Source organism: Lolium perenne, chromosome 1 (assembly GCF_019359855.2).
Source record: "Lolium perenne isolate Kyuss_39 chromosome 1, Kyuss_2.0, whole genome shotgun sequence".
In the NCBI taxonomy this organism is placed as follows: domain Eukaryota; kingdom Viridiplantae; phylum Streptophyta; class Magnoliopsida; order Poales; family Poaceae; genus Lolium; species Lolium perenne.
Window position 1 is genome coordinate 130,453,933 of NC_067244.2, and position 72,089 is coordinate 130,526,021.

At 43.4% G+C, this 72,089-nt stretch overlaps 2 protein-coding genes and 1 pseudogene across 3 annotated transcripts; 1 reads left to right on the plus strand and 2 right to left on the minus strand.

Moving 5' to 3' along the window:
- The first annotated feature begins 8,054 nt into the window (after nt 1-8,054).
- Nucleotides 8,055-32,193, plus strand: LOC139833028 (uncharacterized; annotated as a pseudogene).
- A 1,913-nt stretch (nt 32,194-34,106) lies between these two features.
- Nucleotides 34,107-35,249, minus strand: LOC127333363 (vacuolar-sorting protein BRO1-like). Its single transcript, XM_051359757.1, has one exon. The coding sequence runs from the start codon at nt 35,247-35,249 to the stop codon at nt 34,107-34,109; it is 1,143 nt and encodes a 380-aa protein (XP_051215717.1).
- A 2,075-nt stretch (nt 35,250-37,324) lies between these two features.
- LOC127302151 (nucleolar complex protein 2 homolog) lies at nt 37,325-42,311 on the minus strand. Of its 2 annotated transcripts, XR_007852690.1 has the most exons (13): nt 42,157-42,311; nt 41,931-42,064; nt 40,666-40,737; nt 40,068-40,577; nt 39,654-39,968; nt 39,501-39,557; nt 39,051-39,380; nt 38,765-38,971; nt 38,590-38,676; nt 38,416-38,510; nt 38,102-38,227; nt 37,617-38,015; nt 37,325-37,494 (listed from the first exon to the last, which is right to left on the minus strand). XR_007852690.1 is itself a non-coding variant. In XM_051332549.1 (12 exons), the coding sequence occupies exons 1-12, from the start codon at nt 42,176-42,178 to the stop codon at nt 37,706-37,708; spliced, it is 2,265 nt and encodes a 754-aa protein (XP_051188509.1). In that variant the 5' UTR covers nt 42,179-42,311; the 3' UTR covers nt 37,496-37,705. The 2 variants fall into 2 exon arrangements, 1 of the variants encoding a protein (XP_051188509.1); XM_051332549.1 differs by lacking the exon at nt 37,325-37,494 and having other exon boundaries at nt 37,496-38,015.
- Nucleotides 42,312-72,089: the final 29,778 nt, after the last annotated feature.

Below are 72,089 nucleotides of genomic sequence, written 5' to 3' on the forward strand. Positions count from 1 at the left end.
GTTGCTGTTTTCTGCTGTTTTTGGTTTCAGAAATCCTAGTAAGGAAATATTTTCAAAATCGGACGAAATCAACACCGGAGATCTTATAATTCCCGGAAGCTTCCAGAGCACCGGAGAAAGGCCAGAGGGAGCCAGGGGGGCCCCACCCCACAGGGCGGCGCGGCCCAGGGGGGGCGCGCCCCCCTAGTGTGTGGGCACCCCGTGGCCCCTCCGACTCCGCCTCTTCGCCTATTTAATCGTCCTTGACCTAAAACCTCGACCCAGTTCGACGAAACCAGAGAAAACCATCCAGAGCCGCCGCCATCGCGAAACTCCAATTCGAGGGACAGAAGTCTCTGTTCCGGCACGCCGCCGGGACGGGGAATTGCCCCCGGAGTCATCTCCACCGCCGTCTCCACCGCCATCTTCACCGCCATCGCTGTCTCCATGATGAGGAGGGAGTAATTCACCCCCGGGGCTGAGGGCTCCGCTGTAGCTATGTGGTTCATCTCTCTCTTTATGTGATCTAGTTGAATATCATCTATGTGCTACTCTAGTGATGTTATTAAAGTACTCTATTCCTCCTGCACGGTGTAATTGTGACAGTGTGTGCATCGTGTAGTACTTGGCGTAGGTTATGATTGTAATCTCTTGTAGATTATGAAGTTAACTATTGCTATGATAGTATTGATGTGATCTATGCCTCCTTCATAGTGTGATGGTGACAGTATGCATGCTATGTTAGTTCTCGGTGTAATTGTGTTGATCTATCTTGCACTCTAAGGTTATTTAAATATGAATATCGAATATTGTGGAGCTTGTTAACTCAGGCATTGAGGTGCTCTTGTAGCCATACACAATTAGTGGTGTTCATCATCCAACAAAAGAGTGCAGAGTAGTCCTATTATGTGATCATTGTTGAGAGTGTCCACTAGTGAAAGCGGGATCCCTAGACCTTGCTTCCAAGCATCGAATCTCCGTTTGTACTGTTTTGTTGCATGTTTACTCGCTGCCATATTTTATTAAGATTGCTATTACCACTCATACTCATCCATATTACTTGCATCTCACTATCTCTTCGCCGAACTAGTGCACCTATACATCTGACAAGTGTATTAGGTGTATTGGGGACACACGAGACTTCTTGCATTGTGATCGCAGGGTTGCTTGAGAGGGATATCTTTGACCTCTTCCTCCCTGAGTTCGATAAACCTTGGGTGATCCACTTAAGGGAAACTTGCTGCTGTTCTACAACCCTCTGCTCTTGGAGGCCCAACACTGTCTACAAGAATAGAAGCTCCCATAGACATCACTACTCCATAACTAAACCAAGTGAATCATGAATCAAAAATAAACCTTGATAAACCAAAGTCAAAACTTGTAAGGTAAAAACTTGGGATAGGATCATTAAGCATAAAGTAATATGTAATGGTGCCTTGCCCTTGGAGAGCTTTGCACTAGGGCAACTTGCAAGAATATTAGCTTGCCTTGGTTGGGGTAGTGATCAAAGTTCTATTCCTCTTCTTCAAAGTAGACTTCCTCCTCCTGATAGTCTCCGGCACTAACGTCTATAAACGAATACGAGGATACAATCACCAATAATACTTAAGTAGACTAATTAGCCTTAGTGGCTCACTCAAGATGATCTAGCATCATCACTTTGCATTGCTACCCAAAAATTATGCTAGGGTTTTCTTACTTAGTGTTAGGAAAATAATTTCCTCTCATTGAAATGTGGATTAGGGTTTCTCTTTAGTTTGGAGAAATAATTTCCTCTCATTGAATCTTGTTAAGATTTAATCTCCTCAAATAACAATGTATGGTCACATGTTGACCAAGGTCAACACTTCACACTTATTATTTGAGAAACATGATTTAAATGAGGTTCTATACCTCATGCAATTTAATCCTATTTGATTTAATATCCTCAAGTGAGCAAATATGAGACCATGCAACAAGGTTCATCACATTACTTCATAACACTGGGGAAGATGATTTAAATGAGGTGCTACACCTCATAGATTTGAAATCCTAATTTTTAAATAGTTTAAATGGGCTAGAATTTGACTACATAGCCAATATTTTGCTCTAGCCCATGATCATACAAACAACTAGGCTATGTTTTTATATAAACAATTATGGTACTTGAAAAGTGAATTATGAGAGGTGGAATCACCTCAAAATCATTTATGGTTGATTTTATAAATTTATTTGAATTTGGAAAACCTTCTGACTTGTTATTTTTATCATTCACATTCTACAACAGATCTTGGTTTGAAACCAGTGGGGTTGGATAGATCTTTTTATAAGATTTTCAAAAATATAAATTTCACCAAATTTGGTTTGGTGGATTTAAAGTTATTCAATGAATTGGGCATCAGTAAAGAATTTTAGTGAACCAATTTAATTTGAATTCAAATTGTGGGCCTAGGCGGGAAAGCTAAGTGGGCTGGCCCAGTAACGCTTCAGCGCGCCGTAGGCTGCCTGACATGTGGGGCCTACGCATCAGCGGCAGTTAAACGCCGAACCGGTACGCGGTGATACGGGCCGTTGGATTAAAAGGATGATCGACGGCTACGGGCCTCGTCGGAGACGAGCTCCGGCGGGCGCAAACCCTACCGGCGGCCATGGGGGTCCAGGGAGGGGTCTTACCGTAGTCCAGCGGGGTCAGCGAGGCGGGCAACCGACCGAGGCGACGACGGCGAGTCGAGGGAGGGTCGTGGGAGAGGTTGAGGAGGACGGGAGCGTCGCCTCCGTCCAGCTACTGCCGCGGCGAACTCCGGCCAAATTCCGGCGATAGAGCTCTAATTGGGAGGAGGTGCTTAGCTAGCTTGATCAGGGAAGAGAGGGGACGAGAATGGTGTGAGAAATTTGCAAAGGGGAGGTCCCTTTTTATAGGGTCGCGAGGTGCTGCGGGGCTTCCTCGCCGGCGAGGGTGAGGGCTCTCTTCGGGCGGCCAAAGGGCAAGGCAAGGACGCGTGACGGTTCACCACGTCACGATGGGTCTGAAGGACGAGATAGCACGTGATTTTGATGACGGAGGCGTCCTGGCTACGTGCGTGTTCGTGGCGGTGGTTAGAGGACGGGGCCGGTCCAATGAGCATGTCTGGGCGGTTCTCCTGACGAGGGCGGAGCGAATGGAGGTGAAGGGAGTGCAGGGGAAGGACAGAGTGACGAGGGGCGACGCTGTGCCATGCGTGGCCAGGGCGACGCCCATGCCGGTCCTGGCGCGCTCTGGCTTCGTGGGCACGTCGTGGACTGGCAGTTTCACGGCCTCTCCTTGTCCTTGGCGAGTACTAGAGGGGTCAGTGGGTCAAAGCATGCTGGTTTGACATGGTTTTAAGGGCTAAGGAGGGGAGAGAGCAGGTGAGGTGTGACATGGTCATGAGGATGGCATGGCTTGGCTAGGGCTGTGCAATGATTTTTCTGAGGTCAACTCTTGCCTAGTGGTGTTCAGTGAGGTGAGGCTGGTGTGGTTGACAGGGTTAGCATAGCTGGAGAGGGGTAGAGAGTGCACATTTGATTTATGTCAAAGTGCATGTGACATATGCCATGTACTTTGCATAGTTGGGTGTGATGGTGATCATGGCAAGGTGAAGTGATGTCATGGTGAGTGGTTAGAGGTACTAGGCACTATAGATGAGCACAAGAGAGAGAGTGAGGAGGTGGTACATAGTTGGTGGAGTGGTTGTACCCTAATTCTATTCTATGTGCTCCACATATATGACAAGTAAAGGTCTCAAGTGTGTTGAATTTTGACCAAATTTCTTCATGGTTGGGTTTTAAACAAAGTTTCGCATCCATTGGTGGTCTTGGTTTAAAATTTGGAGTTGGTTTGTGAAATTTCAAAAAGTGGAGGGAATCTAGAATCTGATTTGAGGTTGCTACTTTGCATGCTTATATTTAGAGTTTGACTTTGACCCAGCAAGGTTGACTTCGACCAAGTTGTTCACTTTCATGAGGTCTTGGATGAGGTGCAAAGAGTTGAGGTGGTTTAGTTTAAGAATCTCTTAATAAAAGGGCTCAAAGTGGGTAAGATATTAAAAATGGCACAAGTGACCATTATCACATGCAATTTGGAATTTGCATTTCTTTGATTTTTGATTTGATTTTTTCTTGACCCAATTGATGTTGTTGAGTGTTAAAATGGTATAGGGTAGTGATCCAACCATTCACACCAAGTCCTAGGGCTAATTCTCAAATTCACAAATTTGACCATTCCCTCTCATATGCCTCTAGGTAAAGTTTTATTTTCTTTTATTTCACCTTGGATTTGTTATGTTAAGTACTAGATAGGGTTTATTAATGTTTTCAAATCATTGGCACAGTGTAGAATGGCTTAGGTTAGAGTTTTGCAACAATAGCCATAGCCCCATATATGAATCTATTTGCATTTTCTCTTTTTCTTATTTATTTCTCTTTGATCTAAAGGATCATGGTTTAGGGTTTCGTGGGGTTTAGCAAGGGTCCACAACCATTTTGGTGAAGTCAAAGGGCATTGGTCAAGATTTGCATACTAGGGCTATATGCCCACATATGTCTTTTTATTTTATTTTAGTTTCTTCATATTTGATTTATTTGGTTTTGAGAAGGTTAGGGTTTAAGGTTTTGGAAATATGTTCAAAGCAATAAACAAACTATCATGGCAATAACACAAGGATTAGTTAGGAGCACTATGCATAGCATCATAAGTAATAAAAAAATTTGTTGGTTCCAAATTTTGGAAAAAGGAAATTCATTTTCTTCTTTGTTTGAAAATTTGGGATGTTACACATGACTATCATCTCAAAATCATACGGGAGGAACCCTTACTTAAGATCGTGTTTGGAAACTCTAGGAAAAGGAATATGGATTGTGAGTAGATAGTTGTATACATAATTAAACGTGTGATGTGTCATTTTAGTCACAACTTTTGTTTAGTATATTAGTAGGGAACCACAACATAGCCGGGACGGTGGGTATGGGTTGAGGCATACCTGCCGGTCTAAGTTCTAGTCTCCGCACTCGCAACCCAGGTTCTACTCACTAATTCTTCTATACAAAACTGCCAAGGGCTTCGTAGGCATCATTTTTATATGTGGTGGTAATTATGTGTGGGAATTTGAGAAAGAAGTCCATTCCCTTGTTTGGATAGAAGGAATACACAAGCCATAAACAAATGGATGAGAACCTAAGTTATTCTGAATGGTAAATATATTATCTCCAAAAGAATTTACATCCAATTCTCACTCGTCCATGTTATTGAAATGGTGAGAGTTAAATTCCGAACACTCATGCCCAATCTCTCCTAAAATCCCATTCCTCCAACCAGAAAGACGATTTTATATCTCATAAATATAAATTCAGCTCCCTTTCATTATTTTGCTCCAACCAAACAAATTCTAAAACATAGACATAATGAGGTAAAAAGTAAGCCAGCTCGAAGTTCTTCAAAACGAAAAAAAAGTAGGCAGCTCGATATGGGCCATCTACCTGCCTTTCATAGCGAATCGATTTGAGGCCTCTACTCATGATTAACCTGGGACATGGCCCACGTGGTAGTAAAGGACTGAAATTTTGGTTCAGCCAAACCTAGCACAAGGGTTCAGCCAAACCTAGCACAAGGAGTCACAGTTGAGGCTTTTATGTAGATTTCTGAGGTGGAATTATCTTAGGATTCTTACAAATTGTCAACCCCCCCCCCCTCAAACTTCTAAAAAGAATCATAGAGTACTAAATATGTCTAGATTTTGGAGAAAAAATGCAATTGTCTAAAATTAATTTTTGCATAAAAATATGTATTTAGATATATTTTATTGTGTAGATACATCTATTTTTAGACAATTAATTTGAACCATTAGAGTAGGAAAAATCTAGGAAATGAAGAGAAACTCGAGAAATACTCCAAAAAATATGTAAAGCAATGAAGAAAATCCAAAAATAAGGGGATGCCCAAAATAATAAAATAAAATTAGTAGATGCTAATGAAAGTATGGAGATCCTCATAGACCCATTTTTTCTCATTCAAGGAATTTTCTTTATTCCTCTTTCTTGGGAATCACATAAAAACTTCGAGAGGTTTCGGTAAAATAAGGATACATGCTCAAGAAATCATATAGCCTTTAAAATGCAAATATTGACTTCTTTTGCATTCCATGGCTATGTGGTGGATGCAAATATGTTAACTACTTCTATACCACATCAACTGATACAGTTTTCGTTGTACCTATCTACTCACTCTATCCACAAAATTAGGATGTCAAAGATTTTTGTCTAAATTCGGTTATATGTATACACTAAAAAGTGTCTAGGTCGAATTTAGGCAAACATTGCGACATATTTATGGACCGAAGTAATTGTTCTTGTCCATTAGAAAATGACGCAAATGCAAACACACAAGTCTGTTCTAAAAAGGGGCACATCTAGGCCCCTCGAAGGTTGCCGTTAAATAAAATGATGCGAAATTGTTTACTAAACTAAAAGCCACTGGACCAAACATCAAATCAAAACACAGGGAACAATCAACAAGCAACTCCTGAGGATTGCATTGCCTCGAGCCGGGCTATGTGATCCACTTCGTAGGGGCAGTACCTGAATGCTGATATATGCCTGCTCCTCTCCCCAACCGTGCACACCTCCTCCGTCTGGAGGTTCATGGCGAAGAGCCCCAAGCCTGCCAGCTGCGCCAGCACCGCGCCGCTCCGCTCGCCGAACCAGTCGAAGTAAAGCTGGCGGTGCCACCGGAACGGCAGCCCCGGCTCCATCATCGCGGGCAGGATCCTCCCCATGTCGACGCGCTTACGCCGCGTCCAGCCTACTTCCGGCATCAGCACCCAGATCGATATCACCAGCCTGTCCCCGAAGATCATGCTCAGCTCCCCGTCCGCCGACGACGCCAGGAGTTGCTGTTCCTGGCCAGTCCGGAATGTGTGCCTGCGCTGCTGCTGCCACCCAGGGATCTCGATCCTGCCCAGCTGCATTGTGTCGAGGTGGAAGGTGAGGATGCTGCGGTTGTCGCCGCAGAGCCAGTGGGCGGTGCCGCTGAGGATGACAGGGGACAGCCTCACCACCGGACCCAAGCTAGGGCTGGGGGCTTCGATGACTGGGCCCCATGCGCCATCCGCCGGAGAGAAGTTCTGCGCTTGGATGGGACTCCTGCGGAGATCCACGGCGGTCAGCCGGAACCAGCTGGAACCATCATCATCGTCGCCGGTGCGCCGCAGCGCGTAAGATAGGTCGTATACCTCCGGCGGAGGGAGGAAGGCGCGGCGGCCGGTGACGGGATCGTACACGCAGAGGCCGGCGTGCTTGACCGCGTAGTAGTAGTCGATGCTGCGGAGGACGAGGAGCCCGTCGCGCGACTCGACGGGCGTGTAGTCACGGAACACGTCGGGCACGAGAGGGAACGGCGACTCGGCGACAGCGGCCGCGGGGCCCGCGGTGATCGTGGTGAAGAGCGGTGGGCGGGGCCTGGCCTCGCGCTCACAGTGCCTGTAGAAGACGCCGACGAGGCTGGAGTGGGTGAAGCTGCCGCGCGCGGCGGCGCGGTGGCGTTGGAGGAAAGCCGGGGTGAGAATATGGCGGCGGAAAAGCCGGCAGGCGGCGGCGCAGGGGATGAGGGTAGCGGGGTCGCAGAGCTCGAGGATCTCGAGGAGGAGCTCCGGCAGCAGATGCATCTTGACCGTGCTGCTTTGATGTGCCCCTTTACGTCAAGCACAAACGAACACACGTATTCTAACCTGCAGTTTGTGTGCGATCCTATGATAGTCGTAATCCAAACATGTTTGTGTAAAAATCGGATATAAACAGTTCTTTACTTCTAGTTCATGATTTCTATGTTAGATACATCAAGTCTACGACAAGAATTATGAAACGGAAGATGTTTGTGTCCAATTTAAGTTAGGGTTTAACTTTAACAATATTGAGAACTTTTTTTTTTGTTTCAACTTCTCCTCGCTCTCCTCTTCGGCTCCAATGCCACGAGCTTCTCTTCCTCTTCTATACATGAGCTCCCCCATATCTTCTCTTTTGCATCAACCTCGTCGCATCCTTCAACGAGAGCACATCACCCAAGCCTCCATCTCCACCCCAGCGCAATGGCATCCTTCCACCTCCCTCTCCATGTGAACGAGCTATTGTTAGGGCCCCTAGGAGTAGGCTGGAGGGTCGTTCTGCTAGGGTAAGTACAAGATTCGGAGATAACTGTGAAACAAGGGTAACGATAGAGTAAGAAGAATGTGTTGACTAGGCAGTTGGGCACACATTGAGCGTTTTCACCGTGAAAATGGTGAAATTTCCCAATGCCCACTACAAAAAGCTCCCCATACCCAGCGGAATTTTTGAATAGCAAAAGCCATCGTCGACTGCCAAAAGTTTTTTGGCTGGCATATAGTGCTTTCCCGACGACTAGATAAGAAGACAATATTTATGTGCCGTGACTGAGTTCACATCGGCACAAATTGGTGTCGTGGTTGGTAGAAAAGTCAATCACATCACGCTCCCTTTCAGACATTCCTCGCTAATAGGTATGTCCCACCACTGAAACCCTCTTTGACTCCCAACTGTTTATATAGGGGCCACCACTACGCACATATGCCTTATACAAACACACCCACCACTCATTCTCTCCACCAACCTCAATCTCGCCCGGCCGTCCTCCAATCGTTGGTCGCCCCAAGTCAGTGAGCCATGCCTGAAAGGGAGCGAGGTGGTGGCATCGTATAAAATTTCCAAAGTTTTGATCGTCACGAGAGGTCAAGGTTACGAAGAAGCGTCAGATATGTGTGGGGACATATTCATGGATTGCAAAGATGCATATTAGATTAAAACCCATATACCTTTTATATCCATTTTTGTGCCCATCAATTGCAGCTAGTGGTTGTCTCTATTGCCAAGTGTTGTTCCACTATCTTGGACTTTTTAATTATGCAACCATGACTGATATGGGGTTGCCTGATATTCTCAGTAAGCGAGGTGGATGGTGATGAACACAGCGGAGATACACGGTGATAAGTGGATGATAACTTGTATGACGCTGACGACTCTCTCGATCGATCCCTGTCGCCAATGCAACACCTCTCAACCCTACAAGATATTCGCAACTCCACACACTTGCACACGTAGCCGTCGACCACGAAGCGTTAAATTGCAATCTTTTAATCCCCAATGAAACAGCACATCACACAAACTTTCAGTAATAAAACACCAGATCGATGCGAATTGGTGTATAGAATTCAGTAGTATTGCGTAGCAATCAACTATGAAGTAAGGTTTATCTTTAAACGTGGTCTAAACCTAAAAGACACGACTTACAAGCATATATAAAGGTTATTGGATGTCCAATATAGGGTTGGGGTCGAACTCTATCATATCTCTAACTTTCCTAACTTGAAAATCCTATATCTGAAAACTGGCAGAAACAACCATCGACTTGTTTCGGTCAACACGGCTTGTAAGTGACGAACCGGTATATGAGGGCCTACTCATTGGAGAATATATGAAATTATCTTTCCAACAAGTGCTTATTTGCCTGATTTGGAGTTCGTATGAAGAAACCACGTCCGTTTTAAATTCAGAACTTTTGTCTATCCAAACCCTAATCCGAATGATTTTAACTTGGTCGGTAGTGCCACTAGGTGACCTCCTTCCATGGTGCGCCTGCCTCCCGCTCCTCCCTAGCGCATATATGAGATTACCTTCACTGACAGCTTCTCTTCTCTCTCGTGCAATGCTTGTCTCTCCATCGAACCTAATCATACACCAGTGCATAGGCTTAGGTAGTATAACGTTCTCATAAATCAAAGCATTACTATCAACCAGGAAAGAATTCACCTTATAGTAATTGTCAACTAGATTTAATATTTTTTTCCAGCTCAAGCATGTACAATCATCATAATCCATGAGTGTATCCTCATCCTCCTCCCTTTCCTTAGGAAAAGCCTTCCTCGGCTTTGGGTGAGCTAAAAGTGGAAGGAACAAAAAGAACAACGTGTACGCATAATCATATAACATGTTGTATGATTAGAGTGTACACAAGTTATATTTCCATAATTCAGATTGCAACTTAACTTGCATGTATAAGTAAAGCATATAGAGATACCATCAGAATCAGGAACAAATGTATATACAGTCTTATTGTTCAATATTAACTCAAGTGTCCTCACGGAAGATCAATGATAAAATTTGATATAAACAAGGTCAAACCAATCTAGAATATGCAAATATCTATATGTTGGATATCATGCTTTTACTGCGCTACTTTGATATATATTAGAAATAGATATGGAATCATGATCATAACTCACAGTGTATAATATGCAACTTAGTTTGCAAATATAAGTGAAGCATACATCGATAGCATTGAAATTCAGCATGTGTTGGGAGAAACACAAAAGATATGACAAATTTGATTCTACTCTAGAAGAATTAGAACAATCCAACATCAGTAAAGTTACTTTTGTTGGCTGTAATATATCAACTAAAACGGAATCAATATTCATACAATCATAGAAATTATGTATCATCCCATAGCAAAAATACTTCATCACATATCATATAGAACTACAAACAACAAGTTTCAATTCAACAATCTTATCATAAGTAATGCATATGTGATCCACCAGAAATTTCTCATCCATGCTATAGTCACAAATGAGATTAAACATGAAATGACATGCATAAGTGCTAGAATTCACATATGAAATATCAGAAATCTTATCCATAGCACAACGCATACTCATAGGTTCATTTAACATGATGTAAGACACAATATTATCAGGCTGTTGTAAGAGCAAAATTCACACCCCAAGTTTTGTGTGTTTGATGACAACACTTGAGTAATCTCACCGTGTGCCTTGAGTATCATTGTTAGATTTGCAAGAACACGGTGACCTCGCCGGACGCGTCAAGATCGGAAGACTGAAGCGTAGTTGATAGGTTTTCTGGTTTTGTGTGTGTTTAGCGAGGTAACAAAGTTGGAGAGAAAAAGGGAAGAAAACCAGATTTAGCCAGGCCGGTACTACCGGTACCTATAGCGGTAGTACCGCTACCCCTATAGGTACCGCCGTCGGTACCGCTCTGAGTCTAAGCTGATTCGTCCTCCAGAAACACGTTGCGGTACCTCTGCAGTACCTGGAGCAGTAGTACCGCTCACGAGCGGTAGTACCGCTCAAGGTACCGCTTAGGTACCGTAACCGAGTTACGGTCGTACCGCCCTGGTACCGCCCTGGTACCGCTTCGAGTCCAGTAAGGTTTGGACCCTGTTGCGGTACCTCGAGCGGTACCTCGTGCGGTAGTACCGCTCTGCGTCCTTTGACCAGATCTGGAAGGAATTCGAACTCAGAGCGGTAGTACCGCTTACCCCAAAGCGGTAGTACCGCTTAGGCCAAATCTGGACATAACGGTTGGATTTGGAGGAGCCTATTTAAGGGTCCCTTCTTCCCCAACACGATTTTATCTCTTCCCCCTCTCTCTCCTCCATTGTTGCTGAGCTTAATCCTTGAGGATCTCCTTCCCCATCCAACCAATCTTGCCCAAACTTTGAGGATAGGTGGAGGAGACCCTGATCTATAGTTCTACCAAGAGAGATTTCACCAATACTAGCTATTCCTTAGTGGATCTTGGTGGTAGGGTTCCTTTAGTGGATCTTGTAGAAGAGTTCCTTTGGTGGAGCATTGGAGAGTTCCTTTGGTGGAGCATTGGAAGAGTTCCTATGGTGGAGCATTGGTGATGGGTTCCTATGGTGGAGCATTGGAGATGTGCAGCTATGGAGTCTAGCTTGGTGATGTACTAGATCCATAGGGTGTTGGGAGCATCCTTGTGTGTGGAGCTCGCCCCAATCTTGTGAAGGAATCACCGCCTCGACCGGTGCCTTAGTGGAAGAGGGAGAGCACCTCCGTGGAGCTCTCTCGAGGAAGAGGGTGAGGCCTTCCTTCGTGGTGTGGCCGCCTAGTCTCTTGTGTGAGACTAGCACCTCCTCAACGCAGACGTACTTCCTTTAGTGGAAGGAACTGCGGGAAACAAACCTCGACTCGCCTCGCGCCCCCCGGTTGTCTCGCTCCTTACTCTCATTATCTTGTTGATTCCTTTACTTGTTGCACTCGTCTGATATTCATTGTAGGATCACCCCTATTGCTAAAAGCCACACCTTTACCTTCTGTTGCATAAAACTTGAAAAAGACTAAAACTTGCCGTAGCGCCATTCACCCCCCTCTTGTTCGCTACGATCCATTCAAGTGGTATCAGAGCGAGGTTTTCTTGCTCGGGCTTTACCGCCTAAGAAACGGCCGAACAAGAGGCGGATAAGAATGGGTCACCTTCCCTTGTGCCACCCGCTCCATCATCGCCCATCGATTCCATGACGGCTAAGTTGGATGACCTCAAGAAATTGGAGTCATCCATCGTTGCCCAAATGAAGGCGATGATGATGGAGTTGGTTGTACAAAAACCAAACTCTCCACCAAAAGCAAGTGCCGAGGATCCGCCACCAAAAGCTAACACCCTTCCTCTTGTTGATTTTGTCGCGAAAGCGACAAAAGATCCACAAAAGGAAGGGCTTGGGGATACCGGCACTTCAACAAAAGGGAAGGATGATGACACACCGGTTGAGGAACGTCAAGGGAGTTATCATGCGATGCCACCACCAAATGATTACACCATCAACGTTCCGATACCGATGCCGCATATCTTGTCGCATGGTTCACCACCGTCTCTTGAGTCAAACAACTTTGAGAATTGGCAATTCTTAATGCGTTCACATGTGCGCAGCGCTTCTACCAAGCTTTGGCGTATCATTGAGGAGGGCTATTCACCACGAGATCCCAAGAAATTGACAAGGAGAGATGTGGTGGATGACCAACTCAATGCCACCGCCATCAACATGATTCATATGGCCATCATCCCCAAGGACCGCGCTCATATCCGCTCGCTCAAGACCGCCAAGGAAGCATGGGACAAACTTGAGAAGCTCTTCCTCGGCAATGCAAGCATCCAAAGCTCCCGCTTTGATGAAGTGAACAACATGGCCGACAATTTCGTCATGATTGAAGGAGAGACCCCCGAAGAAATGTATCGGCGCCTCATCGCTCTTGCCGTACAAATGCAAGATCTTGGAGCAACGTTCGTGGATGACCATTGGATCAAGCGCAAGTTCTACAACGCTCTCCTCCCTTATGAGGAAGTGAAGTTGATGGCCATCCGCCAAAACGCCTCCTTCCGTGCTATGACATCCGATGAAGTCCTTAGCGAAGTCATCGCTTTGGACATCTCCAAGAAGAATGCGGAGGATCTTGTTGCTCGCGCCCACAACTCCCGCAAGCCCAACCTTGCATTGAAGATGAAGGTGCATGAAGCTAGTGAAAGTGATGAGGATCCCGTTGAGTGGGGTTCGGATGATCTCAAGCTCAACTACCATGAGCACATGGCTCTCGCCGCCAAGAAGTTTTGGGATGGAAACATGTCCCGAAACACAAGACCAAGAAGATCACGTGATTCTCCAAAAAGACTCTCCAAGAGCCCAAGAGAAGGGACAAAGGGAACAACATGCTACAATTGCAGTGACAAGAATCATTTTGTCGCGGATTGTATGTTTGAGAGAAGAGAAGATCATGGTGGAAGGCTTATCCCAAAGGATAGGTACAATCCACTCTCCAAAGGATTCTCCAAGTTCTCCCCAAGGTCCAATGACGACAAGGTCTCCTCCAACAAGAAGCCTAAAGCCTTCATCATTCGAGAAGAGTACTCCTCCGATGAAGATGGAGAGCATGAGGACAAGCGCTCCAACAAGGAAGGAGATGGAGTGGCCGCCATCGCCATTTCCACTCCCTCTATCTCCCTCTTCGACTCTCCTAATGAGAACCTCGTCACCAACAATGCATGTTGCCTTATGGCAAAGGAGGTCCAAGTGTTTGATATTTGCCATCCACACCCGGAGCATGAAGATGAAGTCAATCGCTTGAAGGCCAAGGTTGATAGACTCCAAGTTCAAGACAATTACTTGGAAGGAATCATTGAAGCTAAAGATGGAGCCAAAGAGAGCTCGCGCAATGAAGGAGGAGTGGCTACCAAGCCAAAGAGAAAGAGGAAGAGGGGGACCAAGAAGAAGAAGAACAAGGAGAACATGGAGATCAACCGTGAAGGGAGCAACGCTAACTCAAGAAGAGATGGAGTACCCAACTCCGCCTCGACGGGTTTCGCCGGCTCTAACAACCCTTCTCACGTTCTTTTTGTTGATTACTATGGACATATTCGTGCTCGCTTTATTGGTCCTCAAAAGGACAATGTTGATTGGACTATTTGGGTTCCCAAACCCCTTGTTACTAACATGCTAGGACCCATTGAAAAATGGGTACCTAAATCCAAGACTTGATTCCTTGTAGGACTATGCTTCCGGTGGCGCTAAATGGGTGGTTGATAGTGGAGCCACAAGTCATATGACCGGAAGCAAGGATATTGTTGTCGACCTCGTGCCTTCTCTCTCTACCGTTTCATATGGCGACAACACGTGCTCTAAGGTATTGGGTCTTGGCAAGGTGGTGGTAACACCCGACATCTCACTTGTGAATGTCCTCCTTGTCGAGACCCTTGGTTACAACTTACTCTCCGTTCATCAAATTGCTCGTATGGGTTTATGCACATTCTTTGATGAACATATGGTGGTCCTCTTGTGGAGCAAGACACTCAATGTAGCTTTTGTTGGATATGTAGAGAACGGTTTGTATGTTGTTGATTTCTCCGGAAAGACAACATCTTCCGCTCTTTGCCTATTCGCCAAAGGTGACAAGGGTTGGTTATGGCATCGCCGACTAGCCCATGTCAACATGAGGACTTTGCAAAGTCTCCACAAGGGTGGCCACATTCTCGGACTAAAAGAAGATGTCTCTTTTTGCAAGGATCGTGTTTGTAGGGCTTGCGTACAAGGAAAAATGCATGGAGCTCCTCACAAGGCCAAGACTATCATCTCTACCACAAGATGCTTGGAGCTCCTACATGTTGATCTCTTTGGTCCACCATCTCATGAAAGTCTTGGAGGAAAGAGTATTGCCTCGTCATCGTTGATGACTATTCACGCTATTGTTGGGTATTCTTCTTCAAGTACAAGAGTGAGACTCAACGGACCATGATGGAGTTTTCCAACCAAGTTCAATGCAAGTACGACAACAAGATTCTCGCAATAAGGAGCGACAATGGAACGGAGTTCAAGAACTACACATTGGATGACTTCCTCGGCGAGGAAGGAATCGAACACCAATACTCCACGCCATATACTCCCCAACAAAATGGGGTCGCCGAAAGGAAGAATCGAACCTTGATCGAAGCCGCTCGAACCATGATGATGGAATACAAGTCCAACTACAATTTTTGGGCGGAAGCTATCTCTACCGCTTGCCATGCTACTAATCGCCTCTACTTTCGCAAAGGTCTTGAGAAGACACCATATGAGATCCTCACCGGCAACAAGCCTAATGTGTCATGCTTCAAGTTCTTCGGATGCAAATGCTACATACTTGTCAAGGACACGCGCCTATCCAAGTTTGATTCAAGAGCTCAAGAAGGAATTTTCGTTGGCTATGCTACGGATTCTCACGCCTATAGAGTCTTCAACAAGTCAAGTGGACGTGTTGTAGATTCTTGTGATGTGACGTTTGATGAAGATGATAGATCTTTGGAGGAGCGAAGTGCTTCTTGTGAGAAAGGAGATGCAATTCCCCCGGATACCTGATACGTCTCCGACGTATCGATAATTTCTTATGTTCCATGCCACATTATTGATGATATCTACATGTTTTATGCATACTTTACATCATATTTATGCATTTTCTGGAACTAACCTATTAACGAGATGCCGAAGAGCCGATTCTTTGTTCTGCTGTTTTTGGTTTCAGAAATCCTAGTAAGGAAATATTCTCGGAATTGGACGAAATCAACGCCTAGGGGCCTATTTTCACACGAAGCTTCCAGAAGACCGGAGAGTCAACGAAGTGGGGCCACGAGGCGGCCAGACCACAGGGCGGCGCGGCCCAGGTCTTGGCCGCGCCGACCTGTCTCCTGGGCCCCTCGTGTGGCCCCTTGACCTGCCCTTCCGCCTACAAATAGCCTTCGTCGCGAAACCCCCAGTACCGAGAGCCACGATACGGAAAACCTTCCAGAGACGCCGCCGCCGCCAATCCCATCTCGGGGGATTCAGGAGATCGCCTCCGGCACCCTGCCGGAGAGGGGATTCATCTCCTGGAGGACTCTACACCGCCATGGTCGCCTCCGGAGTGATGAGTGAGTAGTCTACCCCTGGACTATGGGTCCATAGCAGTAGCTAGATGGTTGTCTTCTCCTCATTATGCTTCATTGTCGGATCTTGTGAGCTGCCGAACATGATCAAGATCATCTATCTGTAATGCTATATGTTGTGTTTGTTGGGATCCGATGAATAGAGAATACTATGTTATGTTGATTATCAATTTATATCTATGTGTTGTTTATGATCTTGCATGCTCTCCGTTATTAGTAGAGGCTCTGGCCAAGTTGATGCTAGTAACTCCAAGAGGGAGTATTTATGCTCGATAGTGGGTTCATGTCTCCGTGAATCTGGGGGAGTGACAGAAACCCCTAAGGTTATGGATGTGCTGTTGCCACTAGGGATAAAACATTGATGCTATGTCCGAGGATGTAGTTATTGATTACATTACGAGCAATACTTAATGCAATTGTCTGTTGTTTTCAACTTAATACTGGAAGGGGTTCGGATGATAACCTGAAGGTGGACTTTTTAGGCATAGATGCATGCTGGATAGCGGTCTATGTACTTTGTCGTAATGCCCAATTAAATCTCACAATACTCATCATATCATGTATGTGCATGGTCATGCCCTCTCTATTTGTCAATTGCCCAACTGTAATTTGTTCACCCAACATGCTATTTATCTTATGGGAGAGACACCACTAGTGAACTGTGGACCCCGGTCCATTCTTTACATCTGAAATACAATCTACTGCAATTGTTCTACTGTTCTCTGCAAACAATCATCATCCACACTATACATCTAATCCTTTGTTACAGCAAGCCGGTGAGATTGACAACCTCACTGTTTCGTTGGGGCAAAGTACTTGGTTTGTGTTGTGCAGGTTCCACGTTGGCGCCAGAATCCCTGGTGTTGCGCCGCACTACATCTCGCCGCCATCAACCTTCAACGTGCTTCTTGACTCCTACTGGTTCGATTAAACCTTGGTTTCATACTGAGGGAAAACTTGCCGCTGTACGCATCACACCTTCCTCTTGGGGTTCCCAACGGTCGCGTGCTGTACGCGTATCAATACCATAGGAAGGATGGGTGTTGGCATTCGCCTACCTCAAGAGCTACCTTCCATGAGTACCGGGGAAGGACCAAGTTCCACCCAAGTGGAGCCATCTACACCACAAGGCCAAGCTTCTTCCGTTGATCTAACAAATGCAAGTCAACCTCTACAACAACCTCAAGTTCAACCTCAACCTCAAGATCAACCTCGACATCTACAACAACAATCAAGTCCAAGTTCACCTCAACAAGCTCAAGAACAACATACCCCGCAAGCTCGTCTACCTCAACACCCATCATCAAGTGACCGAGGTCAAGCTTCAAGTTCTTCTCCGAGTGGTTCGGGGATAGTCTTCATGGACAATAATATTCCCTATACCCCCGAGCCTTCCGGATCTCATGACAAAGTTGCCTCTTTCAACGACAATGGAGGTCAAGACGAGGACCTAAACCGTGATGAAGGCCAAGAGGACTCACAAGAACCATCTCCTCGAGCCGACACTCGCCGTGAAGATCCTACTACAAGACACTTGCGTCTCAAGTCTCATTCCTTGCATAACATCATTGGTGATCTAAAGAGGAATGTTACCACTCGGAGGCAACTTGCAAACTTTTGTGCACACCACGCCTTTGTCTCTAAAGTGGAACCACTCAAAGTTGATGATGCTCTCAAAGATCCCGATTGGTTGAATGCAATGCAAGAGGAACTCAACAACTTCAAGAGGAATGATGTATGGACTCTCATGAAGCGACCCGATCATTGCCGCAATGTTATCGGCACCAAGTGGATCTTCAAGAACAAGCAAGATGAAAGTGGCACGGTCATCCGTAACAAAGCAAGATTGGTGGCACAAGGCTATTCTCAAGTCGAAGGCGTGGACTTTGGTGAAACCTTTGCACCCGTTGCAAGGCTTGAGTCCATCTGTATCCTTTTGGCATTTGCCTCACATCATGGCTTTAAGTTGCAACAAATGGATGTTAAGAGTGCTTTTCTTAATGGTCCTCTACATGAGGAAGTATATGTGAAGCAACCCCCGGGGTTCGAGGACCCCCATTTCCCGGACCATGTCTTCAAGCTCAAAAAGGCCCTATATGGTCTCAAACAAGCTCCTAGAGCTTGGTATGAGCATCTCAAGGAGTTGCTTGAAGACCGTGGTTTCGAAGTGGGGAAAATCGATCCCACTCTTTTTACTAAGAAGGTTAATGGGGAGCTTTTCGTATGCCAACTCTATGTAGATGACATCATATTTGGCTCTACTAACACAAAATTCAATGATGAGTTTGCTATGTTGATGACAAATAGGTTTGAAATGTCAATGATGGGTGAACTCAAGTACTTTCTTGGGTTCGAGATCAAGCAAATGCAACACGGCACCTTCATCAATCAAGCGAAGTATCTCCAAGACATGCTCAAGCGCTTTGATATGAAGGGTGCCAAGGGGATTGGAACTCCGATGCAACTCAAGTGTCAACTCACTCTTGACGAGGCCGGCAAGGCGGTGGATACCAAGCTCTACTGTTCGATGATAGGTTCGCTTCTCTACCTTTGTGCCTCTCGCCCGGATATAATGTTAAGCGTTGGTATGTGTGCACGGTTTCAAGCAAGTCCGAAGGAAATCCACCTTGTGGCGGTCAAGAGGATCTTTCGATATTTAGTTGATACCCCACACTTCGGACTATGGTACCCAAGGGACACGGACTTTGCTTTGGTTGGTTTCACCGACTCCGATTGGGCGGGCGACAAGATTGATAGGAAGTCTACCTCCGGAGCATGTCACTTTCTTGGGAGATCTTTGGTGTGTTAGTCCTCGAAGAAGCAAAATTGTGTCTCCGTCTCCACCGCGGAAGCCGAATATATTGCCGCGGCAAGTAGTTGTGCTCAAATCTTATGGATGAGGCAAACCTTGCAAGATTATGGACTCGAATATAGCAAGGTGCCTCTTTTGTGTGACAATGAGAGCGCAATCAAGATCGCCTACAATCCGGTTCTTCATGGCAAGACGAAGCACATTGAGATACGGAACCACTTCATCCGGGACCATATTGCTCGCGGAGATATTGTACTATCCTATATTGGCACCAAGGAGCAATTGTCGGACATCTTCACGAAGCCCTTGGATGAGAAGCGCTTTATTGAGTTGAGGCATGAGCTAAATATCATTGATCCGTCGAACTTTGCTTGACCGTCGTGCGCACATACCACCCCTACCGTTGTATCTTGATGAAAGGCACGCATGGACATAGGGGAGTGCGGTTTAAATCCATTGAGCTATCACTCCCCCCATAATGCATAAAGAAATCCAAAACATTTGCTATTTGTCAACTAAGTGACTTATGAGCTTCATGTTGAGTTGCAGTCCGTGAGTCCTAGATACATCTACGCGACCTCACAACTACTATACTCTTACACGGTGGCTTCGGCCACCAACACCCCCTCTTTGAGGGTTTTTCGGTTCTTCGTGACCTTGTTTTGTCTTTCTTCTTTGCTTTCTTCTTCTTGTTTTGAGAACCTCCTTCAAGCTTTTTTTCTCATGATTTTTTGCAAGCTTGGTTGTATGTTCTTTTTCTCCATCTCTCTAGTTTCGTTACCCTCCTTTTTGGTGTTCCGATGCCAAAGGGGGAGAAGTTCCTAGGTGGATGGGGACCTTTGTTGTTTGTAGCCGTTTGGTTCTAGTTGCTTATCTTGTCTTATGGCTACATCAACAACCCTATGGAGGCATCTTATTGTGAGTTTGGGTATTCTCAAGGCTATGGTATGATAACTTCACCCAAATCTCCATGCATGATCTTATGTTGCCTCCATATTGTGCATGTGCTACTTGAACATGTCATCTATCTATGTTGCATATGTGCTTGGTTTGTAAAAACTAGGGGGAGTGATGTCTCTATAACATGTGTATTTGTATTCAAATACATATGCATGATATGCACATGTGTAGCGGGAGCTCCGTCGAGTTTTTGCAAATCTAATGATCTCATCATAATATCATATGTTATTGTCAACTCTTGTGTTGTCATCAAACACCAAAAAGGGGGAGATTGTAAGAGCAAAATTCACACCCCAAGTTTTGTGTGTTTGATGACAACACTTGAGTAATCTCACCGTGTGCCTTGAGTATCATTGTTAGATTTGCAAGAGCACGGTGACCTCGCCGGACGCGTCAAGATCGGAAGACTGAAGCGTAGTTGATAGGTTTTCTGGTTTTGTGTGTGTTTAGCGAGGTAACAAAGTTGGAGAGAAAAAGGGAAAAAAACCAGATTTAGCCAGGCCGGTACTACCGGTACCTATAGCGGTAGTACCGCTACCCCTATAGGTACCGCCGTCGGTACCGCTCTGAGTCTGCGCTGATTCGTCCTCCAGAAACACGCTGCGGTATCTCTGCAGTACCTGGAGCGGTAGTACCGCTCACGAGAGGTAGTACCGCTCAAGGTACCGCTTAGGTACCGTAACCGAGTTACGGTCGTACCGCCCTGGTACCGCTTCGAGTCCAGTAAGGTTTGGACCCTGTTGCGGTACCTCGAGCGGTACCTCGTGCGGTAGTACCGCTCTGCGTCCTTTGACCAGATCTGGAAGGAATTTGAACTCAGAGCGGTAGTACCGCTTACCCCAAAGCGGTAGTACCGCTTAGGCCAAATCTGGACATAACGGTTGGATTTGGAGGAGCCTATTTAAGGGCCCCTTCTTCCCCAACACGATTTTATCTCTCCCCCCTCTCTCTCCTCCATTGTTGCTGAGCTTAATCCTTGAGGATCTCCTTCCCCATCCAACCAATCTTGCCCAAACTTTGAGGATAGGTGGAGGAGTCCCCGATCTATATCTACCAAGAGAGATTTCACCAATACTAGCTATTCCTTAGTGGATCTTGGTGGTAGGGTTCCTTTAGTGGATCTTGGAGAAGAGTTCCTTTGGTGGAGCATTGGAGAGTTCCTTTGGTGGAGCATTGGAAGAGTTCCTATGGTGGAGCATTGGTGATGGGTTCCTATGGTGGAGCATTGGAGATGTGCAGCTATGGAGTCTAGCTTGGTGATGTACTAGATACATAGGGTGTTGGGAGCATCCTTGTGTGTGGAGCTCGCCCCAATCTTGTGAAGGAATCACCGCCTCGACCGGTGCCTTAGTGGAAGAGGGAGAGCACCTCCGTGGAGCTCTCTCGAGGAAGAGGGTGAGGCCTTCCTTCGTGGTGTGGCCGCCTAGTCTCTTGTGTGAGACTAGCACCTCCTCAACGCAGACGTACTTCCTTTAGTGGAAGGAACTGCGGGAAACAAACCTCGACTCGCCTCGCGCCCCCCGGTTGTCTCGCTCCTTACTCTCATTATCTTGTTGATTCCTTTACTTGTTGCACTCGTCCGATATTCATTGTAGGATCACCCCTATTGCTAAAAGCCACACCTTTACCTTCCGTTGCATAAAACTTGAAAAAGACTAAAACTTGCCGTAGCGCCATTCAACCCCCCTCTTGTTCGCTACGATCCATTCAGCTGTATTTTAGCAAGTACTTCCTTATGAGTAATCAATACCACATGATCAAAATTTGAAATTTGTAAGTCGTCACATGGTTGTGAAGTATATGTGCAAGTAAAATCCAATAAATGAACCAACAAAGGAGTAGACTCACAACATTCAGTCATATGTACCGGCTGTAGCTCCAAATTAGTAATGAATACCTCATTGGCTAGATGCAGCCCCAAATCAGTACCATCAAAAATATCATCCTCCTCAGATGTAATAGGTACTGAAACATCTTTCTCACATGATGATGCACGTTCTGGTGATGTAGGTTGTAACACAAGTGACTCCCTTTCTTCAAAAGCAACATGCATATCACAAGAAACAACACTAGAAGTAGAGATAGTTATATTAGTAGAAACCTCACATGTTTCCTCAACTCCTACTCTGGGTTTTTGAACTATATGACCAGCTTGTGGTTTTGTGTGGGTGTGTACATGAGGACATATGTCTCGACCCCTAATCTCCTGAAATTTCTTAATATGTGTATGGTATAACCACATGTTTTCCCATTCCAAAAGATAGTACGATCCAGATGAACACCATCAAAAACAACTTTAAATATATCACACTAAATTTTCCCAATATTAGATGACAGAAATGTAGTGTTCTAGGAAGCACATTACATATAACTACTATATTAAACCTTAACAGATCCGATTTTTCTCAGAATTTTGATTTACTTTGCTGATTACGCCATTTGCTGACACGTGTGATTTGCTGCATCCAGTTTATTTCGTGTGCACGTATGGGGACGTCTTGCATTTCTTTTTTGCTTTGGTCTATGTCTGTTTCGCTATTTGGTGCATTCCGTCCGTGTGTGCCTAGCGTTTTTCGTTCTGTTACCGCGGGTCCCGACTGTCTCCTACCACTGTTAAGCTCTGGGGCCTCTCGATTAGCGGTGGAGCGGCGGTATCACAAGTTCACAACCTATCCACCGCTTTGACTGGTCATCTCTCCTCTACAACCTCCTCTAGAAAATTCTTGCCCTCCCCTACGATCTAATCCTCCAATATTCTCTTCGTTTCCGTGACCAAGCCTTGCCCAGCAACAAGAAAAGACGAGATGAAGTAGGTCGTCAGGCATGGTGGCTTCAAATTGACCAAGATCTAGAAGCAATCTCTGATATGCTAGATCTTCTTTTCGTATGGGGGATTTTTTTTTGGAAGATTCACGTGCCCTCCTTTCTCCACAACTCCCAAATTCCTCCTGTTTCATCCAATCCCCTTGCATCTTATCCCGTCTCCTCTCTCCGGCCTACCAGCAGCAAAACAGGGGCAGCCCTCCATGGCAGCCCGGGGGTGGACAAGATGGACGAGCTCCAGACCTCACATCCCGTTCCTGTCTCTCTTTCTCTCTGGTTGAAGGCGGGCATGCTACAGCGGGGTGGACTCCAGTGCCGTCAGTCCGCAAGTCCGGCGGCGGCAGTAAGAAATGGCCATGGCCTGCTCCGCTCTGGCCGACGCTCACGCGAAGCCGCCGTCCCACGCGGTGATCCATGCCGCCAACCAATTCATCTTCTCGACCTCATGGACTTCAGCGCCGCCAGTGCAAAAGTCCGGCGACGGCAGCAAGAAAAGGCCGCGGCGACCACACGACGTGCGCCCCGCAGGAACCTGCGGCTGTGGGACCTGCCGTAGTATGCCTTGGTCACCGGCGGGGCCTCCCACTCCTCCCATCCTGTCCAGGTCGTCGGCCAGGTTGTGCTGCAGCCTGCAAGTTCTTCACCTGGCCAACGAAGGCGAACACACAGGTACGCGGTTTCACTCCGTCCTGTTTATCTGCATCTTGCAATTTCTTATTCCTCTGTCTGCTGCCTGATGTGTAATTTAATCGCGGTGTCAACCTGCTATTGAAGAATCCCCTTTTTCTTATGTCAGAACAACTCCGGTTGCACAAAATCTGGGGATAACATAAGTGATGGATCTATTCAAGTGGCAGAAGAAATTGTAGAGAACAAAAGTTTCTATGAGCTGCGTTCACCCACCAGATTGTGTATTCATGATCCTTGCCTCCAAGCCTTCTTGCGCCGCTACATCCAGCATATGGAGGCGGTGGTGGGACGGCTCAGGAGGCCCATCCTCTTCACCCATCTGCGTTGTTGCATCGGCGCATGTCTCCCGCTGGAGGTGCTACACGCTCACTTGCCCCACCATGGTGCGCCGCTTTCCCATCTTCTCAACCTGTGCAAGCCGGCAGTGATGCACGAGTCCACGCAACTACACAAGGGAAGGACTACATTATCTAAGAGATCTTGGGCAGCCCGTGGGAGGCCAGGCCAGGCCGCACAATCAGAGGGGTACAATGCTGGTCGCAATTTACTTCACATTCTTTGATCACTCAGTGGCCTGTTAGTGATTCTAAGTTGATTTACTGTTATGGTGCTGATGTTCCTGCAGGAATATGAATACTGTAGATGGGCGTCTTGGCAGATTTCAGTATCGGCAAAGGTAAGAGAAAAGACGGGATGGGTTGCACCATGGCCACAAAAAAGCATGTACTACTTCCTTCATGATGTGACTATCTCTGAAAAATTGTAGTTGCACACACTACCAATAAAGGTACAGGTGCTGAGGAAAAAAATGGTTAGTCTTTTCTTCTATTTTTGTGTAACTAAATTACTAATCTCTTGATTCGATTTTCACACACGACTGTAGCCTCTAGCTGGCCAGATGAGCGTTGTGCTTGCTGCAAGAACAGTGGTGTTAATATTACTAAGAAATAGATGTTCTGTCAATTTTTCTTGAGGTCTATTCTTAAATGGAGATCCTTGGTTCTCTGTCCATAAAGAGAAAGTGAGTTACCAGAATACATGGACACTATAAAACTATAGTATTCGAGTACTAAGAAATAGACGTTCTGTCAATTCTTCTTGAGGTCTATTCTTAAATGGAGATCCTTGGTTCTATGTCCATGTAGAGAAGGTGAGTTACCTGAATCCATATACACCATAAATTTACAGTATTTGAGTTACACGTGAGATACCTAAATTTCACTTTTAGGCATGATATTTGCAGACTAACAGTTTGTCAAAATGCATGATTTTGTTGTACCTTTTCTTTTTCTGTTCAGATTTATTTAATGTCCCAAAGCTACATACTATTTGCAGATGCTCCTCTTTTGATAAGTACACCGTGTTGCCTCAGCTTATTTCCTTTCCCTTCTATGCAGACTATTTTAGCTTTCAATATTGTCAGCGAGTAACTGTCACTGATGTTCATTCAGACATATTTCTAGCTTCCTAAATTACACATTGCTCAGAGCATTGGTTCTCCTTTCTTACAAATTACTTTGAGTACCAATATTGTTAGAAAATTATTATCACGAACAAGATGTCGTTTACATCTTTGCTTCTCCTTCAGTGTAGATTATTCTAATTCCAAGTACTATATGAAAATTATCATCACAATTGGTGACTTAACAATACTTCTACCTTTCTAAGCCTCATGTTGTTTAGATACATTTTCATGCATGACCAGTACTAATTAAAATGATTCAGTTTTCATTGTATCCATTTCTTCTTGCAAAACTTTGTTGCCCTTTTCTTGGGTACAAGAAACACAGTAACTTCCCTTCTATCCTAGGGACACACGGGTGAAGGATGCTTGCCGGCTGTCTTGAGGTCCATTTTTAAATGGGGATCCCTCTTAATAATTTGTATTGCCTTGCTTGCAAAAGAAAAATGTTGTATAGGAACTGAAATATCTTGAACAGATTCTTTCCTATATATTTTTGGGTAATACATCCTCATAGTCATTACAGTATAGAGTTAAGCACTTCACCTTTTCGACGAGGTTGTTTGCTTCTGTTAGTCCTCTGCAGTTGGGCATTAGTGGTGCCGTGGTGGTGATGCTTCTGGGTTTAAAGAGTGGGTGCAACAAAGATGATCTGCAATCTTTGATACAAGTAATGTATTTGTTGCTTCAGTTTCGAATATAACTGCAGCTGCTGAAGTTTCACATCGTTTTTTCAGTCCCAAGCTCATATACATGTGTACTCACATAAGTACCTTTTTAGAGACAAATTAAAACTAGCAGTCATGTATTTCCCACTTTTAATGCTATGGAAAATAATAATTGTAGAAAATTATTATTGAAAAGAAATGAAACACGTAATGCAGCTAAGTGTTTCTTTCTCGGCACCCACACAATATCTGGGCTCAGCGTTTCATTTTAGGCAAGGTGGTCACACACTGTAAAGTGACTTTTTAAAAGGTTAGCACATTACATTGTTACTCATGCATGCTTTAAAATATCCATATGATCAAAAAATTATGCTAGATCAACAATAGATCTCGAATTTATTAATATATGTACTGATGTTCGCTTGCTAAAGAACTTGCTGCTGACAGGTTTACCTGCTTTCCCTCTGTAATAAGAATTCCACCTTAGTCAATATTGCAGGGAAGCAAGAGAGGGTGTGCCAATGCTACAACACAACATCGACAGTTAACTTATTTTTCCCCTCTAATTAACTTTGCAATGCACGAGACAACGACAGAAGCTACTTATTGTTTGTTCTCTAGCTCTGTACCTTAAGGTTTCCATCTGCACTACAAATGGCATCATGGTTTTCCCCTTATGCTCAGTGGACTGCTGTATATTTGGTCCCAGTGAAGTGGGTCGGGCTAGGACGGGCGCCATGACATTAATGCTTCCTTCAGGATGAAGGTCGCTTGACAGCGGATAGAGGAGCAGGTGCATGCAAAGATAATAGCGGCTTGCCAAGATGAGTACAATCTTTGTGGTTCTATTACCCGCCGCTGCATGATTATTAGCATTGGTATACCCAATACACATGAGGTGAGCATGTGCCATCATTTTTAGTATTTTCAATTGGCTTTGAATGAGTATGCAGATTGCAGGATTTTTTCCTAATATCTACATGTAATTTCACATAATTCCAGCGGTTATGGTGCATGCTAACTTCTTATGCACTATCTTAGTCCCTAATTCAAAATCTGGAAAATAGTTACATTTTTTAATTCCACGAACCACTGAAATTGTACTTTCACAACATTAGCAGGTGACAGACTTCCATTTCTTTTATACATACATGTAACTTAATTATTTCTACATGACCACTAACTGACAAATAAAAGCTCAGACTGTGGAGATTGTTACTTCCATATATATAAGAGAGTTTTGTTCTTCCTTAAAGTTTCCCTGCTACTGTTGCAACTTAGCCTAGGAAAACATGAGGGAGATTATATAGGCCTTGGAGGCATGCAAAACCAGCAAGTATTCTTTCAGTATTTTGTCTGTTATGAAGTGTTCTCATTTCCTCTGGAATTATATCACTATTCTGATATCGGATATTTAATTTTACTTCTCTTTAGTTTACCAGTCACCCCTTCATTGACGGACAATATATACCGCTCGGATAAGAGAATGTCGCCAACGGCCTGCCTACAACTCTTGCTTTACATGAAATCTGGGTATGCTGCAGGTTTGGTAGATGTAAAATTGACCAGTGATGTGTGTTAGTTTCTTCCCTGTAATTTAGAATAATTTTTACCCATGGCCGGTTAGTTGAGCAGGTGATGCGGTGAGGGAATGTTCTTATCCTGGGATATGGTTGCCTACTTTTAGATTAACAACAATGATGTCATGGGTAACACAGCATGCGCACACATCGAAATGTTGTGATGTACAAATTGTTGCTTCCCACTATACCAGCTTAGTGAATGGTTTGTATTTGCTATAGTCATTTTTTCTTCTGAAACAAAATATCCATGCAAAACAGGACACATAAATTCTTTGTTGTGATATGGATTGTCTAGATCTAGAAGGCCAGCCTTTTCTCTGGTCCATTTTATTGGTATTCCTTACATTTATTCATTACGATTTTTTACTCTCACACTATTCAATATCGCTATTATGCCACTCTTTCCCTTACATTTGTGGGATGTAAGATCAGTTGGTTTCTATCACAGGAAAATTAAAAACAAACAATTTCCCCACCGCTGTGATAATCCATGATACTGGTTTAGCAAAGCATTTGGTTTTCCTAGCACATACCATTTAGATCTTGCAGTAACCATATAAGCAAGGTATTTACGCATCAAGATATTTACATGTGCAAATGACCAGCACGGAGTTAATAGTTTAAAATCCTACTTACTCTTAGGCTAGCTCGGTTGTTTGCTATATAGTCAATCTCGGATTTTGTTCACATTTCAGGAAACACAAAAGGCTGCATGCCCAACCAGTCGCATGGACCAATTCTGAGACATGAGGGTCCAATCTACACATTGGGATGTTCATTGTCGCCGCCGCATGGATTCATATTTTCTATCTCATGTGCTTGGACTTGCTCCTTCGGTGGCTTGGTCTTCTGCGGATGTGGATTTCCCACCTGGTATGCATGAAGATGGCCAATTGGCCATGATATTTGGGTCCCTATCTCGCTGGCCAGTATGATCCTATTGTTATTCCTGGTTGGGTTGCCTCTCATATTTTGTTTTTATTTGGGTTGTGTCTAGCCGCAAGGTACACTGATGGTTTACTGTCAAACAAAACACAACCAAGTTAGATCTTATATGTTCCCATTTTGTAAGGAAACTTGCTTTCTTCCATGTGCTGCATATCTAAAACAATATCTTGGGCCATTTGAATTGATCTGAATATGTATCAGTGATACTAAAAATCCTGCTTACACGCACATTATTACCTAACAGTGTTGTTATTCCATATTCTTTTAGCAGTACTTAACAACATTGTCTCACAATCTTTGCAAAGATAAATATCACTCCACGGGTGCGGCGTGCCACCGCGCTAAAGCCGCTCTGACCATGTGTAGCAGCGCTACAGCCATGCGACGAACGAAAGGATAAGAACCACATAGATGTTCCCAGCCTCTGTAAAAATCCTAGAGAGCACGAAAAGTGCACATAGGAAAACTACCATGGAAATAAAACTATCTAAGTGCATATGTGTCAACACTATAATAATTCCTAACAAACCTTAAAATTCTGAGAAAAATGAAGTTGGTTACCCCATAGTATAGAGTGAATACACATCTTTTTTTGAGAGTTTTGAAGTTCATTTTGGGTTAACGTGGAGCTAACACGTGTGTTACTTGGTGGTTTGATTTTATCATTTCGTTTATGTTCAACGGTGTACAACGGTGTAATGAAATTTGAGATAGATCACCCATACATGTAGCAAAATCATGTTTGAGCAATACTGAAAACGACGAATTGACATTTAAGAAAACTATGAAACACACTCCAGAAAAATAACATCTTTCATTCTTCAACTTGCAACCACATTATGGGCGCGGCGTGCCGCCGCGCCATATTTTGCTAGTAACTTCTATAGTATGACCATAAATGGTTATAGGAACAAGTCCAGCCTTAGTAATTGGCACTTGATGATCATTAGTAGTTAACATATATGGCCAATGATTTGTAGTTGTATGCAAATGCAACTTTTGCACAACGTCAATACTAATCAGGTGTGTTAAAGAACTATTGTCAACAGGTGTATCACCAATGTCTGCATCGAAGTGAAACAAACCCGCTTTAGGCTCCCTATTGAAATCTTGCTTCCAGAAGGTGTTGCTACAATAAGACCTCACACGTATTGGAACCTCCTTTTTTTGCATCACATCAAAATCACTAGAAAGTATGATTAATAGATTAGTGCAAAAATATTTGGTGGTACTCTCACAACTCACTCCAAACTGATAACAAATAAAAATCTTACCACTCCAAAGTGAGTTAGAATTGCTTACCAAGTTAGATTTACGAACTAGTGCACGGATATGATGAAGCGAATATCAAGGATATAAGACTATCACATGACAACCATGGTATATGGTGGGGCTTGGTTTGGGTACCTAACAACACCAAAATACGACTCCTAGTACTGATCGTGTGACTCAACACCCACGGAAACACACACAGTGGAGATAAATGGGGCAATTGCAACTCTGAGTATGAGCTTAGATATAATGTATGTCGGAGTATATGCTTGTGTTGCAATGCACAACAGCAATGCATAAGACCAAACTTGCAGCCACGTTTTCTCTTTCTTTTTTTATTCTCTTTTCTTTTTGCTCTATATTTTCATGGCACTGCAGCAACAGTAAAAAAATTCACAATACGGGCACAACGATGCACTGAAAAAACTCTATATGAGCAGCATGTAGAGCAGGGATATGCTATTCTCGTAGGTTAAGGTGCCTACACCAATTTGTATAGAATAGCTGTGTATGTGGTTAACAAAACGAAAAACGTGAATGATCTCTATGTGGACTCAGTTTTTTACCACGTCAGAAAAACTGACAGAACATGTGCCACGGCAGGACTCTGATCACAAACAACTCTCAACCCTGCAAGATATTTGCAACTCCACACACTTGCGCACGTAGCCGCCGACCACGAAGAGGTAAATTGCAATCTTCTAATCCCCAATAAAACAACAGATCACACAAACTTTCAGTAGCAAAACACCAGATCGATGTGAATTGGTGTATAGAATTCAGTAGTTTTGCATAGCAATCAACTATGAATTAGAGTTTATCTTTAAACATGGTCTAAACCTACAAACCACGACTTACAAGCATATATAAAGGATACTGGACGTCCAACATAGGATTGGGGTTGAAATCTACCATATCTCTAACTTTTCTAACTTGAAAATCCTATATCTAAAAACTGGCAGAAACGACCATCTACTTGTTTCGGTCGGCACGGCTTGTCCGTGACGAACCAGTATATGAGGGCCTACTCATTGGGAAGTATATGAAATTATCTTTCCAACAAGTGCTTATTTGCCTGATTTGGAGTTCGTATGTAGAAACCACGTCCGTTTCAAATCCATAACTTATGTCTGTCCGAACCGAATCCGAACTGATTTTAACTTGGTCGGTAGTGCCGCTGGATGACCTCCTTCCATTTTGCGCCTGCCTCCCGCTCCTCCCTCGCGTATATATGAGATTGCCTTCACGTCCAACTTCTCTTCTGTCTCGTGCAATGCTTTTCTCTCCATCGAACCTAGTCATACACAAGTGCACAGACTTAGATATTATAACGTTCTCATAAATCAAAGCATTACCATCAACCAGGAAAGAATTCACCTTATAGTAATCGTCAACTAGACTTAATATTTCTTTCGAGCTCAAGCATGTACAATCATCATATTTCATGAGTGTATCCTCATCAATGACTGTCAACACGGTTAATGCTTCTTGTCATATGAAAGATAAATTGTTTCAGAGCTAAAATGATGAGATTATGGAGCAAACTGAGTCTGGTGATATCTTCACTTTAATAGGAAAGAACCAACAGACTAATCTTGCAAGGCCAGGGGATACTCGTTGGGGATCTCATCATAAAACCTTATGTCGCCTTGTTCACATGTGGAAATCTTTCTTGTTTGTATTAGAAAATCTGAGTGATAATGCCACCAGTGCAACACAAAAAACCAAGGCTTCAGGTTTGTTGGAGAAAATAACAAGCTTTGAGTTTGTATTTATAATGCATCTTATGATCAGGATTCTTGGAAAGACTAATGGTATATCAACATGCTTGCAAAAAAAAGATCAAAACATTATGCGTGCCATAGGGTTGATTGGTACTACATTGGAGAAAGTTGAGAAAATAAGAAACATTGGTTGGGATGGGTTTTTTGAACATGCGGATTTTATCTTGTGCATAATATTGTTGTGCCACTTATGGAAGATAAAATACCAGCTAGAGGTCGTTCCAGTGGTCGTGGCAATCAGTTAGTAACATATTATGACCATTTCCATCATGAAATGTTCAATGTGGTGCTTGATCAAATATTTTTGAGTTGAATAATCGCTTTGCTGAAAGGTCTACTCAGCTATTGCGACGCATAGCTTGTCTTGATCCAAAGAATTCTTTTGTTGCTTTTGATAGTGATAAGTTAACTGAACTTGCAAGAATGCTGATGACTTCTCTCAATATGAGTGCATAGTCCTTAGGGACGAACTTGGCATAGTTGTTGTTGATGCAAAAGAACGATCCAAACTTTGCAAACTGTAACAATCTTGGGAACCTTGCTCTCAAAATGGTTCAAAATGAGAGATAAAAGACCTTTCCATTGGTATATCATCTTGTCGAGTTATCCTTGATATTGCCTGTTGCAACCACGACAGTGGAAAGAGCATTCTCGGCAATGAAGATTATCAAGATGGATTTGAGGAACAAAATAAATGATGATTGAATGAATCATAGTATTTTATGCTATATTGAGCGAGATGTATTTGCAAGCATCGAAGATGAGAATATGTTGGACGGTTTCCAAAGTATGAGGTCACGCAAGAAACAAATACCACATTTAGCTAGTGGTAAGTTACTTACCGCTACAACATATGTACCATGTATTCATCCATATTGTTTCTAATTATTTTCTCTTTGTCTTTGTAGGTTCTAGTTCCAATCCTATGGTGGATGAGAAAGTGGAAGGCTAAGATAATGCCAAACCTTCCCTATATAGGTAACAAGAATATGTCTGGATTAAGCAGACATTCTACAACGTCTTGGGCGTCCCGGGCTTATCGTGGTCGTCAACTCCCTGGAGATTCGTGCTAGTTGCACACTTGCAGAAACAACCTGCTCTTGTACATCTTCTTCTCCCTAAAGGATCGAAAATGGACACGGCGCAACTTGTCTGACTGCCTCCGAGGACACTCCTCTTATCCTCTCGGCGTCTCACGCCCCATCTCTCCACTCTCCAGTCTCCACCACACCTCCTTCCCTTCCCGGCCGCTGGATCCAAACTCCAAGCTCCCCTCCTTGCTGCTCGTCTCCACCGCGCCGCCGCTCACCGGTGTCGCTCGCCGTGGGCGAGCTCATCTTCCTTCTAGGCACTTGTGAGGGAGCCTGCTGGAACGCTGCTGAACTCCATTAAGATCCAGATGATTCTTGATTATTTCTTTGTGCCTCTCTCTTGATTGCTTTTTCTTTGAATCAGGATTGATTAAGATCCAGATCCGTGTTAATCCATGGTACAGGTTCGTACATGGAAAAATTGTTGTTAAGGAAAATGGATCTTTGTTAAAATCCATGGCTTATTTTGGTTCCAGAGCTTTGTCAAGAACTTGTGTATGGATATGATCCAGATCTTTTTACCAACGTACTTGGAATGCTTTATTGCCGATTTGGTTAGTGCTAGTTGTACAAGGACTGAAAGTTACAACGTTACAGATTCAGATTGGTTCATGGAAAAGCTAGCAGAGTTAGTTTTCTGCCCTATTTCCTCCATGTACTACAAGAAAATGAACTTGCTTTCTTTAGTTCTCTTGTTGGTAAATAACAAAAAAAACTATAAAATGAATGGTGGTTCTGTTACAGTTTTCTTTCTATTTTTATTCCATATGAAACAAGCGAATTCATCCGAAAATTCTGTAATATAAAAGGGACAAGGGGGTATGGTACGTAAAATGACAGGGGCTTGCTGACACCAAAAGAAAGTAGCCCAGGGTGTTTCTTGCAATGTGCTAAAAGAGTTTGCACGAATCTCAAAGCATATTGGACCACCAAGATAAGCCCGTGACGCCCACATGTATGTAGAGTTTGATTTCCGGATTATGCCACTATTTTTTGTGCTTTTCTTACTGTCATCTAGTTAGACATTGAACTTATTTCATATTAGAAAATATCATTTTGTGCGAAAAGGTAATATAATATGTTACTGGGAGAGGATTATGAGGAAATTTTCTCATAGCTTTTATCCATTAGAAAATTAGTCCCGGTCTTTCTCGCAATCTTGGGTCCGCCACTGGTTGGTGGCTTGTCCACAATTTACACAAAAGTTGTGCTGGCCATCCAACCACTGGATGTCTAAACTCTTTCAAATTATATGAGGTTTTGGAAGGCTAAACTAGCCTTCCAAAATGACCTTGTTTGCTATACAAAATGACATTGTTTTCGTTTCATCGTTCCCTTGTTTGATGGCGCACACGGAACACAACAATAACTCACACGAGCTCAACCTTCAAACTCAATATGTTGACGGATGTCGAAAACAAATCTACGAATGTTACTAATATTATGTTAAACGCATCGCCGTGCATAAACATGAGCATAATGATTTCGGTCCCGGCAAGTGAAGTCGTGCCCTCACGACTTTCGATCAGTGATATCACCCATGGAGAAGCGGCTTCTTCGTCTCACCCATCTCAACAATCTATCTTTTGTTACACAACTCCAGGTAGCCAAAATCATGCATGGGACGGAGGCAGGCATACACATTTATACTGTTTCACGTCTCATGCAGGATGGACAGCTTTTCGAATTCAGAAACACGAACAAACACACGACAACAGCAATGATCGTACTCATCTGTACCTCCTGCGATCGATCACAGAACCACGCCGACGATCTAGCTTGCCTTTTGTTCACCCGCCGCCGCTGCGATGGTCTCCGCTCCCTGCGGGAGGATCTTCTCCACTGCGGTGGGCCGCACGAGCGGCTGCGGGAGCCCGGGCAGCTCGGCGAGCGCCGCCGCAGACGGCACGCGCGCGTAGTAGATCCTGCAGTTGTCGCGCTCGGCCGCCGCAAGATCGGTCTCAATCTCCTTCCTGAGCCGCTTGGTCGCGTCCCGCACCGGCCCCGCCACCTTCCAGAGCGCGCCCTTGGCGACGTCCAGGGACTCCAGCCCCTGCCTGAGCCGCGCGATCGCCTCGCCCACACCGTCGCCGTCGCCCTTCTCGCGCAGCACCTTTGCCGACCGGAGGCACGCGTCGCCTCGGAAGTATGCCGCCTTCGCCTGCGCGTGCACCATCCACGCCTTGTCCATGTCGGGCGCCGTCGCCATGTACCCCTGCACGCGGTCGTAGTCCAGGCCCACCTGCTGCGCGACCTTGGCGCACAGCGCCAGCGGCTTGCCCCCGGCGACGGCGAGCTCGAAGTAGCACTCCAGCGCCTGCGCGAGCACCAGCACCTCGAACGCCGCCGTGCACGCGCCGGACACGTGCTTCAGCCGGTCGCCGCCGCCGGAGGCCCTGTCTCCTCCCGACGACGACCCCTCCGAGGCCGAGGCCCTCAGGAAGCCCGCCGCGTCGCAGAGCGCGGCGCACGCGCGCCGGATCCCGTCCGGCTCGCGCCTGTCCTCCTCCGCCGCCGCGCGGGTCTCCTCCACCGCCAGCGCGAACAGCGCCACCGCGCGCTCGCTCGACAGGGACGTGTACGTCCTGCGGAGCGAGAAAGGCCCGGCGTCGCGCCACGCGAGGCAGAGGTGCTTCCGGCCCGTCCGCGCGATCGCCGCGTCGAAGCGCGGCGCCACGGCGTCGAGCTCGCGGAGGTAGGCGCGGAGGCGTTCGGCGCGCACGCTGGGGGCCGTCTTCTTGTCCGAGTAGGACAGGACGAGGAGGTGGCGGCAGCGGACCAAGGGCCCCAGGTCGACGTCCTTCTCGAAAGCCGTCGTGCTCTGCTTCTCGCAGGACATGCAGTCCATCGGCGTCTTGACCGGCAGCGACAGCATCGTCATCGGCGCTGCCGCGCCGCGCCGGAACGGGGACTGCATGGCCGTCGTCGGCCGATCGTGCACCTTACGTAGATCGATGGATGGATCGATCGAGAGTTGTTGTGGACGCCGGCCGCGAGTAATCAGCTCTCCTTGGCTGGCTATGGATTACGATTCTGACGCAAGTAAAACTAGTAGTAGTACCGATTTTGCGAACAAGAAACTAGGACTGAGGTTTAGGTTTATGGAGGAGGAAAGGGGTTGGATTGGATTAATTGTAGGATCGGGGCGAAGGACTCGCGAGTAGGATTCGGTTTTGGAGGTTAAGACGGAGACGGAATTTACAAGCGATGCGGTCTAAAGTCTAAACTCGTTGATTTTATCTTGGCGGGGGCGCGCAGGGCCAGCCCATAAGCTAGTACAGCGGGACGCCCGCCCTGGGCCACCAAGAGACAGGCCCAGATAGTAATTCTACGTTGGGAACAACATAATAATTTTCTGATATTTAGACCTAAGTTACTAGTGAGGCACATTGCCTAGCAAAGCATGCTCTAGGTCTTAATGAAGGACGCCATGTGTGGCTTATTAGTCCTCCTGATGTTATTCCTATTCTTATAAACATCTTTGATCAATAAAGTTGAGCATGTTTTTTCCCAAAAAAAACTAGTGTAAATCTAGAAAAATAATTAAACGCGCCAAGTCTATTATGGTAAGAGCAGGCCCCAATCAAAAATCTTGTGTATTGGAGCAAAGCAAATTGATCGCAAGTCATTAGTCTCTCTTTGGTGGAAGTTCCCCTGGAAAGTAATAGTAACTAGTAAGTTTTTATTTTTAGTATCATGCATTTTTTTTAAAGCTAACATGGAAATTTGTGTGTACCAAAGGTATCCCGATGAGCCTAGCAAGTCAAGTTGTGTATGCAAGAAATATGGAGAATCCATAATATTATTATGATTGTTGGTGATTAATAATTTTATGTATCCACATATCCACTATATACGATGCATGCATTGTCGGATTATTATTGAACACACTGTAACTTGCAAGACACATCTAACCACGAAAAAACCAGTAAAAAGTCGAGCTAACGGTCTATTTTTTTTTTACATAATATTTGCTAGGGCATACCCAAGACCAAATTATTAAAGGTGTTTAGTCATTAATTTAGATGCCAAGAATAAGGATGCATTGCAATAAAATAATAATGCAATTAGTATTAGTAAAATTTAATATTTTATTAAAATTATAATTGTGTGATGAGGAAGGTATGATTATAAATATTGTACTACAATAAAATATGTTGTACAAAATTTTATTGTAAATTATATTTATTGAATTAGCCCTGCATCCTAAACTTATTTTGACCATTCCTACGGGGATGAGAAGCGTACCGTGATAATGCTTTATTAGGCCCGGCACACAGCCCAGCCCAAACAATGCCCAGGTATAATGTGTAGCGCCAAATTTTCTTCTCGATTACTAAAAAAGAATGAAACGATTCACATGAAATTTCTTTTCTTGTCGCAGTATTGATATGAACCAATCTTCTCCCTCAAGAAAAAAGGTATGCACCAATCTTCTTCGACCAAACTCTATCTAGTAAATAAAGTATACAAATATAAGTTTTCTTTAGTCATAAACACCTCCCAGTCTCAAGTGCAGCTAGTGGTACCACCCCTTTAGGTGCTACCGTGCTACCGTACAAAAAAACGTATTTTATACGTGTTAAAAAATTATACGAAAAAATGTGAGTGCTCATGAAGCATGTCCCTACAACATCCCAAAATTCCATATCCAAAATCGACATGGACACTGAGAAACAAAAAAGAGCTGTCCATGTCGATTTTGGATATGAAATTTTGTGACACCATGCTGATTTTCTCTTTTTTGTTTCTCAGTGTCCATGTCGATTTTGGATATGAAATTTTGGGATGTTGTAGGGACATGCTTCATGAGCACTCACATTTTTTCGTATAATTTTTTGACACGTATAAAATACATTTTTTTTATACGGTAGCACAGTAGCATGCAAAGGGGTGGTAGCACTAGATATGTTCTCCTGATGACTACATGCACGCAATTGCTTGCAGCGAGTACTGAAAGTAACAGTTACAGTCACGCCTTGGCTGAAGATATATCCACGAATTGAAGACTGGCATCATTTCCAAGTAAAACTGGATTCATTACATGCTACAGATTTCTTTCCTGATCAATAATGCCAGTTCTCGTGGTCTACTCTAGAAGTTCCAGGTGAACATGGCTAGAAAGTACTAGTACTTCGAAGTTGGCGCAACACAGAATCAGACTGAAATTGAAGAACGCATATAATTAGACAAACTCAACATCGACCAAGTTGAACAGACGAGCATATAATATAAGTAGCACTTCAGGAAATGCATGGAAATGACAAACCAAACTGGTTCTTACCCAAACTAAACAAAAATTTCCGTGACAGGGGGATGTTTCTCATGATTCCACTGTCATCAATAGTCTTTGCCGAGTCCTATCTAGCTTGATTAATGCTTTGCTTTCTTCTTAGGATGGGGTTTCCTTTTTGTTTTCGAGGACGCCTTGTTTGATGGTTGGTACTTGCTCCGCTTCTTCAGTTTCTCCTTCTTCTGCTTCTTCCACGCACTGTCTGGGTCTACAAAGTCTTCATCGCTGTCATCTTCAACAGGAGCAGATCCATCCTCGTCTGATTCAAGATCACTGTCCTTGTCTTCCTCTTCCTCATCTGAACTCAAGATCAAATCCTCAACCACATCCTCATCGGTAGGCAAATCATCATCGTCACGGGCTCGTTTCTTGTTCTTCTTCTTTGCAGTTCTGCAACAAAAAAGGAAGGAGGTAACAACATGTCTTCCACATACAACGAAAGCAACTAAAAAATAAGATAAAGGGTTAGAACATACTCAGTCTTCTTCTTTTCAGCCAACAAATTCTTACTGAAAGCCATAGTTTCTTCATTATCATCCTGTTGCTTCTGCACCTCTGATAGCCTCCGTGAAAAGGTAGAGGACTCAGCCCCCACAATAACGCTGGTATGGAAAGACATGAATTAGTAATGCCATTAATCAATATATGTATTCAGGAAATGTAGTGCATGAGTTCCTGTCACTCATACAAACTACTGAAGTATGGTGTGTGGTAAGAGGATAGAAGTCCCTCAATGATTATTATATATATTTACTGGTATTATGCACGGACTACCAGCCACGAAACTAACCTTGTCTCGTCCATAGCATCGATTCTGTTCTGTGCTCTCTGATGTAGAGTAGCAACATATCTTGAAAGAGGACTTGACTGTTCTTCCTTCTCAACCTATTGGGAAAGAATATTATATTGGGAAAAGTATATAAATAAAGTGCGCAGATAGCAAAGCCAACACAACAACTCGTACCTGTAGAAATGAATCTACAGCTGCATCATTTGGAGAAAATGTAATCCCTGCACGCTTTGGGCTTATGAACTCCACATTTGCCTCTACCTGGAACCAGAAATGATGATAGAAATGAGCAAACAAGTGTTGGATTAAGTATTATAGTAAAATGTTCTTTTACACATGCTTAGCAAACCTGATGAATAAGATCCTTCATCTCTTTTCGAAATCTCTCAGCCTTGATGGTTTTGCAAAAGTTCCGAAGTTGAACTAGTGGTAAAAATGACATTTCGAAGAAGGCAACAGAGTAGCTCCACTGGGCCAAGTGCTTAGCAAGCTCATCAACCACTGAGTAAATGCAAGCTTCCTGAAAGGCACGCGTCTTCACTATTTTCTTATCAACCTGCCAGAGAGGAATACCAGTTATATGCTTATTTTTTCAGAGGCATGTTCCCATAGAATTGCAATACAAGAAAATAAACCTGTTTAACATTGATCAGATTCACTGCTTTGCCGACACCACCATCTGGACGCCCTCTAAGTTCTTTCATTTCTAACATATCAAGCAGCAGGGACGACACCGGAATAAAGGTACCGGTGGCTTGAGCAATGCAATTAAGCATTTTTACACATCTAATGCGTACAGGGAAGTAGCGTGCACTTGGCACCAGACACGCTACTCCATGAATTATCTGGGTTAATGGATAAGCCAAAGGACGGAAATCTTCATGAGAACTACATCCACATACAACACTTGTCCAAAGCTCGAGGCAGAATATATATTGCCAATCATACACTTTTTGGTATGATTTCTGCACGGGAAGAACATAAGCTCACCATCAGTTAGCAACAGGAAAACATATGAGAAGATAACATTTGTATTTCCAAAATACAAGACAAAAAGTGCTTGGCAATACTAAGAAAAATAATACCTCCAGCTGTTTGTTTGTTGGTTTGTTTCTTTCTTTCTGTTTTTTATCCTTTGATGTCTTCAAAAAAATAAAAGAAGAGCCACAAAACTGTCAGATCATGAGTAATTAATGAAGTTCCAGCATATGACCATGAGACTTCAACAGACAAAATACCTTTGGTCCTCTTTCAGTAAGGGCACCTCTCAGGATAACTGCCAGTTGACGAATGAAAACAAAAGCATGTTGATAAGCACTTTTAGGGTCCACACTATACAATTCTTTGACACAATTCCCAAGAAATTGAATGTGCTGCAGTTTTGAACCGCTAATAGACTTGGACAATTTGCAGTTTACCAAATAAGCCTTGTAGATACCCTTGAGGCATGCGTCAAGGCAATCAGGACCTACTTGAATACACAAATCTCGAAGGAACAAAAACGAAACAAGAGGCATAGCACCACGACCTCTAGCCCAGCTATGCAACAGGGCCTACAATAGGAACATCCAGTTGAAAATAAATCATTGTCAGATGGACATCAGAGTAACGCAGAAAGCTACTTAAAGATGAAATGAGAAGCCAAAGCACACCTTAACATACTTCCTCAGGAGAGAAGGGAAGGCTGCCAGAAAAACAGCTGATGCTCTGACACGGTGAATAGTAAACGCTATCATTTGCTCATCAGTCATCTCAGTTATCATATGGAGTGCATTGGCAAGATATACCCTCATTAGATTACCATGCCTCTTCCATGGAGTGGTCACCATCAGCTCATTGATTTTCTCTTTCCTCCCTCCAGAGCTAGGGGCATGGAGTAATTGGCGAAGAATGTTATCCATGTTCTTTAAAACGAAGTGCATGACTTTATCCAGTACACTACCAGACATGACACTGAATTTTGGTGCTGAATTGTCCGCAGTGTCCTCACCATAATGGCAGGCTCTCCTGAAGGCTTGCAGAATAGACCGGATAGAACCTATCTTCCCATCTTCTGCACCATCGCACCAGGAATCAACCATTTCCATCGTAATAGGTTTAACACTTTCTTTTGGTTCCTCCTTAGGGACAGACCTAGGTTCCTCATCACTTTCTTGGTCATCCTAAACAAAGAAAGCAATCCAGGTCATATAATCTTCTAGAGCGAGAAAGGAAAATTACTACAAGGAAAAAGTTTGCAACTCATCTTACATCGATGTCATCTTCATTGAAGCCCAGGAGATCTTGATCACACTCTTCTAGATATTTAAAGAATTCAGGATCCTGCAAAAAAAGATTTCGATAAGTTTCATAAGCAATCAAGAGCAACAAAACAGCACAGAGAATAAAATTAGAATTTACAAAAATAGGAAAGAAACAAACAACTAACTGAAAAAAAAAAACAGAATTGAGCTCCTGGCCGTGGCTGTTAGATGTGTAAACCACTGTCCATAAAGGATATGACTTCAAAAAAGAATTGGGCAACCAGAGCACAAAAAGGTAGCCAAAACCCATCAAATAATTATGGACGGATTCTCATACCCATCAATCACAGATTCAGTAACAACAAAAATCAATAAACTGGGAAGCCGTTTTAGCGAACAAGACTATTCAAAAGTTAAACCAACACCACATTCTTCGGTGAAAAGGGGCCTTTGAGAGTCTCAAAGCAAAAAAATTGGAATTTAATTCAGTAGAAACTAATTCTATTTCAGCATGGATGTGCCTACGCATATGGTTTTAGATTCACCAGTACCAACAGTACAGTGCAGCTGATGGCAGTGAACCTTAGCATTCAACACTGAAATGGGAAGTAGAACACCCCTATTGGTGCAGAACATGACAAATTATATTTCCTATCTCAAAATGTCAACTCTGCAAATCAGCTATTGTACGCTTGCATTGTGCTTAAAATTTACATTACTTAGAATGGTCACTGCGATTTGGAGTTCATTTATCGTCATTCTTTTAAGGTGCCAGACTACCAGTGATAAGAATGCCTAAGCATCTCTTATTCAGAAGTTCCATGCATATGAGCAAAAGACTGGTTGCCGTATTTTCTCCACTAGTTTATTTACACCCAGCAGATTGCAACCTGTTTCCGAAAACACCAATGCTAATAAGTGCAGCCCGGGGAAGGAAGAAGGCAGCCCTCCTAGTTCTACATCCCACTAAGAAAACTTGTAAGGTTGCAGGAGGGACTTACAGCCTGAATTAGACGTGTCCAACTCACATACAGAGAAGTCCACGACTCAAACCTAGCACTGAATTGCTAAACCAGGCATCCAGAAAAGGAGCCCAAATTTTGCTAAATAAACCTTATGGGGGCATTGCATATGATTCAGAACATGTACTTTACTCAGCTATATGAATACCCACTTAGTAAGCTAATTATAGGTACTAGTGACCGATTGCAAAATCAGACTCCACTGGAGGACGGCGCAGAAACCAGAAGATGGTACTGACAGGAGACGAACCTTTTCCTGCAGCCTCTTGAGTTGGTCCACGTGCTGCTGGGCCTTCTTCTTAGAGCTTCCCTTCACGTCTTCCTCTTCCTCGTCCGCTTCCTCTCCGTCCTCCCAATCATCGTCGTCCGAGACGGGCAAGTCCACTGTACCCCGCAGAGCCACAAGAAGCGAGCAGCGAGTCAGAAACGGGGAGTAGAAAGCAGAGAATAGGAACGAGAAGCGGTGGGAACCGCACCGTATTCGTCGGAGTCCGACATGGCGAGCGTCGAGCGGCGGCGGCGCGGGTGCCCTAGTTGAGGTGGGGAGAGGAGGCGGCGGTGCTGGTTGGCGAAACAAAAGAGGGAGAGGGACACAGAGACGGCGGGTTCGTTTGGCTGAAGGGTTCAGTCGTGGGCTCGGCCCATCAAAGTTTTTTCTTCGCTCGCTGTGTCTTTTTTTATGGAATCAATGCATTGCATTAAACAGTAGGCAAAGCAAGATCGCTTGCCACTAAGTTCAGTTACAAACGGAGCTAGTCCGTCACTCGGTTCCACCAGCCATCCCGGCCCCCTTGGCTGCCAGGGCGTGGCCAACATGATTAGAGCATCTCTAGTAGAGCCCTTATTCTTCCGAACCGAAAAAACTGAGTTTAGTCTCCCGAAAAACTAAAAGCGAGCGATTTTTAGCGTGGCGCAGAACAGCACCCGTATTCAGAACCGAAAAACGTCGATTTCAAAAATTGCCGGCAAAGTGATCATCGCAAACAAGCAGTAGAACTGAAATTCAAACATATTTAAGCATAGTTCGGGTTGCTACGATCGATAGATACATTGCATTTGAGGTGGTCGTCGGCGACCACCTCCAAAACTAACTAATTTCGCCGGCGGCGAGCTACTATACGCGCCGCGGCAGACTACGCCGTCGGCGGCCTACTCGGAGTCGAGGTCGACGACCTCCTGCTTCACGCGGCGGACGGCCGCCTCCTTCTGCGCGGCCTCGTACTCCCGCACGGCACTGACGGCTTCCGCTTCCTCGCGGCGAAAGCGCGCGCGCGCCTCGGCGGCGGAGATGACGGACACCTGCTGCACCGCCGTCGCCTCCTCGTCGTCGTTGAGGACGAAGTCCCCGGACTGCAGCTGGAGGGTGCGCACCGGAGGCACCTCCTCCTCCTCCTCCTCCTCGTCGTCGCTTCTGTCGGAGGCGGGCCGCCACAGCGCACGGCCGGACGCGGCCGAGGATGACCCCTCGCCGCTATTTGCATAGAGCGCGAGCTTCCCCGGCGGCGTCAGACCCCAGTTGGTCCAGCGCCGCGCGCTCCGCTTCCGAGTGCCTTCGCTGCGGTTCCATTTGCGCCGCTCGGCCTCCGACTGGAAGACGGGGGGGCGCGGCGGATTGTTGCTCCCGCCAATCCGCACGCGTCCCCTACCTCTGCTGTTCGCCCCGGCCATGCGGTCGCGGTGGTGGTGGAAAGAGAGGAGAAGCGGCGGCGGCGGCTCCGCGGTTGCTCGCCGGAATTCCAACCGTGCGCGCGGCGGAGGGGGCTTTGGCGGCGGAGGGAGTAGGGTTTTGGAACGCAACTCCCCTCCGCGGCCTGTAGATATACGGGTCGACGGTCTAGTTTCTCGGGCCCCCGAACTTCCGATACGGGCCGGCCCACCGATTCGGGTGCTGTTCTGCGCCACTTTCGGCCCGAACCCGTAAATCCGTCGGAAAAATTCAGTTCCGGCGGGATTTACGGGCTCTGTTAGAGATGCTCTTACAGATTCTAGGCCTTAGTTCGCTCGATGACCATTCCAACGCAGGACAGATCAGTTCTGTTGTTGTCTTTCCAGGCACACTCTCCCCATGCCAAACGCTTGTGCGATTTTGAGAGCATGTTCAGCCGCCAACACCTCTGCATGAAGAGCGTTCTGAAGATTGGGAATAAACCCAGCGAAGCAGGCGATCACATCTCCGTCTGCATCCCGAAGCACTGCACCCCAGCCTCCCGACAGCTTATTTGGTTTGAAGGAGCCGTCAATGTTGACCTTGATCCAGTCATCTTCAGACGCCACCCACCTCTTTAGGACAACTTCAGTATTAGTTTTAGCATTTGAGAGTCCACGCAAGATCCTCACTAGTCCTTCCCCGCTTTCCTTCTCTCACACTGTTTCTTTCACACCACCAACACTAAAGGAGAGTGGCAATGGTGGCGATTTTTTCAGGTCTGAAACTCAACAGCGCTTCGATAGTCTCAAAGGCAGTGATTGATACGTCTCCAACGTATCCATAATTTCTGATGTTCCATGCTTGTTTTATGACAATACTTACATGTTTTGCTTGCACTTTATAATGTTTTTATGCGTTTTCCGGAACTAACCTATTAACAAGATGCCACAGTGCCAGTTCCTGTTTTCTGCTGTTTTTTGTTCCAGAAAGGCTGTTCGGGCAATATTCTCGGAATTGGACGAAATCAACGCCAAAGATCTTATTTTTCCCGAGAGGCTCCAGAACACCGAAGGGGAGTCAGAGGGGAGGCCTGGGGCCCCCACACCATAGGGTCGCGCGGGCCAGCCCCTGGCCGCGCCGGCCTATGGGGAGGGCACCCTGTTGTTCCTCCTGCGCCGCATCTTCGCCTATATAAGCCCTTTCGACCTAAAAACTCGATACCAATTGACGAAACTCCAGAAAGACTCCAGGGGCGCCGCCGCCATCGCGAAACTCCAATTCGGGGGACAGAAGTCTCTGTTCCGGCACCCTGCCGGGACGGGGAAGTGCCCCCGGAAGCCATCTCCATCGACGCCACCGCCTCCATCATGCTCCGTTAGTAGTTCCCCCATGGACTACGGGTTCTAGCAGTAGCTAGTTGGTATTCTCTCCTCTATGTACTTCAATACAATGATCTCATGAGCTGCCTTACATGATTGAGATCCATCTGATGTAATCGGTGTTGTGTTTGTTGGGATCCGATGGATGATACATTATGATTAGTCTATCTATAAAGTTTGTGAAGTTATTGTTGCTGCAATCTTGTTATGCTTAATGCTTGTCACTAGGGCCCGAGTGGCATGATCTTAGATTTAAGCTCTATAATTATTGCTTAGATTGTATCTACAAGTTGTATGCACATGTCACTGTCCGGAACCAAAGGCCCCGAAGTGACAGAAATCGGGACAACCGGAGGGGAAGGTGGTGATGTGAGGATCACATGTTTTCACGGAGTGTTAATGCTTTGCTCCGGTACTCTATTAAAAGGAGTACCTTAATATCCAGTATATTCCCTAGAGGCCCGGCTGCCACCGGCTGGTAGGACAAAAGATGTTGTGCAAGTTTCTCATTGCGAGCACGTACGACTATATATGGAAAACATGCCTACATGATTAATGAATTGATGTTCTTTCTTAATGCTTTATCAATCCTATCAATTGCCCAACTGTAATTTGTTCACCCAACACTTGTCACTTGTTATTGGAGAGTTGCCACTAGTGTAGATCGCTGGGAACCCCGGTCCATCTCTCATCATCATATACTCGTTCTATATGTCATTGGAAGTAGTATCAACTATTTTCTGGTGCCATTGCCTCTGTGTTACTGTTACCGCTACTGTGTTACTATTACTACTGCTCTCATATTACTGCTGCGTTCACATTACCCCTGTTACTAGTGCTTTTCCAGGTGCAGCTGAATTGACAACTCAGTTGTTAAGGCTTATAAGTATTCTTTACCTCCCCTTGTGTCGAATCAATAAATTTGGGTTTTACTTCCCTCGAAGACTGCCGCGATCCCCTATACTTGTGGGTTATCAAGACTGTTTTCTGGCGCCGTTGCCGGGGAGGCATAGCTCTACTCATAAGTTCACCTGGGGAGTACACTCTACCTCTCTCTCTATTTTTATTTTGTTTTATTTTGTTTTGCTTAGTTTACTTTTGTCTAGTTTATTTGTGCTTAGTTTATTTCTGTCTAGTATTATTTTTCCTAGTTTACTTTTGCTTAGTTTCTTTTTGTCTTGTTTTACTTTTCTCATATACCCAAAAATCCATAAAAATTTGAAAAATCAAAAAATTAAAAACTGTTGTTATGGAAGAACGCATGACCATGTTGGAGCTCATAGAATTATATAATAATTATAGAGAATCAAGAACTGGTAAAGTAATGAGTGCTGTGATAGAAAATTTGAATACAATTGCTAAAATCTTGCTTAAACGCCATGATATAAATTGTTGCTCTAAAGAGGACACTAAACATCTAAAATTTCAATGTGGCTTTAGTGAAGAAGTTTTAATTAAGAACTATAATTGGAATAGCTATATTCATCTTGGGTTCGAAGAGGTAGAACAATTTGTCTTATTTATGGGAGCCTCTGAGATAGAATCCTTCATGGTTAAAAATTATGAAACTTGTGTTGTTTGTAAGGACCTTAAAGATTATGTCTCTTCTATCCATAATTTTTGCAATGAAAGCTACAGTGATAATCCTTATATCATTGATTATAAAGAGAGACTGATTAATGCACAAGAATGCACTCACAATTTGCAGGAACCTGTAGAAGAAGGAATTGATGAACCTGAAAGCTCATTGGATGAAAAAGAGGAGGAAATTGATGAACCTGAAAGCTCATTGGATGAAAAAGAAGAGGAGAGTGATGAACAAAAGGAGAAAGAATGGATTAGCTACCCATGCCAACCTTCTAATGAGAGTAACTCTTTATCTCTTACACTATTTGATTGTCCTCCATGCTTACCAGAAAAGGTTGAATGTTATGTTCCTGTGGATTCTCTTGAAATAGTACCTAAGAGTAAAACTTGTGAGAATAATTATTTTACTGTTATCTATGATAATCCATGCTACTTTGATAAATCTTATGATAATGCTTTGTTTGTGCCTGATGTCGAAATGCATGGTACTAAAGAGTTTTGCGTAGCAAATGTTTATGATAAATCTCTAGATGATGGTCCTAAGTTGCTTGATAATATTAATTGTACTACTAATGAAAATGGGATTGGAGAGGTCTTGACTTTATCTATGAGTCCCATATCTCTTGAGATTGATCAATCATCTTGTTATGTTATTGATAAAAGAGGGTTTGAAAGTTTTGATCCCACTATTTTTGAGCTTGATAAGAATTATGTGTTTATGGATCATGAAAAGCATGCTTTATGTGATAGTTATATTGTTGAGTTTGTTCATGAAGCTACTGAAAATTATTATGAGAGAGGAAAATATTGTAGGATAACGTTGCATAGAAAACAAAAATTTTCCTACCGCGAACACGCAATCCAAGCCAAGATGCAATCTAGAAGACGGTAGCAACGAGGGGTTTATCGAGTCTCACCCTTGAAGAGATTCCAAAGCCTACAAGAGTAGGCTCTTGTTGCTGCGGTAGACGTTCACTTGCCGCTTGCAAAAGCGCGTAGAAGATCTTGATCACGATCGCTTCCGGCGCCACGAACGGGCAGCACCTCCGTACTCGGTCACACGTTCGGTTGTTGATGAAGACGACGTCCACCTCCCCGTTTCAGCGGGCAGCGGAAGTAGTAGCTCCTCCTTGAATCCGGCAGCACGACGGCGTGGTGGCGGTGGCGGTGGAGATCTCCGGCGGAGCTTCGCTAAGCATATGCGGGAGAAGTGGAGGAGGAGAAGAAGCTAGGGTTTGGGGAGAGAGGGGGTTGGGCGCCGGCCCTCTAAGGGGTGCGGCCAAGGCTGAGCCAAAGAGTGGCTGCCCCCCTCCCTCTCCTCCTCATTATATAGGTGGAAGCCCCAAGAGTTCTAGTCCAAGTCTTCGAATAAGACCCCAACACTAAAACCTCCCATATGTGGGAAACCTACTCAAGGAGGGAGTCCCACTCAAGGTGGGACTCCCACCTTTCCTTGAGGTGGGGTGGCCGGCCACCTCTAGGTGGAGCCCACCTGGGACTCCTCCTTTAGGGTTTGGCTGGTCAAGCTTGTGGAGTCCTTCCGGGACTCCACCTTCCATAGTGCGTTTCTTTCGGACTTTTCTAGAACCTTCTAGAACCTGCCATAAATGCACCGGATCATTTCCAAACTTGGAATATGACTTCCTATATATGAATCTTATTCTCCGGACCATTCCGGAACTCCTCGTGATGTCCGGGATCTCATCCGGGACTCCGAACTAATATTCGAACTCCATTCCATATTCAAGTTCTACCATTTCAACATCCAACTTTAAGTGTGTCACCCTACGGTTCGTGAACTATGCGGACATGGTTGAGTACTCACTCCGACCAATAACCAATAGCGGGATCTGGAGATCCATAATGGCTCCCACATATTCAACGATGACTTTAGTGATCGAATGAACCATTCACATACAATACCAATTCCCTTTGTCACGCGATATTTTACTTGTCCGAGGTTTGATCTTCGGTATCACTCTATACCTTGTTCAACCTCGTCCCCTGACAAGTACTCTTTACTCGTACCGTGGTATGTGGTCTCTTATGAACTCATTCATATGCTTGCAAGACATTAGACGACATTCCACCGAGAGGGCCCAGAGTATATCTATCCGTCATCGGGATGGACAAATCCCACTGTTGATCCATATGCCTCAACTCATACTTTCCGGATACTTAATCCCACCTTTATAGCCACCCATTTACGCAGTGGTGTTTGGTGTAATCAAAGTACCTTTCCGGTACAAGTGATTTACATGATCTCATGGTCATAAGGACTAGGTAACTATGTATCGAAAGCTTATAGCAAATAACTTAATGACGAGATCTTATGCTACGCTTAATTGGGTGTGTCCATTACATCATTCATACAATGACATAACCTTGTTATTAATAACATCCAATGTTCATGATTATGAAACTAATCATCCATTAATCAACAAGCTAGTTAAGAGGCATACTAGGGACTTCTTTGTTTGTCTACATATCACACATGTACTAATGTTTCGGTTAATACAATTATAGCATGATATATAAACATTTATCATAAACATAAAGATATAAATAATAACCACTTTATTATTGCCTCTAGGGCATATCTCCTTCAGTCTCCCACTTGCACTAGAGTCAATAATTTAGTTTACATTTGTAAAGATATAACACCTTGGCCTTCTGGTGCTTTATCATATTTTGCTCACGGGAGAGGTTTTAGTCAACGGATCTGACATGCTCAGAAACGTATGTTTTTTGTAATTCATTTGCGTCTCAACGCATCACTCATTTCCAAATGAGTCGGCACTAAATATGTTTGATCTTCTGGTGGAACCTTAATTCCGCGGTCTGAAATATGTCACTAATATTGTCACACACAATATAGCTTCAAAGTTCTGACTCTGTCGGAACTACACCAAGTTCTCAAAGAACCTCTTGACTTTAACATCCTTTGTCATTGTCAAAACAATGACATATTCTGCCTTCTTTTGTAGAATCCGTCATAATATTTAGAACTCTTCTAAATCTAGCATAGACAACTTCTAGCTTATTTGTGCTCTCTTTTAAACAACACTTAGTCTAATTTGATATTGAAATTTTATTTTTATATGTGACAAAACAAATATCGGTGCAACATCTTACAGCGATTTGTTTGTCATTTCCCATATAAAACTATATATATATATCCTTAGTTCTTCTAAAGTACTCAAGAATATTCTTACTGTCGTCCAATGATCATCATATGAATCATTCTGGTATATGCTCATAACACTTTATAGCACATGACATCTGATTGTGTACATATTATTCGTGATCTATAATCACTCATGTGTTTTTACTTATTGAGTGTCAGATACACTCAAGTCTTGTTAAAACTTAACATGACAAGAATATTTTCTTAATATTTCTATATTGAACTATTTCAATATCCATTCTATGTACTTTGACTTAAACTTATTTTGTGTTTCAATCTATCTTCATAGATCTTGACACTAAATATGTTTCAGTCCAAATCCTTTCATTGAAGTTAATTTTCAATGAAACCTTTTAATCAAGTATATAATTACATCATTTATAACCAACTATATGTCATCTACATAAGTATTATAAATATGTCTCAGCGCTCCCACTTAATTTCTTGCAAATGCAAGCCTCTTCATCGTCTCTGATGAAATCAAAAACTCTTTGACTATTTCATCTGGTGAAGATTCAACTCCGCGATACTCACTTCATTCAATTGAAGTTTGTATACCTATCTAGTATTCCACGGACCAGCAAAACTCTTGGTTGTATCTTGTATACACCTTTTAATACATACTTCTGATAAGTGATGTCTACGCCCCCTCCTTTTCCTGTAGACAGTGTTGGGCCTCCAAGAGCAGAGGTTTGTAGAACAGCAGCAAGTTTTCCCTTAAGTGGATCACCCAAGGTTTATCGAACTCAGGGAGGAAGAGGTCAAAGATATCCCTCTCATGCAACCCTGCAACCACAAAGCAAGAAGTCTCTTGTGTCCCCAACACACCTAATACAATAGGTGCACTAGTTCGGCGAAGAGATAGTGAGATACAAGTAATATGGATGAGTGTGAGTGGTAATAGCAATCTGAATGAAATATGGCAGCGAGCAAACATTCAACAAAACAGTAGACAAACGGAGATTCGATGCTTGGAAGCAAGGCCCAGGGATCCTGCTTTCACTAGTGGACACTCTCAACAATGATCACATAATAGGACTACTCTACACCCTCTTGTTGGATGATGAACATCATTGTGTAGGATTACACGAACCCTCAATGCCGGAGTTAACAAGCTCCACAATATTCAATGTTCATATTTAAATAACCTTAGAGTGCAAGATAGATCAACACAACCAAACCAAGTACTAACATAGCATGCACACCGTAACCTTCACACTATGAAAGGAGGAATAGATCGCATCAATACCATCATAGTAATAGTTAACTTCATAATCTACAAGAGATCACAATCATAGCATAAACCAAGTACTTCATGATGCACACACTGCCAACATTACATCATGGAGGAGGAGTAAACTACTTTAATAACATCACTAGAGTAGCACATAGATGATATTCAACTAGATCACATAGAGAGAGAGATGAACCACATAGCTACAGCGGAGCCCTCAGCCCCGGGGGTGAATTACTCCCTCCTCATCATGGAGGCAGCGATGGCGGTGAAGATGGCGGTGGAGACGGCGGTGGAGATGGCTCCGGGGGCAATTCCCCATCCCGGCAGGGTGCCGGAACAGCGACTTCTGTCCCCCGAATTGGACTTTCGCGATGGCGGCGGCTCTGGATGGTTTTCTCTGTTTTCGTCGAACTCGTCGATGTTTTTAGGTCAGGGACGAATATATAGGCGGAGAGGCGGCGCAAGGAGGCGGCTGGGGCCCCCACACCATAGGCTGGCGCGGCCAGGGGGCCACCCGCGCCGCCTTATGGTGTGGGCCCCCTGCTGCCCGCCTCCGACTCTCCTTCGGTGTTCCGGAAGCTTCCGGGAATTCTAAGACTTTCGGTGTTGATTTCGTCCGATTCCGAAAATATTTCCTTACTAGGATTTCTGAAACCAAAAACAGCAGAAACAAAGAATCGGCCTTTCGGCATCTCGTCAATAGGTTAGTTCCGGAAAACGCATAAAAATGATATAAAGTGTGAACAAAACATGTTGGTATTGTCATAAAACAAGCATGGAACATCAGAAATTATAGATACGTTGGAGACGTATCATCATCCCCAAGCTTAGTTCCTACTCGTCCTCGAGTAGGTAAACGATAAAAGATAATTTCTGAGGTGACATGCTACCAACATAATCTTAATCATACTATTGTAAAGCATATGAGATGAATGCAGCGATTAGAAACAACGTAAATGCAATGAGTAAACAATTGAATCATATAGCAAAGACTTTTCATGAATAGTACTTTCAAGACAAGCATCAATAAGTCTTGCATAAGGGTTAACTCATAAAGCAATAATTCATAGTAAAAGCATTGAAGCAACACAAAGGAAGATTAAGTTTCAGCGGTTGCTTTCAACTTGTAACATGTATATCTCATGGATATTGTCAACATAGAGTAATATAATAAGTGCAATATGCAAGTATGTAGGAATCAATGCACAGTTCACACAAGTGTTTGCTTCTTGAGGTGGAGAGAAATAGGTGAACTGACTCAACAATAAAAGTAAAAGAATGGTCCTCCATAGAGGAAAGCATCGATTGCTATATTTGTGCTAGAGCTTTGATTTTGAAAACATGAAACAATTTTATCAACGGTAGTAATAAAGCATATGTATCATGTAAATTATATCTTATAAGTTGCAAGCCTCATGCATAGTATACTAATAGTGCCCGCACCTTGTCCTAATTAGCTTGGACTACCGGATCATCGCAATGCACATGTTTTAACCAAGTGTCACAAAGGGGTACCTCTATGCCGCCTGTACAAAGGTCTAAGGAGAAAGCTCGCATTGGATTTCTCGCTATTGATTATTCTCAACTTAGACATCCATACCGGGACAACATAGACAACAGATAATGGACTCTCTTTTATGCATAAGCATGTAACAACAGTTAATAATTTTCTCATATGAGATTGAGGATATATGTCCAAAACTGAAACTTCCACCATGGATCATGGCTTTAGTTAGTGGCCCAATGTTCTTCTCTAACAATATGCATGCTTAACCATAAGGTGGTAGATCTCTCTTACTTCAGACAAGACGAACATGCATAGCAACTCACATGAATTTCAACAAAGAGTAGTTGATGGCGTCCCCAGTGAACATGGTTATCGCACAACAAGCAACTTAATAAGAGATAAAGTGCATAAGTACATATTCAATACCACAATAGTTTTTAAGCTATTTGTCCCATGAGCTATATATTGCAAAGGTAGAGGATAGAAATTTAAAGGTAGCACTTCAAGCAATTTACTTTGGAATGGCGGAGAAATACCATGTAGTAGGTAGGTATGGTGGACTCGAATGGCATAGTGGTTGGCTCAAGGGTTTCGGATGCATGAGAAGTAATCCTTCTCGATACAAGGTTTAGGCTAGCAAGGTTGTTTCAAGCAAACACAAGCATAAACTAGTACATCAAAACTGATATAAAAGACATATTACAAGCATTATAAGACTATACATCGTCTTCCTTGTTGTTCAAACACCTCACTAGAAAATATCTAGACTCTAGAGAAACCACTCATGCAATCCAAATTTTAACAAGCTCTATGTATTTCTTCACTAATAGGTGCAAAGTATATGATGCAAGAGCTTAAACAAGAGCACAACAATTGCCAAGTATCAAGTTATTCAAGACATCATACCAATTACTACATGTAGCATTTTCCGTTTCCAACCATATAACAATTAACGAAGCAGTTTCAACCTTCGCCATGAACATTAAAAGCTAAGAACACATGTGTTCATACGAACCAGCGGAGCGTGTCTCTCTCCCACACAAGTATTTATTCAAACAAAAACAAAAACAAGAGCACACAGACGCTCCAAGTAAAGTACATAAGATGTGACTGAATAAAAATATAGTTTCAAGAGAAGGAACCTGATAATTTGTCGATGAAGAAGGGGATGCCTTGGGCATCCCCAAGCTTAGATGCTTGAGTCTTCTTGAAATATGTAGGGATGAACCACCGGGGCATCCCCAAGCTTAGACTTTTCACTCTTCTTGATCGTAGTATATCATCCTCCTCTCTTGACCCTTGAAAACTTCCTTCACACCAAACTTCTCATAAACTTCATTAGAGGGGTTAGTACATAATCAAAAACTCACATGTTCAGAGGTGACACAATCATTCTTAACACTTCTGGACATTGCTCAAAGCTACTGGAAGGTAATGGAACAAAGAAATCCACCCAACACAGCGAAAGAAGCAATGCGAAATAAAAGGCAGAATCTGTCAAAACAGAACAGTCCGTAAAGACGAATTTTTAATAAATACTTCCGTTGCTCAGATCAGAAAACTCAAAACTAATGAAAGTTGCGTACATATCTAAGGAACACGCACGTAAATTGTCATATTTTTCTGATTTTTCTACAGAGAAAACAGCCCAGATTCGTGACAGATAGAAATCTGTTTCTGCGCAGAAATCCAAATCTAGTATCAACCTTCGATTAGAGCCTTCACTTGGCACAACAAAACACAAAACTAAGATAAGGAGAGGTTGCTACAGTAGTAAACAACTTTCAAGACACAAATATAAAACAAAATACTGTAGCAAAATAACACATGGGTTATCTCCCAAGAAGTTCTTTTCTTTATAGCCATTAAGATGGGCTCAGCAGTTTTAATGATGCACTCGCAAGAAATAGTATTTGAAGCGAAAGAGAGCATCAAAAGGCAAATTCAAAACACATTTAAGCCTAACATGCTTCCTATGAAAAGGAATCTTGTAAATAAACAAGTTCAAGAAGCATAATGCAACAAGCATAGAAAGATAAAACAAGTATAGCTTCAAAAATTTCAGCACATAGAGAGGTATTTTAGTAACATGAAAATTTCTACAACCATATTTTCCTCTCTCATAATAACTTTCAGTAGCAACATGAGCAAACTCAACAATATAACTATCACTTAAAGCCTTCTTATCATGAGTCTCATGCATAAAATTATTGCTACTCCCAACATAAGCATAGTCAATTTTATTAGTTGTAGTGGGAGCAAATTCAACAAAGTAGCTATCATTATTATTCTCATCATCAAATATAGGAGGCATATTGTAATCATAATCAAATTTATCCTCCATAACAGGTGGTACCAAAAGACTACTATCATTATAATCATCGTAAATAGGAGGCAAAGTATCATCAAAGTAAATTTTCTCCTCAATGCTTGGGGGACTAAAAAGATCATGAAAACCAGCTTCCCCAAGCTTAGAACTTTCTATATCATTATCAACAATGGTGTTCAAAGCGTTCATACTAATATTACTACCAGCATGCAAATAAAATTCCATAGGTTTTTTAATTTTCGCATCAAACAATCCATGTTTTAAATCAGGAAATAGCATAAGAAGCTCATTCTTGTCCATTATGCTAAACTAGTGTAAACAAGAAACAAAAAGATGCAATTGCAGGATCTAAAGGAAATAGCTTCGAGTACTTACGATGCCGGAAAATAGCTTAGTAGCCGAGATCCGGAGTGTGAGTACCTTTTACCTTTCCTCCCCGGCAACGGCGCCAGAAAATAGCTTGATGTCTACGCCCCCTCCTTTTCCTGTAGACAGTGTTGGGCCTCCAAGAGCAGAGGTTTGTAGAACAGCAGCAAGTTTTCCCTTAAGTGGATCACCCAAGGTTTATCAAACTCAGGGAGGAAGAGGTTAAAGATATCCCTCTCATGCAACCCTGCAACCACAAAGCAAGAAGTCTCTTGTGTCCCCAACACACCTAATACAATAGGTGCACTAGTTCGGCGAAGAGATAGTGAGATACAAGTAATATGGATGAGTGTGAGTGGTAATAGCAATCTGAATGAAATATGGCAGCGAGCAAACATTCAACAAAACAGTAGACAAACGGAGATTCGATGCTTGGAAGCAAGGCCCAGGGATCCTGCTTTCACTAGTGGACACTCTCAACAATGATCACATAATAGGACTACTCTACACCCTCTTGTTGGATGATGAACATCATTGTGTAGGATTACACGAACCCTCAATGCCGGAGTTAACAAGCTCCACAATATTCAATGTTCATATTTAAATAACCTTAGAGTGCAAGATAGATCAACACAACCAAACCAAGTACTAACATAGCATGCACACCGTAACCTTCACACTATGAAAGGAGGAATAGATCGCATCAATACCATCATAGTAATAGTTAACTTCATAATCTACAAGAGATCACAATCATAGCATAAACCAAGTACTTCATGATGCACACACTGCCAACATTACATCATGGAGGAGGAGTAAACTACTTTAATAACATCACTAGAGTAGCACATAGATGATATTCAACTAGATCACATAGAGAGAGAGATGAACCACATAGCTACAGCGGAGCCCTCAGCCCCGGGGGTGAATTACTCCCTCCTCATCATGGAGGCAGCGATGGCGGTGAAGATGGCGGTGGAGACGGCGGTGGAGATGGCTCCGGGGGCAATTCCCCGTCCCGGCAGGGTGCCGGAACAGCGACTTCTGTCCCCGAATTGGACTTTCGCGATGGCGGCGGCTCTGGATGGTTTTCTCTGTTTTCGTCGAACTCGTCGATGTTTTTAGGTCAGGGACGAATATATAGGCGGAGAGGCGGCGCAAGGAGGCGGCTGGGGCCCCCACACCATAGGCTGGCGCGGCCAGGGGGCCACCCGCGCCGCCTTATGGTGTGGGCCCCCTGCTGCCCGCCTCCGACTCTCCTTCGGTGTTCCGGAAGCTTCCGGGAATTCTAAGACTTTCGGTGTTGATTTCGTCCGATTCCGAAAATATTTCCTTACTAGGATTTCTGAAACCAAAAACAGCAGAAAACAGCAACTGGCCTTTCGGCATCTCGTCAATAGGTTAGTTCCGGAAAACGCATAAAAATGATATAAAGTGTGAACAAAACATGTTGGTATTGTCATAAAACAAGCATGGAACATCAGAAATTATAGATACGTTGGAGACGTATCAATAATTAATGTATTTTGCCATCCTACTAGCATATCTCATAAAAGAAATATGTAGTGATTACTAGAATAATCCACATAGACTATAAGCATTGCTACGGAAGATCTAATCTTATCGTAGTCAACTCTTTGAACTTTGTCGTAAACAATTTTTTGACAAGTCGAGCTTCTTTAAGGATATTCCATCCAAGTCCATCAATTTTATAGATCCATTTACTTTCAAAAAGTATTTATCTATCTTGGATTTCATGGCATATAGCCATTTTAACGGAGTCAGGGCCCATCATAACTTCTTTGTTTGTAGTTGGTTTATCATTGTTCAAAATCAATCCTTTGTCCACAAATCATTTATTTGATCACAAAGTAAACCATACCTACAAGGTTCAATATGTACTTCGATCTCCATGGCTAAAACACTTTGTAGTCATGGGAGCCATGATCGTCGTGGCCGCTTCCGAAACCAATTCCGATGCTGTGCTACTCTGATCATTATGCTCAGTTTCATAAACCTTATCAAATTATATTGTCCTCCCACTCAAATACTTCACTAGAAACAATTTCTCGGAAATAAGAAACATTGACAAACACTTTTGTCTTTGTCTCGTAGTGGAAAGAATTCCCAATTAATTCTCTGGGATAACCAACAAAGACATTTATCCGATTTTGGTTGTAAATTTTTAGACCAAAATTTAAAGAAAATACTATTAGGGTTTATACCCATATCATAACTTGTATGGTGTCATTTCAACGGATCATGATGATGCTCTATTCAGTGTAAAAGCGGTAGTCACTAAAGCATTATCTACAAAAATATAATGGCGTCATAATATTTTATCTCATCATTAATCCAACAAGGTTTGGATACATCTCTTGGATACTATATCATCATTATGATTCTCCAAGAAATGTGAGTTGTAGAACAATTTCATGACTCTCTTAGATGTTCGCTAAAACTCGTAATTCAAATATTTTCACCATGATCCAATCATAGATATTTGACTTTTCTATTACGATGATTTCCACTTCATGCTGAAATTTATTTGAATCCATTCAAATGTTTCAAACTTCTTCCTTATCGAATATATCCACATATATATACTCAATTCATTGTTGAAAGTTTTCATGAAGTAGAAGAATCTCCCGAACACAACTATGCTCAGTGAACCATATACATCATTATGTATTTTTCAACTAAGTTTGTTGTCCGTTCAATTCTTGGCCTATGAACGGTATTTTAATCATTCTCTTTAGAAAAGATTTGCAAGCGCCAAATGATTCAAAAATCAAATGACTCCAAAAATCCATTTGCATGGAGTTCCTTCATGCATTCCTTTGTAACATGACCTAAATGGCGGTTCCACAAATAAGTGGAATTCAAATCATTTGCCTTATGGCATTTTAGCGTCAGTTTTATGTATGTGTGTTTCACCATTAAGATTTATAATAACTTATCCATCGTACATGGAGTAATGTCATAATTTGAACAACTCATTGTTTTCATTTGACCAGAGCAAAATAACAATTATTAAGTTCTTTATTATAAATTCTAAGGGCTAAATAGAATGTCAACGACGAACATAATAACACTTTATTTTGTTCCAGACGTGCATTCCTATCATATTCCTTGTCAGTCACTTAGGCCATTGTATTCTTGTATTGCGTTGTTTTGTATGACACTTCATACCAACCAATATGGTACTAATACCTAAGAATTTCATTGTGTGACTTAACTAGGAATACAACCATAACATGTATATCATTTATATACACCTGAGCTAGACTTTCTAGTCTTTTCTTTTCTTTTTGCCAAAATATCTTTTGCAGTTTCTCTTTTAGCTTTCCTCATTATTCAGAAAAACACTTCAACATTAATAACTTCTAGGTTTGTTGGTCAAATACCAATAACCTTGAGGTTCTTACTTTGAAGTTGATCATCATATGACAAGTGTTCCAGATTTCACTATTAGTAACTTTGTAATATGATGAACAATTTCACTCATAATTTTATCCATCATATCATGACGACTTTCCGAGACCATGTCTGTACATGCTAGGCTCGTAAAGTTTTAACCTTGGTATTTGCATGTGCAAATCTAGCTTGCACCTGTTGTATGCACACGTAGAATCTATCACACCCGATCATCACGTGATGCTTCGAAACGACGAGTTTTAGTAACGGTGCATATTAAGGATGGTCACTTCATGGATATGCGAATATCGTTAGTGCCCCAATAGTTGGAGGATTGTGACGCCTTGCGTCTTCAACCTTCGTACATTCCCATAAAACTTATGAGTTCATGTAGTCTCACCAAATTATATTCTATCATCTTGCAATAAGGTCTTAGATATCACATATATCTCATACCTTGATTATTTCTGAAAACTAAATTTTCAGCTCCTTACTTTTCAAACAGATTTGAACTTCAAGTTTCACGGAGACAAGATAACTTTAGGTACTAATTGAAACCATAGCTCTTTGAATCAACAATGTGAGGTTTACTAAAAGTTTGTAATAGGACTTAATCAATTCTTGATTCTTTAACAATACGGTACCAATCCGTAAAGTTTCTTGTCAGATTTTAACAGTATTTCTATCTCAATTATAAGACTAGCGCATAGTAGTAAACGGATGCCAATACTACAAAATTAATTCAAAATACTACTCAGACTATGTTTATGATAATTAGTTCATGTTTTAATCTAATTACTAATGAACTCCCACTTAATACAACATCCCTCATAGTTGTTAAGTAGTACACGATCCAAATTCACTACACCAAAAACCGATCATCACGTGAGATGATGTAGCTTCAATGGTGAACATCAACATGTTGATCATATCATCCATATGACTCGTGTTCAACCTTTCGGTTTCCGTTGTCCCGAGGCCATGTCTGTACATGCTAGGCTCGTCAAGCAAACCCAAGTATTCCGCGTGTGCAACATGGCTTACACCCGTCGTATGTGAATCGTTGAATCTATCACATCCGATCATCACGAGATGCTTTGAAACGACGAACTGTTACAACGGTGCATACGAGGGGAGAACACTTTATTATCTTGATATTAATGTGAGGGATCATCTTATAATGCTACCGTCGCGTTCTAAGCAAAATAAGATGCATAAAGGATTAACATCACATGCGATTCATATGTGATATGATATGGCCCTTTTGTCTTTGCGCCTTCGATCTTCATCTCCAAAGCACGGACATGATCTCCATCATCAACGGGCATGATCTTCATCATCGTCGGCGTAGCGTCAAGGTTCATGGCGCCGTCTTCATGATTGTCCTCCATGTAGCAACTATTACAACTACTTTGAAATACCTCTCAACATGAAATTTAAAGACAACCATAAGGCTCCTGCCGGTTGCCACAATACAATAATGATCATCTCATACATATTCATCATCACATTATGGCCATATCACATCACCAAACCCTGCAAAAACAAGTTAGACGTCTCTATATTGGTTTGCATATTTTACGTGGTTTAGGGTTTTCGAGAGAGATCTAATCTACCTACGAACATGGACCACAACGTTGATACCAATGTTGTCAATAGAAGAGTAAATTGAATCTTCACTATAGTAGGAGAGACAGACACCCGCAAAGCCTCTTATGCAATACAATTTGCATGTCGAACGAGGAACAAGTCTCATGAACGCGGTCATGTAAAGTTAGTCCGAGCCGCTTCATCCCACTATACCGCAAAGATGCAAAGTACTCAAACTAAAGATAACAAGAGCATCAATGCCCACAAAACCATTGTGTTCTACTCGTGCAACCATCTATGCATAGACACGGCTCTGATACCACTGTAGGATAACGTTGCATAGAAAACAAAAAATTTCCTACCGCGAACACGCAATCCAAGCCAAGATGCAATCTAGAAGACGGTAGCAACGAGGGGTTTATCGAGTCTCACCCTTGAAGAGATTCCAAAGCCTACAAGAGTAGGCTCTTGTTGCTGCGGTAGACGTTCACTTGCCGCTTGCAAAAGCGCGTAGAAGATCTTGATCACGATCGCTTCCGGCGCCACGAACGGGCAGCACCTCCGTACTCGGTCACACATTCGGTTGTTGATGAAGACGACGTCCACCTCCCCGTTCCAGCGGGCAGCGGAAGTAGTAGCTCCTCCTTGAATCCGGCAGCACGACGGCGTGGTGGCGGTGGCGGTGGAGATCTCCGGCGGAGCTTCGCTAAGCATATGCGGGAGAAGTGGAGGAGGAGAAGAAGCTAGGGTTTGGGGAGAGAGGGGGGTTGGGCGCCGGCCCTCTAAGGGGTGCGGCCAAGGCTGAGCCAAAGAGTGGCTGCCCCCTCCCTCTCCTCCTCATTATATAGGTGGAAGCCCCAAGAGTTCTAGTCCAAGTCTTCGAATAAGACCCCAACACTAAAACCTCCCATATGTGGGAAACCTACTCAAGGAGGGAGTCCCACTCAAGGTGGGACTCCCACCTTTCCTTGAGGTGGGGTGGCCGGCCACCTCTAGGTGGAGCCCACCTGGGACTCCTACTTTAGGGTTTGGCTGGTCAAGCTTGTGGAGTCCCTCCGGGACTCCACCTTCCATAGTGCGTTTCTTCCGGACTTTTCTAGAACCTTCTAGAACCTGCCATAAATGCACCGGATCATTTCCAAACTTGGAATATGACTTCCTATATATGAATCTTATTCTCCGGACCATTCCGGAACTCCTCGTGATGTCCGGGATCTCATCCGGGACTCCGAACTAATATTCGAACTCCATTCCATATTCAAGTTCTACCATTTCAACATCCAACTTTAAGTGTGTCACCCTACGGTTCGTGAACTATGCGGACATGGTTGAGTACTCACTCCGACCAATAACCAATAGCGGGATCTGGAGATCCATAATGGCTCCCACATATTCAACGATGACTTTAGTGATCGAATGAACCATTCACATACAATACCAACTCCCTTTGTCACGCGATATTTTACTTGTCCGAGGTTTGATCTTCGGTATCACTCTATACCTTGTTCAACCTCGTCCCCTGACAAGTACTCTTTACTCGTACCGTGGTATGTGGTCTCTTATGAACTCATTCATATGCTTGCAAGACATTAGACGACATTCCACCGAGAGGGCCCAGAGTATATCTATCCGTTATCGGGATGGACAAATCCAACTGTTGATCCATATGCCTCAACTCATACTTTCCGGATACTTAATCCCACCTTTATAGCCACCCATTTACGCAGTGGTGTTTGGTGTAATCAAAGTACCTTTCCGGTACAAGTGATTTACATGATCTCATGGTCATAAGGACTAGGTAACTATGTATCGAAAGCTTATAGCAAATAACTTAATGACAAGATCTTATGCTACGCTTAATTGGGTGTGTCCATTACATCATTCATACAATGACATAACCTTGTTATTAATAACATCCAATGTTCATGATTATGAAACTAATCATCCATTAATCAACAAGCTACTTAAGAGGCATACTAGGGACTTCTTTGTTTGTCTACATATCACACATGTACTAATGTTTCGGTTAATACAATTATAGCATGATATATAAACATTTATCATAAACATAAAGATATAAATAATAACCACTTTATTATTTCCTCTAGGGCATATCTCCTTCAAATATGGTTGTAGAAATTTGCATAGTACTAAAACATCTCTCTATATGCTTAAAATTTTGAAGTTACTCTTGTTTTATCTTCTTATGCTTGTCACTTTGTTATTCATGAATTTATTTGTGTACAAGATTCCTATGCATAGGAAGTGGGTGAGACTTAAATATGTTTTGAATTTGCTTTTTGATGCTCTCTTTTGCTTCAACTCTTATTTCTTGCGAGTGCATCATTAAAATTGCTGAGCCCATCTTAATGGCTATAAAGAAAGCACTTCTTGGGAGATAACCCATGTGTTTATTTTGCTACTGTTTTGTTGTGTTTTGGAAGTTGTTACTACTGTAGCAACCTCTCCTTATCTTTATTTTGTTGCAATGTTGTGCCAAGTGAAGCCTCTAATCGAAGATTGATACTAGATTTGGATTTCTGCGCAGAAACAGATTTCTATCTGTCACGAATCTGGGCTGTTTTCTCTGTAGGTAACTCAGAAAAATCTGCCAGTTTACGTGCGTGTTCCTCAGATATGTACGCAAATTTCATTAGTTTTGAGTTTTCTGATTTGATCAACGGAAGTACCTCTTTAAAATTCGTCTTTACTGGCTATTGTGTTTTGGCAGATTCTGTCTCTGTTTTTTGCATTGTCTCTTGTGGACTTTAAGCAAGGCTTTCTATACGTGGAGAGCTGTAGCTAATGTTTTATTGAGTTCTTGCAATGTGTCACTACAGGACCAAGGTGGATTCAAATTTTTTGAGTACTAACCCCTCTAATGAAGTTTATGAGAAGTTTGGTGTGAAGGAAGTTTTCAAGGGTCAAGAGAGGAGGATGATATATGATCAAGAAGAGTGAAAAGTCAAAGCTTGGGGATGCCCCCGTGGTTCATCCCTGCATATTTCAAGAAGACTCAAGCGTCTAAGCTTGGGGATGCCCAAGGCATCCCCTTCTTCATCAACTTATCAGGTTTCTTCTATTGAAACTATATTTTTATTCGGTCACATCATATGTGCTTTACTTGGAGCGTCTGTGTGCTTTTATTTTTGTTTTTGTTTGAATAAATTCGGATCCTAGCAATCCTTGTGTGGGAGAGAGACACGCTCCGCTTTTTCATATGAACACTTGTTCTTCGTTATACTTTTAATGTTCCATGATAAAAGTTGGAAGCTACAATACTTATGGTTATTTGGTTGGAAACAGAAAATGTCTCATATTGTCTTAGATAATTTGACACTTGGCAATTGTTTTGAGCTCTCAAGTAGATCATGATTAAGTTCTTGCATCATGTAGTTTGAACCTATTAGTGGAGAACTACTGTAGAGCTTGTTAAAATTGGTTTGCATGATTGGTCTCTCTTAAGGTCTAGATATTTTCTGGTAAAAGTGTTTGAGCAACAAGGAAGACAGTGTAGAGTATTATAATGCTTGCAATATGTTCTTATGTAAGTTTTGCTGCACCGGTTCATACTTGTGTTTGCTTCAAATAGCCTTGCTAGCCTAAGCCTTGTATCGAGAGGGAATACTTCTCATGCATCCAAAATCCTTGAGCCAACCACTATGCCATTTGTGTCCACCATACCTACCTACTACATGGTATTTCTCTGCCATTCCAAGTAAATTGCTTGAGTGCTACCTTTAAACAATTCAAAATGCTTCTCAATTTGTGTCAATGTTTTATAGCTCATGAGGAAGTATGTGGTGTTTATCTTTCAATCTTGTTGGGCAACTTTCACCAATGGACTAGTGGCTTCATCCGCTTATCCAATAATTTTGCAAAAAGAGCTGGCAATGGGATTCCCAGTCCCAAATTAATTAAGCAAAATAGACACTCCTCCATGGTATGTGATTGTTGGACGGCACCCGAAGGATTCGGTTAGCCATGGCTTGAGAAAGCAAAGGTGGGGAGGAGTGTCATCATAATAAAACTAAAATAAAAAGGCACTCCTTCATGGTATGAGATTGTTGGCAGGCACCCGAGGATTCGGTTAGCCATGGTTTGTGAAAGAAAGGTTGGAAGGAGTGCCACCCAAAAATAAAATAAAATGGGAGCCGCTCTTTGAAGGTTTGTCTGGCAAGGGGGTTAGAGTGCCCACTACCATTCGTTGACAACAACAAACACCTCTCAAAACTTTACTTTTATGCTCTCTTTATGTTTTCAAAACCAAAGCTCTAGCACAAATATAGCAATCAATGCTTCCCTCTGCGAAGGGCCATTCTTTTACTTTATGTTGAGTCAGTTTACCTACTTCCTTCCATCTTAGAAGCAAACACTTGTGTTAACTGTGCATTGATTCTTACATACTTCTATATTTGCATTCATCATATTACTTTGTGTTGACAACTATCCATGAGATATACATGTTACAAGTTGAAAGCAACCGCTGAAACTTAATCTTCCTTTGTGTTGCTTCAATGCCTTTACTTTGAATTTATTGCTTTATGAGTTAACTCTTGTGCAAGACTTTTGATGCTTGTCTTGAAAGTACTATTCATGAAAAGTTTTGCTATATGTTATCTATTTGTTAGCAACTATAAATCATTGCCTTGAGTCACTTCATTCATTTCATATGCTTTGTAATAGTATGATCAAGGTTATGTAAGTAGCATGAAACTATAGAAATTATTCTTTTTATCGTTTACCTACTCGAGGATGAGCAAGAACTAAGCTTGGGGATGCTGATACGTCTCCAACGTATCCATAATTTCTGATGTTCCATGCTTGTTTTATGACAATACTTACATGTTTTGCTTGCACTTTATAATGTTTCTAAGCGTTTTCCAGAACTAACCTATTAACAAGATGCCACAGTGCCAATTCCTGTTTTCTGCTGTTTTTGGTTCCAGAACGGCTGTTCAGGCAATATTCTCGGAATTGGACGAAATCAACGCCAAAGATCTTATTTTTCCCGGGAGGCTCCAGAACACCGAAGGGGAGTCAGAGGGGAGGCCTGGGCCCCCACACCATAGGGCCGCGCGGGCCAGCCCCTGGCCGCGCTGGTCTATGGGGAGGGCACCCTGTTGCCCCTCCTGCGCCGCCTCTTCGCCTATATAAGCCCTTTCGACCTAAAAACTCGATACCAATTGACGAAACTCCAGAAAGACTCCAGGGGCGCCGCCGCCATCGTGAAACTCCAATTCGGGGGACAGAAGTCTCTGTTCCGGCACCCTGCCGGGACGGGGAAGTGCCCCCGGAAGCCATCACCATCGACGCCACCGCCTCCATCATGCTCCGTGAGTAGTTCCCCCATGGACTATGGGTTCTAGCAGTAGCTAGTTGGTATTCTCTCCTCTATGTACTTCAATACAATGATCTCATGAGCTGCCTTACATGATTGAGATCCATATGATGTAATCGGTGTTGTGTTTGTTGGGATCCGATGGATGATACATTATGATTAGTCTATCTATAAAGTTTGTGAAGTTATTGTTGCTGCAATCTTGTTATGCTTAATGCTTGTCACTAGGGCCCGAGTGGCATGATCTTAGATTTAAGCTCTATAATTATTGCTTAGATTGTATCTACAAGTTGTATGCACATGTCACTGTCCGGAACCAAAGGCCCCGAAGTGACAGAAATCGGGACAACCGGAGGGGAAGGTGGTGATGTGAGGATCGCATGTTTTCACGGAGTGTTAATGCTTTGCTCCGGTACTCTATTAAAAGGAGTACCTTAATATCCAGTAGATTCCCTAGAGGCCCGGCTGCCACCGGCTGGTAGGACAAAAGATGTTGTGCAAGTTTCTCATTGCGAGCACGTACGACTATATATGGAAAACATGCCTACATGATTAATGAATTGTTGTTCTTTCTTAATGCTTTATCAATCCTATCAATTGCCCAACTGTAATTTGTTCACCCAACACTTGTCACTTGTTATTGGAGAGTTGCCACTAGTGTAGATCGCTGGGAACCCCGGTCCATCTCTCATCATCATATACTCGTTCTATATGTCATTGGAAGTAGTATCAACTATTTTCTGGTGCCATTGCCTCTGTGTTACTGTTACCGCTACTGTGTTACTATTACTACTGCTCTCATATTACTGCTGCTTTCACATTACCCTGTTACTAGTGCTTTTCCAGGTGTAGCTGAATTGACAACTCAGTTGTTAAGGCTTATAAGTATTCTTTACCTCCCCTTGTGTCGAATCAATAAATTTGGGTTTTACTTCCCTCGAAGACTGCCGCGATCCCCTATACTTGTGGGTTATCAGTGATCTTCTCCATTAACACAATTCTTTCCTCCTCTTGCTCACACAGCCTCCAGATTTTCTTGATCCGTTTGCACTTGAACAAAGAGTACGCAAATTTTACTGAGATCAACCCTTTAGAGTCAAAGTGCCAGGCTAGGCGATCATCAATGTCACTGTCTGTGGGTATAGCAAGGATACAAGCAGAGTCGACATCATTGAAATTGTCCCTAGTGTCCCTAATGAGGCCCTCATCCCATTGTCCAGTAACTGGGTTAATCAGACCACTAACAATTTTCAGCATGTTGTTCTTTGGGGTCGCCGGCAGCCTAGATATCCCTCTTGGGATCCAAGGGTCCTCCCATATTTTAATAGAGCAGCCATTTCCAACCTGCCAAATCATTCCCCTTTTAAGGACTTCTAGACCCTTAAGGATGCTTCTCCAAGTACAAGATATACCAGCTATCGCGTTCAAGCAGTTCCCATCAGGAAAATATCTAGCACTTGTGCGCATAGGGAATCTTGATTTTGAAGGATTCTCCACCCTTGGCGAGCAAGCATGGCCAGGTTGAAAGCATATATCTCTCTGAATCCCAAACCACCCTCAGCCTTTGGCTTCGTTAATTTCTCCCAAATGAGCTAGTGGATCTTGTTGGTCTTGTCTTGTTGACTCCACCAGTACCTACAAATCGATGTGCTAATCTCATCGCATATTGTCTTGGTGAGGTCAAAGCAGGACATCGTGGATGTAGGGATCGCTTGGGCCACCGGCTTGATCATGATCTCCTTCCCAGCACGGGAGAGAAGCTTCTCCATCCAGCCTTGGATCAACTTCCACACTGTGTCCTTTATGTGTCTGAAAGTCTTGGTTCTCGACTTGCCAACGTGAATAGGCATTCCTTGGTACCTCTCATTTAGGGCCTCCTTGGTATTCCCAAACTTTCAATCACTTCCTCCTTGTCCCCATTCTTCACATTGCTACTAAAGAAGATAGCAGATTTATTCTTGTTAAATAGTCTGACCCGTCCGCTCGTTGTGTTGGTTTCCTTCCTATGATGAAACCAGCCCGTGGTATCGGGTACTTGGTAGCGCTTGAGAACTTGGTAGAGAGTCTCGGGTACATACTTCCATGATAAGGTTGAAGAACAGCTCATCCCTGCTCGTGGCCGAGAAGAAGCACTGCTTCAAAGAGACGGCATCTAAAGGTATAATTGATGCCCCCCATAGGGGGCCTCACATCGCTCTGAGCACGTGAACCATTGGATCTTCCCATCTGCTGCATCTTAACCGTTTATTTTGGCCCTCCTCTCACTAGCTATCCCCATACAATGGCCAGTTCTTACCCGCTTCCGGCTGCATGTGGGCCCCACCTTCGCCGGGCCCGCACGTCAGCCACTGCGGCTGGGACATCTTTCGGTTTGCATTGCCTTCGGATGGTGGATATTCTCCACCCGTAGGGGTAGTTTCGGTCTTTCACATCTGCCATATAAAAATGAGATTGACGGAGGGAAACCCTAGCCGCCTTTGCCCAATCGCTGCGCGCATCCTCTCTCCCAATCCCCTCACTCCTCTGACCGTCCTCCTCCTCACCAACTGCTGCGATTCCCTTGCCCCGGAGCTCGGTCGCCGCCGAGCGTTTGAGGTGGAGGCCGCCGCTACCGGAGAGGAGGATGCCGCCGTCAACGAGCATGAAGAGGAGATGCACATCGACGCGCGTGAAGAGGGCAAGCCAGGCCGTCGACAAGCGCATGGAGGGAGGCTCTGCTAGTGTGCCTCTGTCGCTGATGTGCTGACCCATCCTCCTCATCTCCTCCATGATGCCTCTGGTGGCTGCCTCGCGCTGGTCTGAGCGACAGTGAGCGGAGCGACACAGGCGGCGGCCGCAGAAACCCTAGCCGCCTTTGCGTGTCTCCCCCAATCCCCACCTCGTCTCTCTCCCTCTCCCCTCCCCCAATCCCCTGCCGTATTCTCCTTATCAATCCTCTCCATCTCCCCGCAAGCTGGATCCACCCACGCCCTCGCGCTCGTGCGCCCCTCGTCCTCCTGCTCGCACGCGCCTCCCCTTGACATCGGAGGGCACGTTACTGATACGTCTCCGACGTATCCATAATTTCTTATGTTCCATGCCACTTTATTGATGATACCTACATGTTTTATGCATACTTTATGTCATATTTATGCATTTTCCGGCACTAACCTATTAACGAGATGCCGAAGAGCCAGTTGCTGTTTTCTGCTGTTTTTGGTTTCAGAAATCCTAGTAAGGAAATATTCTCGGAATTGGACGAAATCAACGCCCAGGGGCCTATTTTGCCACGAAGCTTCCAGAAGTTCGAGGGAGAGACGAAGTGGGGCCACGGGGCGCCGCCACACTAGGGCGGCGCGGCCCAGGGGGGGGCCCGCGCGGCCCTAGCATGTGGGGCCCCCGTCAGCCCTCCGACTCCGCCCTTCCGCCTACTTAAGGTCTTCGTCGCGAAACCCCCAGTACCGAGAGCCACGATACGGAAAACCTTCCAGAGACGCCGCCGCCAATCCCATCTCGGGGGATTCAGGAGATCGCCTCCGGCACCCTGCAGGAGAGGGGAATCATCTCCCGGAGGACTCTTCACCGCCATGGTCGCCTCCGGAGTGATGATTGAGTAGTTCACCCCTGGACTATGGGTCCATAGCAGTAGCTAGATGGTCGTCTTCTCCTAATTGTGCTTCATTGTTGGATCTTGTGAGCTGCCTAACATGATCAAGATCATCTATCTGTAATGCTATATGTTGTGTTTGTTGGGATCCGATGAATAGAGAATACTATGCTATGTTGATTATCAATCTATTATCTATGTGTTGTTTATGATCTTGCACGCTCTCCGTTATTAGTAGAGGCTCTGGCCAAGTTTTTACTCTTAACTCCAAGAGGGAGTATTTATGCTCGATAGTGAGTTCATGCCTCCATTAAATGCAGGGATGTGACGAGAAAGTTCTAAGGTTGTGGATGTGTTGTTGCCACTAGGTATAAAACATCGATGCTATGTCTAAGGATGTAGTTGTTGATTACATTACGCACCATACTTAATGCAATTGTCTGTTGTTTGCAACTTAATACTAGAGGGGGTTCGGATGATAACCTGAAGGTGGACTTTTTAGGCATAGATGCATGCTGGATAGCGGTCTATGTACTTTGTCGTAATGCCCAATTAAATCTCACAATACTCATCATATCATGTATGTGCATGGTCATGCCCTCTTTATTTGTCAATTGCCCAACTGTAATTTGTTCACCCAACATGCTTATTCTTATCGGAGAGACACCACTAGTGAACTGTGGACCCCGGTCCATTCTTTTAATCGAATACAATCTACTGCAATACTTGTTCTACTGTTTTCTGCAAACAATCATCATCCACACTATACATCTAATCCTTTGTTACAGCAAGCCGGTGAGATTGACAACCTCACTGTCACGTTGGGGCAAAGTAATTTGGTTGTGTTGTGCAGGTTCCACGTTGGCGCCGGAATCCCTGGTGTTGCGCCGCACTACACTCCGCCGCCATCAACTTTCAACGTGCTTCTTGGCTCCTACTGGTTCGATAAACCTTGGTTTCTTACTGAGGGAAAACTTGCCGCTGTATGCATCACACCTTCCTCTTGGGGTTTCCAACGGACACGTGCTGTACGCGTATCAAGGTCTTTTTCTGGCGCCATTGCCGGGGACCTGAAGAAAAGTTGCACCACAGAGATCTCTAACTCCCACGTCAACTTTGCGCCAGCAATATTTTTCTGGCGCCGTTGCCGGGGAGATCAAGACACGCTGCAAGGGGAGTCTCCACCTCCAATATCTTTACTTTGTTTTTGTCTTGCTTTATTTTATTTAGTACTTTGTTTGCTGGACTAAAACAAAACACAAAAAAATTAGTTGCTAGTTTTACTTTATTTGCTATCTTGTTTGCTATATCAAAAACACAAAAAAATAGTTACTTGCATTTACTTTATCTAGTTTTCTTTATTTACTGTTGCTAAAATGGGTACTCCTGAAAATACTAAGTTGTGTGACTTCACAACCACAAATAATAATGATTTCTTATGCACACCTATTGCTCCACCTGCTACTACAGCAGAATTCTTTGAAATTAAACCCGCTTTACTGAATCTTGTTATGCGAGAGCAATTTTCTGGTGTTAGTTCTGATGATGCTGCTGCCCATCTTAATAATTTTGTTGAACTATGTGAAATGCAAAAGTATAAGGATGTAGATGGTGACATTATAAAATTAAAATTGTTTCCTTTCTCATTAAGAGGAAGAGCTAAAGATTGGTTGCTATCTCTGCCTAAGAATAGTATTGATTCATGGACTAAATGCAAGGATGCTTTTATTGGTAGATATTATCCCCCTGCTAAAATTATATATTTGAGAAGTAGCATAATGAATTTTAAACAATTGGATAATGAGCATGTTGCACAAGCATGTGAAAGAATGAAATCTTTGGTTAAAAATTGCCCAACCCATGGACTGACTAATTGGATGATCATCCAAACCTTTTATGCAGGACTGAATTTTTCTTCGCGGAACTTATTGGATTCAGCTGCTGGAGGTACCTTTATGTCCATCACTCTAGGCGACGCAACAAAGCTTCTTGATAATATGATGATTAATTACTCTGAATGGCACACGGAAAGAGCTCCACAAGGTAAGAAGGTAAATTGTGTCGAAGAAACCTCTTCCTTGAATGATAAGATTGATGCTATTATGTCTATGCTTGTGAATGGTAGGACAAATGTTGATCCTAATAATGTTCCGTTAGCTTCATTGGTTGCTCAAGAAGAACATGTTGATGTAAACTTTATTAAAAATAATAATTTCAACAACAATGCTTACCGGAACAATTCTAGTAACAACTATAGGCCATATCCTTATAATAATGACAACGGCTATGGTAATTCTTATGGGAATTCTTACAACAATAATAGGAATACACCCCCTGGACTTGAAGCTATGCTTAAAGAATTTATTAGTACACAAACAGCCTTTAACAAATCTGTTGAAGAAAAGCTTGGGAAAATTGATATACTTGCTTCTAAAGTCGATAGTCTTGCTGCTGATGTTGATCTTTTGAAATCGAAAGTTATGCCTAATGAAAATAATAATAATAAGATTGTTACTACAGCAAATGCCATCCAAGTTAGAATTAATGAGAATATAAGATTGATGGCCGAATTGCGCGCTAGGTGGGAGAAAGAAGAAAATGCTAAAGAAGATAATATAGCTAAAGTTTGGACTATTACCACCACTAGTAATTCTAATGCTCCACATGTTGCTGCACCTCCTACTATTAATGGTAAAATAATTGGTATTGGCAATGTTTCCACTTCTAATGCAAAGCGTGAAAAACTGCCTGAAACTGCTAAAACTGCTGAAACTGCCTGTGATAAAACTGCTGAAATTTTTTCCAACCTTGGGGACAATGATCCCATTGCTTTAGATTATAATGGTTTGGATTTTGATGATTGCCACATCTCTGAAGTTATAAAGTTCTTACAAAAACTTGCTAAGAGTCCTAATGCTAGTGCTATAAATTTGGCTTTCACAAAACATATTACAAATGCTCTCATAAAAGCTAGAGAAGAGAAATTAAAACTTGAAACTTCTATTCCTAGGAAGTTAGAGGATGGTTGGGAGCCCATCATTAAGATGAAGGTCAATGACTTTGATTGTAATGCTTTATGTGATCTTGGTGCAAGTATTTCCGTTATGCCTAAGAAAATCTATAATATGCTTGACTTGCCACCATTGAAAAATTGTTATTTGGATGTTAATCTTGCTGATAATTCTACAAAGAAACCTTTGGGGAGAGTTGATAATGTTTGCATTACCGTTAACAA

Excerpts from the sequence above, each read along its gene's own strand:
- LOC127333363 (XM_051359757.1), bottom strand. The coding sequence starts at position 35,249 with ATGCAGTCCCCGTTCCGGCGCGGCGCGGCAGCGCCGATGACGATGCTG.
- LOC127302151 (XM_051332549.1), bottom strand. The coding sequence starts at position 42,178 with ATGTCGGACTCCGACGAATACG. Across the intron at positions 40,578-40,665 it reads TCAATGAAGATGACATCGAT|GATGACCAAGAAAGTGATGA; the intron begins GTAAGATGAGTT and ends TTCTTTGTTTAG. Across the intron at positions 38,972-39,050 it reads ATCTGATCAATGTTAAACAG|GTTGATAAGAAAATAGTGAA; the intron begins GTTTATTTTCTT and ends CCTCTCTGGCAG.